The following is a 60,948-nucleotide window of genomic DNA, read 5'->3' as shown; positions in this document are numbered from 1 at the left end:
ACTACAATAAAAATGATATCATGCGCACACTACAATATCTGATCCCCATAATACAGAGGTATACATTTATAATGTACCTATACATGCAGCAGCGATGTCGGACTATACTCGAAGGCTTGTGCATATAGATAATATATATTTTTCCATAAAGAAACGTGTGTTGTAGCTTGCAGTGACTGTACATGTATCTAATATGATGTATAATAGGACGGTAATGACAATAATAGCACGGGCATGATATCGTGTATACGTCTGAGGGCGATGATGCAATCTGGGCGAGAGAGAACGAACCGTGAAGTAACAATGCCGGGGCCACGCGCTGGAAGAGACCGAAGCGCTGCGGCAGAGGTCAACCGGGGGCGACCGGTGAACGGCCCCGCGCGCGTGTTGGGAAATGTCCCTTGGACTGCTGCAGCTAAGTACACCGACATGGCGGAGGTGCACACAATATATATTGTATGCACGCCGCACAGTATATGCGTACATCACCCATCACCCCCACCCAGCCACGTCGTTTGCCGTTTTCGAGGCCTCGACGAGTCCGTATAAAATGGATATTGCTCGACCGATGTGGACCACACAAGTCCGACCGACCAGTGCGAGGTATACCAGAAGCACACGACATTGCGATAACCGTATCCCCGTATAACCACGGTGGTTTAGTATTCATATACATAGACACTCAAAGGGAAAACGGCGAGAACATGCAGCAGTTCTGGGTAAGTACGCGTCTTCAGCTTTACCGATATATTGCTAGTATTATAATATCATGTCTGTAAGCTCGGGATCTTAACAAATTATCAATTCACAAATGTGCAGCAAACAATTACCAGATAGGTACGCACAAAAAAAATATCAAACATGCATTAAACAAACATTTGAAATGTTTATTTTATACTTATACAAAATATTTATAATACCTATGATATATTTTTATGTAATTACATCCCTTTGTATAACAATATGTCAATGACGTCAGAATCTTTAATAAAAACGAATTAATAAGTCAATGGGACCCGGTGAAATGTGTTATACAAAAGAATGTGAAGATTTTCACTGGTAAAAGCACACAATATTTGAAAAATATATTTTATAATATTGTTTCAATATAAGAATTTCAGCTTTTGATTTAAATTTTAAGATTATTTGTTTTTTAATTCTTCAAAATAATTTTTAAAAAAGCACTAAAAATTAGGAAACTAAAAAATAGGTAAATATTGTGTTTTTATTTATTTTTTTTTTGGCTTAAGATATTCAAGATTTCGAAATTAAGAAATTTGGATTCAGGTTACTTGATACCCGATAAGATTTTTGTTTGACTATTATTTAACTAACTGTCAAAAAAAGATGTTCAAATGATAGAACCTAGACGTTGGTATATAGGTATTATTATTACAAACCATCAATAAAACCGTTATAGCTGCTACCTGTTACTACACTTTAATGCTAATAAGTAATAAGTAAAAACACATTAAATGCCTGTAGATTGGTTTTAGTTTTAGGTACTGAGCAGAGCTTTGAATGTAGGTATTAATTTTTTTTGATAGAAAACATCCTTCGATTTTTACATTTAGTATCTTTTCTGGTGCCGAAGTTAATCTAGTTGGTGCATTCGAGAGGTCAAAATTGAAAATTCTAAAATGTTTTTTAAAAATACACAAACATTTTGGAACACGGGAATTTTCAAGTAAAATTGGTTTTGGACAAAATTGATTTTACTTTTCGCCTTTCAGTGTAACTCAAAAACGAATAACAGTAAAAAAAAAAAATACTATAAACTTGAAATTTTATCAGAATGTCTATTTTGTTATTTTCTTCACATTTTAAAATTTTTTTAAATATTGTGATTCTTTCTAAGCCATTTATAAGCATAACAAAATTAAGAATTTTATTGGTTTTTAAAATTAATATCGATAAAATACTTTTTGCTAGGTTGAAATATTTAAAAATTGAATACAAGATTATTCATAACTTATTCTTATAGTGTAATTTAAGAAAAAGTTGATTACAATAATTTGTTATACTTGTCTAAAGTTAATGACAAAATTCGTCAAAATATATAAAAATGAAAATTATGCTGTGCTGTTGGTAGTTAGAGTTCATAAACATTTTTATTTTCATATCTAACATTTTAAAATTGAATAAACGATTTCTCATCGAACGATTTTCTTATTTTGTTTTAATTCAAAAAGAAATAACCACATATACTAAAAATGTACACCAAATATTTATATTATCCTTTTCCATACATATGGTATAATTTTAAATATACTTTCACTGTTTTTGAGCTATTTATAGACATTTTTTTCATTCGGTCGAAGAGCTTGACATTTTTATACACGGTTTTCAAAAGTTATTATAATAATTAATAGCAGTTGAAAAATATAAAATATACATAGAATCGTTTTTAGTAGCAGGTATACTTACAATAATTTTATATAAATTTAACACAATTATTTCATTTATACGAATTATAGTGACTCCCCTCTGGACTTCTGTTTATCGAATTTCGTAATAGCCTTCAGCATTAACTTTAATAATTCAATTTTATTAAATAGTTTTGAATATACACGCAGGTGCTGCAGGGGTCAACTGTTAGTATTTTATATTGTGGAGCATTAGAACAGTTGTATAACTATGAATAGTATTAATATTTTATCATATTGCATGAATTCGTGAAAAATGTTGTGATGGATTGTTTGTGTTGATTACTGTCGCAGATGTCGATGTTGTTGTTGGCGAGCGTATGCGCGGCCTTGGTCTGCGCCGACACCGTGAAGGCCGCCGCCGACGAGAAGCCCGCGGAAAAGAAGCAGGGCAAACGAGGCCTCTGGGGCTTGGGCTATGGGTATGGTGGCCACAGTGAGTGGGACGGTCTGTCCAACTACGGTCTTCTTGGTGCCGACCACAGCTATGGACACATCAGCTCTGTGCACGTCACCAAAGAGGTGCCAGTCATCGTCGACCGACCGATCATCGTTCCGGTCGAGAAACACGTGCCGTACCCAGTAGCCGTAGAGAAACCGGTGCCGTACCCCGTGCACATCGAGAAGCACGTCCCGGTGCCCGTCGACCGCCCAGTGCCATACCCGGTCAAGGTGCCGGTCAAGATCCCTGTGGCTCACCATGTGCCCTACCCAGTTTACGTGCAACAACACTTGCCGGTCTACGTCAAAGAACACCACGGGCATGGATACGGTACCTACGACTTCGGTCATGACCATGGTTTCGGTTACAGCAGCAGCTATGCGATCCACCATTGATAGCGCTTTTATACGCTGCATTATATTAATATTATAATTTATATCTTATATCATAAGCTTGCCCGCCCACGACGCCCTGTCGTCGTGTATCAGTAACCGTTTGTAATTAATTACCTTTTATACCAATTTGAATATGTACCTATAGTTTATATTTTATAATATAATACATCTTATGTTATAATTTTAATATTATGTTATTTTGTATAAACATCAAGATTGACTTCAGAGAGATTGATTTTTATTTGTAAGGGTTGAATAAAGTTCTCAGATGAAAGAAAATTATTGTAGATTTAAAAATTTTCTATAAGGCATTACTGTAATAGCTTTGGGTGCTGTCTGATGCTATCAGATTGTGTTCACTAAATAATTTGCAAATTCTCGTGACCTTGATGCATTTTGTCGACATTTTAACTTCAAATGCTTATGTACCTCTTTAATCTTGTCAAACTTACAAGGAACCTTGTATTAAATTTTCAAATCTTCAATTTAAGATCTAAATATACAATTTTTTATTTATATTTATAGAAAAAAAATTGAAAATTGAAAATGTCTATAAACAGCTCAAAATATTTTTAATTATACTGAGTATAGAGAATGATATTTACTATAGACATTTGCCGAACATTTCATGTAATTTTGGTTGTTCGTTTTTGTATTATATGGAAATCGTTCAATGACAAAGAGTGATAACTGATAATATCCAATGTCGTAAACATTTGAACTTTAAACACACGTAAACATTTAATTTGAATTTCCCGTTAACTTTTTATTTATGTAAAGGTGAGAAAACTTATGAATTTATGATCAATCATTCTAGCACCCCCGAGTTAATATGTAGCACCCCTTGTTTTTTATATCTAACTTTTTTATTTTATTGAAATATCATAAATTTTATGTTTAAATCATCGAAAATGTCCTAAAAAATGTATAATTATTTGGTCGTAAGTCATATGATATAATTCATTGTAATTCATTCCATATTCGGATATTCCTATAATTGTTGGACGATTAACGATAATGTATTCATTGCGGAGAAATATACTGTTTACGATCTATTTTTAGCCAATATGTAGTAGGTCGCATCAAAAAGCACTCCATAGTATTTTATACTATACCTACATATTATAAATTATCATTCAATTACAATGACATTTTCGAAAATACTATATAGGTTATACTATTCCGCTGGAGTAGGTACCTAATCAGTTTACACAAAAATATAAAAGGTTTTAAACTGTGCATGGAATAATTTTAGTTTATTGCATTATATAATATTAAAATATATTAACGTCTTGAAGACCTGGAATTTAACGCGCTCGCTTGCTAACTTGTTTAATTCCTTAGGACAATTTTTTAAATTTTTAAATTAATATTTAAATTAATAATCAATAATCAATAAGTTAATATTTCTATCCGACGTAAAAAAACAACAAAGGGACACGATAAAACGTGTGCCACAAAGCTATGGGACACGATAAGTGTTTGATATAAATTGTATACTTTCTAATCGTCATAACCTATCTGCTTGTCGCACTGAGCACATGTAATAATTTGGTATATTATTTACTGTCTGTATAACTTACTTTACTTTCGTAATTTACCCTTGTACCACAATTAGTCGTATCATCATGTCTGAAAATAGCTTTGAATCCCTTGAGATTAATGTGCAGTCCGAGAGTGATGCGCCAAATGTTCGCGGATCTGTTGTCGAACTCTTCGAAACTACGGGCGTATCGTCGTGGTCTCGCTGGTCCACGCAAGGCAGATGGTACTCCTGCCGGCGACGCGCCACTGGTCGAGATGCCTTCCGCGACCGACTTGATGCTGCTGACGTTCGAGGATCTCAGGAGAAATCGTCCAACTCTGACAAAGCACGGTCTGCCGGGTTCGCCGATGCAGCGAGATGTAGGATATTATTCCATGCCCAAATTGGTAGTGCTGGAGACTGGTTCCGAGGAGTCGAGTGTGTCAGCGAACCACGCACTGTCCTCCGACACTACGAATCCTGCAGTTGAACCGCTGGCGGACCGCACCCCAATCGAACTGGCGAGTCACACGAGTCCAACGTCCGGCTATTACGTAGGAGTTATGGCGCCTGCAGCCCTCGAAAAAGGTCCAGCGTCGTCTGCTTCGCCAGAGGTTCGACCGGCGCCGGAACCTCGCGATGTCGCGTATACGAGGCCCCGTCGTCGAGCGATTTCAATGCCGAATATGGCTGTGCTGCAGTTCGGTACTGTAGAGTCCCACAAGCGGATCGATGAATGCGGTCGAGTTCATAGATGGCTCACCGAAATTGGCTGTCGACGAGACGACAAATTTCAAGGATCCGGAAACCGGCGACGGTTGACAGCGATGGTGCAGCAAATGATCAGACGATAGCCAGCGCGGTAATACCTAGACGACGCCGTTCGTTTTGGTGCCGTACTAAGAGGTTCGTCAGCCTAATGTTTTTCTGTGGCTGTATGCCCTGCCACGGTTAAAGGTTGTATCATTAATCGTGATACAGCCCAATGCAGCCCATAATATTGTATAGCTATAATTGGGTGTATCAAATTTCATTTTCATTTAAAATCCATAAATACAATTTAATGTAACCCATTATGTACTTATTTATAAACCAAATCTTGACCTAACATAATTATAAAAATAAATAAATATAATACATTTTTAATGTATTCCTGACAGAGATATATGAATTATTTAAAATAAGTAAAATTAATCGTGGATTATCAATTAAAAAACAGGTTCCTCTAATGAGACTAAATTACCACCAAATGTTTTAAACAGGGCTTGCATTTGAAAAATAAATTTTGTTTTACGTTATTTACAATCAAAACGTTATTCAACTTTTGTGTTTATCGTTATTCAGAATTAAAACGTTATACAATTTTTGCGTTTATCGTTATTCATAATTAAAACGTTATACAATTTTTGCGTTTATCGTTATTTAAAATTTAAAAGTATACGACTATGAACTTTTTTTGGGGACATAATTTCCCTATTCTGAGTTTTAAGTAGGTATTGTTTAATTTTATTTATTTAATTAAATGGGTTAAACTAATATAAAGAAAACGTATGCACGTTAAAACTATAAGTATATTAGTATAAAATATAAATATTAAACATTTGACAACAATTAGACAAACACTGACGAGTGAATAAATCTGAGCAAACTGAACACCGAACACAATAGTTGAATAACTTGAGTGGTATAAATTTCGACCGTAGTACAGATAGTACAGTACAATATTATCAGAGCATCACTATTATTAGCTATTGGTAATTAAATTATTCTATTAATAACTTCTTATTAAGTTTTAAAATAATATCTAATACGGGATCTCCCGGATAGGCCGGATACGGAATAAAATTAATTCTTGGATTGAATAAATAATTGAATACTACTAAGTATTATTAAATAATTGGGAATTAATTATTTCGTTTAATGGAATACAATATAATATACTGTTTTGCGTTATGTTTTGTTTAATGATACATCATATATTTTGTTAAACGTTACGTTTTGTTTTGTGTTATTTATTTATTTACGTTTACCGTTTTCCGTTATAATTACGTTTACAAATTTCAATCGTTTTTTATCAAGTATAACGTTATTATAACGTTTGCAAGCCCTGGTTTTAAATATAAAGAACATAAATTATAATTTTAGTCAATTAACTAGCCCCATCGGAAACTCGCTGTCGTGAAACTCGGGGACATGTGCAATTCGGTGATGGTGACGACAATGTCGTTGAAATGACTTATAAAAGTTTAGGTCTAAGGTTGTATGTTTTAAATGCTGCACCTGAATATTTTCAAAACAACAATTTATAAATTTCTGATCCATAGAGTGACTAAAAGTAACTTTTGGAAGAATTTTACTACCAGAAAAGAATCTATATGCAAAAAAAAATTCATTGTAAAACTAACAGATCAAATCCTCTGCTTTACCCCTTTCTTCAATGTATCTACGTATAAAGATACAGGCACACCGATATAGGTGCTTAGATACATGCTGTTTCCCTTATGATGGTAAGTCTTTTACTTCCGTTTCATCCGCTCCGATCAATAATTATAAAGGAAATGAGTAGAATATAGAAGGAGCCGTCAACCAGAATAAAAGGACTACCTACCGTTGTATATTTTATTTTCGAGATTTGTTAATTATATATTTTTAAGTGAATATTAAATATTTTATGTATAATTATAACTTATAAGCATAAGGCGACGAAAGTAAGTATAATTATAAATGGCAATCTATGAGGTCATCCAGATTATACTTTCGGTTGACACACTTGACATTCGAGTATTTAACATACAAAATTCGTAACGATAAAAATCAATTTCACTGGTATCCAACATTGTTTGTAGAAAAAGGTCTTCATTTGACTTAATACAACTACATTATAAGCACCTACACCTATACAAATTGATTAAAATTGTACCACCTCTTTTTTTTAGGTCTATAAATTAAAATTAAAATTAATATAAATAATGATTTATTCAAAATGTAAAATCTTAAAATATAAATATGCATATATAATATAAATATACATGTATAATATAATATAATATAATATACATATTTATATTTATATAAAAATTAATGAGTAGGTAGATTAAAAAAAATTACTTATGTGCAAAAATATTGAATAATAAATACCAATCATTGACCATTCTACTTGCACCTATTAATATAATTTAATATTAAATAGCACATAATTATATGGTTTATTCAAAATGTCTATAACTGAAAAACATACATAATATAATATTATTAGATAAACGCACCAAGTAAAATCAATAAAAAAATGCCACCATCGGGTTCAATAATAAGTGTAAATATTAATTGCATAAACTAAAATGCCTAAAATAAAGCTAGGTTAGTTGGTAGTAGGTACCTATGTAAAAAATTCAAAATGAAATGTAATATATTCAATTTTTTGGTATGTAAGTCCGTAGCTTGATTTCACTTGTTATGATTTTTAAATAAAATTAATCAGTATTCAAAACGACTAACAGCAGATTAATATGAAGAAGAATATTAGCCTTCACTTTTCATATTTACCTTTAAAGTCAAGAATAATATAAGTTGTAATACACTTCAAGCCATTATAATTTATTATCTTAAAATAAAATAAATTGTGAAGGTCATAACTATTTTCTATTTTAATTCAACGAATTTTTTTATTAAATCTCGTTAACAGTTACGCTTTCACTAAACACGCACACTTCAAAACGATAATGCCTCCTGTGGCTACGTTTAAAAAGTCGTCTGCGGCGCGTTGTGGCGCGATGTTCGGCTTCAATCACAAATGTGCTCTGACTGCCAGCGTCAGCCAGCTATAGTTAGCCATAGTAAACTATATAGTTCTTAGCCAAATCCTCGCCACAAATTCACGTGTTCCAAACCAACCGTACCCTCCAAACAGTTGAAAAAATTACTAAAAAAACCAAGCAATATGTTGTCGATAGTTGATTGATGAAAAAAAAGACATCTGAATCATCAAATTTATTAATTAATGACTTTTACCTATAATATACTATACTATTACCTATACCATAATCGGTAACTTAATACGATGAGAAAATTATAAAAGGATGTACTAATGGTTTATTTTGTTTTTTATTGGTTGATATACAAAAGACATGTGTCAAAAATATCGAATAAACTAATTTATTACCCAAATCGTTTACACAATGTATGTCCGTGTATAGTTGCTTTAAATTGTTTAATATTTAAGAGGTTAATACAAATTTGTAAAAAAAATACACTACATTATTGATATACTGGGCGATTTACCAAGACGCTACTCGTATTTTAAATTCTTCCTTAGAATTTTAATAATTTATCAATTCAAATTCTGACTTTTGAAATTTGTAATTATACAAACATTTAAAATGGTTTTTTGAAACCATTTAACGTGTGTCTCAATTAAGATTTCACATTTTTACTGATTATTATTAATCACAATGACTTTTTTTGAAAATATTGATGTCTCTATCTACATTTAATTCGAACGAGTAGTTTCTAAGGATTTAATATATCAATGATAATGGAAAGAAAATATGGGTTCTATAGTGATTTGAATATTTTATAATAAATTAGTAAATATGGTTTAAGTATAATAAATACTACATCTAAGATTAAATCTTTTTTATATTTGTGTGAGCCCATTTTTTGTATAAAAATTTAAATAACTCAGAAACTACTAGTTCGAATTTTGTTTTAGACTTTTACTAATACCAACATTTTCAAAAGAAAATATTTACTTAAAATTGTATAGTTTCCAATGATGCTTCTTATAAGAAAAAATGAAGTTATCACCACCGGGCTCTCCTTATAAGTGGTATAAAAATCTAAATGATTGAAATTATGGCAATTTAACAAACTTACAAATTTCAAAAATTAGAATTGTAATAAGTTTATTACTAAAGGGAAAATGTATAACACACACACCTAGATTTAGTTTCTCGTCTCTCAAAAGATGGGCACACAGAAATATATTAAACAATTATTTAGCTTATATTATAAGTTAATATATATTTTTATAGGATTTAAATTAGATGAAATCAATTACCAAGAAAAACAGTATTGCATTTAGGTAGGTAAGTAACATGGCTGGCACAGCGGAAGCATTGCACTTATCTAATATCTAACAAGCTTTGAAAATAGTATGTTTAAAATAGTAATAAGTAATAAATTCCATCAATGTTATTGAACATTTTAATTTAATTTACTTTAACGGTTTTCATAATTTGAGACAATTTAACTACAAAAAATTATTTTTACTTGTTTTTAATTAGGTATTATTTTTTTTTTAACTAGAAACCAATACCTTCTTTGAAATCAATAACAAATACGAATAATGTCAACTTTCAAAATAAAACCGTGAATCATTTAAGACAGAAAAATGTGGAGTGTCCCAGCAGTCTCATGTTTGGAGATGAACTGGGAGATAAAGTTAAAGTGGTTTTTAAAATTTCTACAAAACGAATCAATATAATATTACATAATTTGTTATAATACAATGCTAAAAATAAGTAAAATCTAGTATCATATGTAATATATTCTTGGGAATCCTTGAGATTGCATAATGGGGAAACAACTTCGCCGATATCCTTGCCGAATAGGAGCGAATAAGACGACAACCTGCACCGCAAACTAGTATGATGGTTAATACTAAAATATAATACCCATTAGCTACCACCAAATACCGTTGATTATAATTACTAACATATAAATACTTATAAATTTTAATAAATTAATAATTATAAATCTAATACCCAATAGTTATTACGAAAACAACAGTTATATAGTTATATAGACGCTAGTATAGTGTTTAATGATGACTGATGATCACATTAGGATTAGGCAATAGGTAGGGACCTATAAAATAGAATAATATAATGTGGACTATCAGCGATATATTTTAAGTTATAATAGGTATGTGTAATGTGTAAAACATGGACCACCAAAAAAATTGCTTGCACGAATGAATACCATATTTATATTATTCATAAGACTCGCCACTCGCGATTATCAGAATATAATGTACTTACCTATTTTATATTAACTGCTTTATCACATAACGTGAAATCGAAATACTATTATATGCCATTCTTGATGCTGTCGGTGTGAATGAAACAACTTAAAAAGAGATACGACTGGTGAATGCCGCATGGGTTATAGCATGTGACGGAGTTTAAAAAAAATGTAAACTCAAAGATAAATATTTTTACTTGGAAACGGAGTTCTGATAGTTTTTGTTAGTATACCTAACAATTTGAATATTAAACAACATTAATATGAAATATGAATAAATAATGCAAAAAATATTCTATATTCTATAAATACGTTGAGTACCTATCTAGATATTTTTAAGAGATGAGATAATGCATATACGTTTTGGATATACGTTACCTAACCTAACCATATTATAGGAACTCATACACACAACTACGACCCCTACCAATTTCTCTGTATTATATCTTTCTATAAATAAAAATCATCATATTTAGAATAAGACTGCAGACACAAGAATATATATAACAAATTGCACCTTACAATGTATTTATTTAGGTAGGTATAAGATAATTTAGGTATACCTAGGCAAAAACAGTTCCAAGTTTCTGAAACACCATATACCTGTACCGTTGGGGTTTAACTAGGTACTTCTGATTAAAAAAAAAATATTGATGTACCCACGACCTTGTTACAAAATGAAAACATATTTTGTTACTAACTCTATTTAACTTGGTTTTATACTGGGTAAAAGGTAGTATACTATGGACTAAGTATGTATGTAAATAGATTTATAAGTTTTAGGTGTCCTATAAATTTAGGAATAGTAAAAATTAAGCTGCAAGAGCATGCCCGTGGGACTTTAAGCATTCAATTAAAATATACTATACTATGCACTTTATAGTTTATATACCTACAATCTATATCCATCGAACATGGCAACTGTAACATTCAAGTATTGAAAGAAAAGTAAAAACAATCGCATTATATCTAGGTACCTAGTACCTACCTACCGTTAAATTAAATTATTTTATTTAAGATACAACTTTAAATGTCTATAAATAGCTCTAAAATAGACGAAATATTATGAACATTTGATCATGTATCGAAAATGATAAAATAAGACTTTGGTAAGACTTTCAAATATTTAAAACATTAGTCTGTTAATTATTGCAATAAAACAATATCATTTTTTTTCAAAAACCGGTTTTGCGTGAAAAGTCTCATATTATTTAATTTATTTTGTTTTTCCCAATCATTAAGAAAAGTACTTACTGACAACGTTTTACTTTCGAACCCCCTTAATACCAATTAAATAAAATTTGCTATTAAAAATCACATTCAAAGTTATAAGCCTAAACATTTTAACTGCTCCAAAAGGTGATAAAAATACACACAAATAATAAAATCAATACATTCATCAGTCAATAGTTTATTTGTTACAATAAATATATTTTTTTGTTTGCATAGTCAATTGATATATATATATACACACATATTATATATATATTTAGGTATATAGTATAGTTTGTATGTATAGGCTACTATATAATATTAGAGTAGGTAGGCTTACCTCGTAATGTATCAATTTGAAAAAATATAAAACTAAGAAAATATTCGATAAAAATATAAAGTAGGTATATTATATTTACTGAATATTATTTTGTTATTGAATTTCGAGTAGGTATAAAACGAAAAGGAATAGGTGACTGAGGAAGTCAAAATGTTTAAGTAAAAATAAATTTTAAGTCTTTCCCAGTGTAGCTTGTTGAAGTTTCAGCTTTTAAAGTAAGTATACCTACCACCTAGTACCTACCTACCTACAACCTATCTACATTAAATTAATAATTAAGTAAAATATAATGCATTTCACCAATATTTAAATCACTGATTCTAGTTGAATGATACATTGTTACTGCGTCCTATAGAAATCATATATTGTGATAACTGATAACTATTAAGTAAAAGTAACATTGTTAATATTACATTTTTAAGCTGTTGAAATTGTGTTAATTTTACTTACATATTTGTAAAAAACTGTCTATGTATATCACGCGTTGACATATCACGTCGTATGAGTTTATACGAGTCCACTCTCTAGTTTTTATATAATATGTTTATGTCTAAGTCAACATACCGGAAACACAAATTACAAAATATATGATTCTTTTGCCGTATGTACCTATACTTGTATTTTTCCGACCGGAATCACTAGAACTTGATTGTTTCGACTATAGAGATAAAACGCTAGAAATCGTCGACTATTATACGATATATCTGTGTAATAAAACAACAATATATAGGAACTAATAAGTAATAACAACAATATGGATTCAAATAGTTGAATTAGGGGAACTATGACGATATCAATATTTTTATATAGGTTAAAACTTAAAATATAGGTATACAATGATTATATTTTAAAACCGTATAACAATAAATTACCAGTCAATTTATTTGGCTTAGATACCTATACTTAAAATTAAGTATGATTTTGGTATGCATTATTGACATTATTGTATTATAATCCTACTATAAAATATACATTTATATAATTTTTCTATTATAAGATTCCTATATAATAAATAATAATTAATAAAACATTAAAATGTAGGTATACATTAGATTAAATTTGGACTTGTATTTAGATTCTTACAAGTTGTATAAATACGTTTTGTGTGATAATATTTTATTTTAAGCAGGGTAGCTCATGTACAATTTGTAGGGTACATAATACGTTTTTACATAGTTACAGCTATATTCAATGAGGTATATGAGAGGATTAGGTGACTAACATCACACATTTTTATTTGATTTTCGTGTTTACAAATATATAAAATTAAAATAATATTTATGTATCTATTATTTATATTTTTAACTTTGGGGTTCAATATTTAAAAGATTCAAATTAGAAATAGACACATTAAAGTTGGAATGTTTTATTTTACAGAACTTTCAGTTTGGTTTTTTTTACTTCAACATAAATTAATTTAAAGATATACTGTAGATAAATCTTTGAGCTATATACAATTACATTACCTATATCACATATATACATATAGCATTGATTAAACATACTCCGTACGTAAAATTAATAAAAAAAGTATTATTATTGGTAATACAAATTACAGTTTTTGAATTATTTATATACTTACCTATGTATAATTTAAATATTTATTAAATATGTGTATTATAATAAATCTGTAATAATTTTATTAAATGACTTAAAATATGTTAGTCAACTTCATAAGTATTCTAAAGAACATTCTGCAATGATTTAATTTAAGTTTACATATGAACAAACCTATTTGTTATTGTAAATGTATAAAAAAAAAAAATAGGTTAATTGAAAATATGATAGATTTAAGTGCACTTTAGTTTAATAATTACTGTTTATATATAACCAATATAGGTTCCAAAATATTTTAATTTTCTTATTTACTATGTACAGAGTGATTCCTTTAAATCCAGACACTCATTTATAGAAAAGTATTAACGTTTTTGGAAATATAACTTTTAGATACCTAGGTTAGTTAGTACAAAACATCATATTTTTTACTATTGTTATTGCAGTTATAATTTTTTAAGTTTTCACTTTAACAGCATACATTATTAATTTTATATTCCAAAGCAAAAAAATTGGTCTGAGAATTTCAATATAGATACCTGGTTTATATAAAAATAAAATTTTTAATTAATAATAAATTGAAATGGAGTAAAAAAATATTTCCAAAAATGTAAATAAGTACGTCAGAAAGGAAACGAGTATTTAACTTTAAATTTCATAAGAATCACCTATATAATCGAATTTAGTATTAATAAAAATTAAACTAAAATCTTTGTATTAGGGATTCAGGCAATTCTTTCGAATTTAGCTATCTCTATAATAGTCATTAATTATTAACTAATTCGCATGGTATTGTATCAATTTTAACAAACGTATATTTTGCTCAGCGTATAACATTAAAACGTCCGAACATACTAATTTTATATACACGTAGGAGATATAACATAAGTGAATTTCCGATTTACTAGGTTTGAAAAAAAATAAATGTGAAATTGTTGCCAAACTCGTCGGACAGATATGAAGGTGGGTACTGAATACGTATGCATTATACCTACGAATATCTCTCCATTGAAACAAATCGGTTACACAATTTCGGATACAGCCGGGTGACATCTTCGAAATGCGATGGCTATAATCGCGAAAACTGGTCCTGTTCTAAACTGACCACCCCACCATGACGTAATTGTAATGTGTGTGTATACATTATTCCTGTCGCGGAGAAAGTGTCATTTGGCGATTACGGCCGATTAACTGAGTCAGAGGGGAGTGTGAAGCAAAAGAAAAAACAATACCGGTATCTCAGCAGGATTATAAAAACCCCAGAGAGCCAGTGTTTGGCATCAGTTGTATCAGTGGAAATCATACCGATACCATCATAACCATCATCATGAAATTCTTCAAGGTAAGTCGTGCACTGAGCAAAATAACTTAGTAAAACAGAAACGTTTTTATTAGATTTACAATTCCAATTATTCCGCCGTTGATAGTTTAATATATTTTTTGTTTTTGATACATCGATTCGTAATTCGTTTGGTTTTTGAGAATCATTATTCATTGCTATCAACTAATTTTTTTTTAATATTTTTTTTCTTAGGCTTGTGTTGTCGGTTTGGCTTTAATAGCTCACTGTGTCGCCGCTGAGGATGCAAAGACCGATAACAAACAGACCAACAAGAGAAGCGTAGGCCTTTCAGGATCGTCGTACGGACTCTCCGGCTTGTCCGGATACTCCGGATCGTCATCATACGGATACGGCTCCGGTCTGCCTTCATACTCACCAGGCATCGGTCTCGCCGCCCCAATCAGTCACGGATACTCTGCCCCCATCAGTCACGCATACGCCGCTCCATCTAGTTACGGATACGCCGCCCCAGCTAGCCTCGGATACTCTTCCTTCGCTGGTCACGGTTACTCTGCCCCGATTGGTCTCGGGTACGGTTCCTCCGCTGGACTAGGATACGCTTCCTCAGCTGGACTCGGATACGCTTCCTCAGCTGGACTCGGATACTCCGCCCCGATTGGTCTTGGTTACGCCGCCTCTTCCGGTTATGGAATAGCTGCCCCGTCTTACGGTTACGGTATCTCAGCTGCTTCCGCTGTGCCGACTAGAGTCAGCACTTCCAACCAAATTGTGTCCGTGTCCGTACCACAGCCATACGCCGTTCCAGTAACCCGTCACGTGCCCGTATCGGTAGCACAACCCGTGCCAGTGTCCGTACCCAGAGCAGTCCCGGTCAGCGTACCTCACCCAGTGCCCGTCACTGTCAACAGACCATACCCAGTCGATGTTCCAAGGGCTGTCCCAGTCAGCGTGCCCCACCCAGTTCCAGTCTCCGTTAGCAGACCAGTGCCATACCCAGTTCCACAGCCATACCCAGTAGAAGTCCAACAAGCTGTCCCATACTCCGTCCCGACCCCAGTCATCGCTCCAGCTCCGGTCTCATACGCCGTCTCTGCTCCAGCCCCAGCCATCAGCTACGCCTCCGCACCAGCTTACGCTTCAGAATCTTACGCCGCACCAGCAGCTAACATCGCCTTGAGCGCACCAGCTTACGCACCATCTTACAGCGCTGCCGCCCCATCTTACTCATCTGGTTCGTACAGCGCCGCCGTCCCATCTTACTCATCTGGTTCGTACAGTGCCGCCGCACCGTCTTACTCTTCAGCATCGTACAGTGCCGCCGCACCGTCTTACTCTTCAGCATCATACAGTGCCGCCGCACCGTCTTACTCTTCCGCATCTTACAGCGCCGCCGCACCATCATACTCTTCCGCATCTTACAGCGCACCCGCTCCATCATACTCTTCCGCATCTTACAGCGCACCAGCTCCATCATACTCTTCCGCATCTTACAGCGCACCTGCTCCATCATACTCATTGGCTTCTGCGGGTTCGTCCGACTACTCCAGTGTCCAGTCCGGTAGCGAATACAGCTCGTCGTCCGGCATCAGTTCCTCATATGGATCACCGTCGTCAAGCTATTCAGGCAGCAGCGAGTACAAGAAGTATTAAATGGACCACTATCTTCGATTTGTGCCATGGCGCACGGAACTGTATTAGTTAGATGTTCTTAATAATTTAATACTCTGTTTTACATATTATAATATATGTATACTACTTGTTAATGTTTTGTACTCTCACAACTTTTCATATTTGTTATGTTAGTTTGAATTCATCGTGTCGTTTTTTAAATAAAAAATAATTATTATGACTGAAATTTACTTCAATATTATGAATTTTCAATACCTATCTACCCATTATCATGCTGCGATAGTAAAATATAAATGCTGATAACATTAAATACCTATATTATCTAAATACATAGGTATAAATAATATATTACCTAATTAAATAATAAGAAGGTTTAAAGGTAGAAATATTTCATTTTCCTATTGCACCAGTGTCATAAAACAATATTTTAATTGTTAAAAATGCAAAATTGGTGTTTATTTTGATGAGAATGAAATTATTAGTAACAAAATTGAGAATTTGTTGAAAGATTTTCCTCTCATCACAATATAGCATGAATACCTATAAGTATTATGATTATAAGTATAAAAATAATAATTTTACAAGCTAAAACATAATACTATGAATTATTTTGATATATTTTATAATATATATTACAGGATTTTAAATAGGGTTCTGTGGTAAAACATTGTTGTATAAATTGAACAGTTTATTTACAAAAATATATAATTTAAATACTAAATTAACAATATTATATAAATGTATTGGTTTGTCTATAAAGAAGGTATGCCATGACATTTTTGATTGCATTTTTTATGCATTCATCAACAGTTGTAAATAAAATAGTTTAAATATTTAACAATAAATAAACAGTTTGTAAAACAAAATTAGTTTAATACAATTTCAAGTACCTAATAACAAATAAGTAAATAAAACAATTTCTAATATTATTTAACATGTTTCTTAAATATTATTCATGAATAACATTTTTAATTAGATCATTGGTTTTATAATTCACAATATTTACTACTTACATTAATAAATGGCAGCTAGTTTCATATTATCAACAGTAGTTTAATGGACTTCAACAATGATTGTGTACGTGATATGGTTACAAACCTGCAGTGATTAATTATAGATTTGTATTGTTTCAATCATGAAAAATATCATTTTTTTAAATTATAGTTGCTCTGTTATATAACCAATGACATGTGTATTGAATATTATAAGAAAAAAATGGTACATAAATATTTTGGGAAATTTTGTGGAACTTGAATAAGGATTTAAACATATTTTACTACTGAAATCGATACCACTTCTATTATTACTTGCACCCATTGCTTCTTTACCTGCACCCAATTATTGTACATCAAATGCACATCAATATTCTGAAAAATAGAAGGAGATAAATAAAAATATAATATAATACATAATGTTCATGGATAATGAATAATTTAAGGTTTTTAAGTTTAAAAATAATAAAAATACATACATTTACATTTTTACTAAAAAAAAAAAATACAAATATACTTCTAGTTAGAGTAAAAATGAATAAAAAATGAACTGTATTCATTTCAATTAGGCACATTATAGTCATAGTTAAAATGTAAATATACATATAGTTTGAGTAGAAATGAATACAAAATAATTGTATATAAATCAATTAATTAAGCACTAAAAATAATATTATAAATCAATAATATCCCATTATTTTTACTAAATGAATCTTGTTTATTTCACCGGTGGTACACTTAACAATTTTTGACGTACACTATATTACTACAGTACAAGTCAAAACATAAATACATATACAATATTTAAACATTTTAATTTACAGTTATGTACATTTTAAGATTAAGGTTAGAAAACAACTTGAGCATTTGGGTATACTCCTTTTTTCAGTTCTGTTGTTAAATAGTATTGATGCGCTAATGATGTACAACCTTTTAAACGGTTGATGTGCAAATGGTGTATAGACAAAAAATCCAGTGACGCTCAACCGTCTTACAAAACAGGTCAAAATTAATAATAGTGATGCTTAAACGACAATTGGCAAATTATAGACCACAGCAGTCTTATCAAATTTAACAGTCTCTACATTTCTATGATCGATATCAAGTTCACAGAATGGTAAAATAATCAACTGTAAATAGATTTATACAATGGATTATCAATTAATTTTAAAATAATTGAAATTTCACATAAATTATAACTTTTGTTTTTTTTCTTTAAGAAGTATTAAAAACAACAATTTATAGGAAATAATAAACAGAGGCAGTTACGAAGTATTATAATTATTGGTTTAAGACACTTCAACCCAGTGGCGTAGCCAGGGGGGAGGCTGAGAGGGCTGCAGCCCCCCCCCCCCCCCCCGAAATGTTAATATAATATAAAAATTATTTTAATGGTCTATGGTATTCGATCAAAAACTAAAAAAGTGTAAAAAATTGATCAGCCCCCCCCCGAAAAAAAATCCTGGCTACGCCACTGCTTCAACCTAATCTTTTCAGTAGTTCAGTTTAATTTTATAAAAGTAACTGCTAACTGATAATTGAATGATTTTTAATCACTATCATCAATGATTACTTTATTGAAAATTAAAATTACACTTAGCTATCAGCAAATACCCAACAAATCACCCACGCCATAATAATACGGCACCAATAGTTGTACACTTAAACGGCCTCTGATAAACTTTGTCCCACAAGAGAACATGCTAAATCTGGGCAAGTAGAATGAGCATGGAAACCAACAGTTTTTTTAAACAATTTAGTATGACATAATTATAATTTGAGATTGTATCTACTTTAAGTCTTATAACACTTTGTAAACAAATAAATATGAGTTAATAAAATTAAATAAGACTAAATTTACTAAAATATTTAGAACAACTTTTATTAATTAATAATATTAAAATTACCTAATCAAAGTTCCTTTTCAATTTAACTTTGCTGTGTATAACAATTTATGCAGCATTTGCTTTGTCAGATGTCTGCTGATTCATCAAATTCCAATAGAAACCTTTCTTTTTCAATAAGGTATTATGGTCCCCAACCTAAGAATATAAATATTATTATTAATTAGTTTAATAAAAAATATTTATTAATAACACTTTTCAATAGGAAACAACCTTAAGGTTGTTGAAAGCGGACCATTTTTAAGAGAACATTGTACCTGCATGTGTTATCTCTGTCTTACACACGTACAATATAACAAATTTTCGTTCACCAGATTCAATAGTACTTTGATAGTTTTGATATTAAAGTGAATTAACTTATTATAAAATTTAAAGGTAAGATTATTATCTAGGGCCCTAGGTAGGCTTTTATTCATATTATTATTGCCTTTAAGTAAATGATGACCTTTTTGAAACTGTACATTTTAAAATGATCATAACAAATTTTCAAAATTATAAGTGGACTTCTGGGAGAATATATTTTTTTCTGCTTATTGGTCCTAATGCATGAAAAAAACAACAAAATGAAGATCCGCTTTCAACAGCCTTAAAGCAAATTATATAATATTTATAGACATCTAAGCTTAAAGTCATTAAATGAATAATTGCACTTGTTTGAGTAAAGAATACAATTTTATTTGACATATAAACCTTGAGGATTATCATAAAACTAATTTTCCATATCTATACATTTTAAGGGGATTGTCTATCTTTGTCAAACACACGTAGAACATAGGAATTTAGATGTGTTTTCATTCCAATAAACCGATTGATCTACTGAAGCAATACAAATTCCAAAAATAGATTTGAATTTGTTGTCACGTCTACTTCAGATCAACTTTCCCACATTTTTGATTATATTTCCCTTAATCCTAAAAAGAATTGTGATAAAAAGGAAAAAGATATTAATATTTTTGGAGAAGTTTAAATAAAAAATTTAAAATCTAGAGAAGTCAATCTCAAGTCTACTTGAAGACAAATTAAAATTTGTTTTTAGAATTCTTATAGTTTCACTAGATCAATTGTTACATTAAAACACGTATAATTCCTAGGTTCAAAGTTAATTTTTAAACTATTGAAGCTAAACATGATCTGCTGAGCCTAAGTTTACTATGTTACGTACTTGTAAGACAGAAACAGCAAAATGCCTATGTAGTGTCTGTCCTCTTTACTAATATATTAAATATGTACTTATTGTACTTACTTCAACAATTTCACCTTTATTCAAAACTACAATAACATCTGCATTCTTTACAGTGCTCAATCGATGAGCTATCACTAAAACTGTTTTTCCATTCGATACAGATTCTAATGCTGATTGCACATGCATTTCAGACTCGGTATCAAGTGCACTATAAGTAAAAATTTAAAAATTTGTCATAATTATAAAGTATTTGTTTTGACGTATAGTAGTGTACTACTCTTAATCATTGATTAAATATATATATTATATGTAAAATATTAAATATATATATTATATATTTAATCAATAACTTAATAAAAGAAAATATAAAAATGGAGTTTTAAATTCATAACATTTAACAAAGAGCATAAATATAATAGTCTATAGTTTACTAGGAAACTCTTTCACTATCATTGGTAAAAATATTATAGAATTCATTTTTAGAGTTTTTATTTAGATTTATATTTCTACTAATAATACTTATAATAATTATTACTTTTATAACCTGTAGTTAGTATCTTGCTGAAATCGGTAGCTAATTGTTAGTAACTAGTTACTTACCTAATATAATTAAAAGTACTCTTTGTTAGTCTGTTCAAAATTAGGTCGATCTTTGGTAGCAATTAAAATGTAATGGCTGATGGGCATGACCATACAATGACACATAGAGTATTTGCCACTATCAATGGCATTGTCAAATTATACGTCTAATTACTCAACAATTTAAAGCCCCTGCCAAACTTGTCATATTTAAGGAGTTGTGTTTAATTCTTTCATTCCTTGCTGTCACAGTTCGTCTTTGTGTGTGTAGTAAATGATCATTAGTTTGTGAATAACACCCACCATACCTACATTATACAATAACATATGTGCATATGACAATTAGTAGTTAGATCAAAATATTTAAAATCAATTTGATGTGTAATAGCTATGTGTATGACAACAATTCAAATACTTTCGAAGGTTTGATTTAAAAAATGTAAAGAAGTTTGAATGTATAAACAAGATAACTTTGAATCTGGGCATTTTTAAAATTTTAGATTCTTGACAGGAATAAAATATTTAAGTTCAATCAATTTTTTCACTTTTCTTATAAAATATATTAAAATTTTATAAAAATATTGGATATATTATGCTTTGATGCAAAACAAACTTCATTATCAAATCAAAAATCTTTTCATTTTTTAAATCAAACCACTATTAAGTACCTTAATTTTTGTCAATCGCTAAGTCATTTGAATGAAAAATTAATAGCGTTTGCAGGGGTTTTAAATATAAAATGTTAAGTATTGCCACTAATAATGCAGAGTTCAAAACCTAACAAGGTGAAGTCGCACCACTGCAGAACGATTGGAATAGAAGACCGATCTCATTTTGAACAGACTATAAATTTGTGAATTTTAAATTTCATATTTATACTACATACAAAAAAAAACAGTGTTTTAGCAAACCTTGTTGCTTCATCCAATATAAGTATTGCTGGGTTTTTCAAAATAGCTCTTGCGATGGCAATTCTTTGTTTCTGTCCTCCCGAAACAGTTACACCTCGTTCCCCGACTATTGTATTATAACCATTGGGGAAAGAAGTGATAAAAGAATCAGCATTTGCTATTTTTGCAGCTTCAATAACCTAAAATATTTCAAATCACAATTTAGACTTTAATTGTGAACTCACAGACAATATTTTTTTTTCACCTCAATGTCTGTTGCTTCGGGCTTTCCATAACGTATGTTTTCTAAGATAGACATAGCAAACAGTATTGGTTCTTGATTAATTAATCCAATTACTCTCTTACGCAACCAAGTCTGATCAAGCTTTTTAATGTCTACCCCATCTATTATTATACTTCCTGAATCAACATCATAAAATCTATAAACATTACAGGGAAAAATAGTTCATTAAAAAGATACAATTGAAAAACAAAAAAGAAATATGTACCTCATGAGAAGGGCAGCAATAGTAGATTTACCATTGCCAGAAGATCCAACAACAGCAACCACTTTACCAGGAGGGAGAGTAAGATTGAAGTCTTTTAATATAACCTATTGAATCATATTCAAACAAGCCAGTTATCTTCTGAATTGAACAATGCCTTGAGGTAGGAATGTATTGAAGTTAAGGTAATAAAAATGTGGTGCCTCGATTGGAGAGATAGAACTACAGTGGACTTGATCCCCCAATTATAAATTCAGTTCTGAGTACTCAGTAATCAATTTTAGAAATATCTTGTAGGGACTTAGTTCTCTCAAAAAATACGCGCTATTTGTGCATATGAGTGACTCAGTAATCACATAATATCAGTGTTCGAGATTTTGGCTTTCAGAATCATGGATTCAAATCCCATAAATCATCTATTTTTATTCTCTAACATTCAATACAGTTGTTTTAACCACATAAGTGGACCTTAGTTATGTCAGAGTATTAATATTCATTATTCTGTTTACAGCAATGTCAATATTACTTGTTCAGGTCTCGTTGGATATGAAAATGTAATATCTTTAAATTCAATTTCTGGTTTAAAAGAATGATGTGGAATCTTAATACCCTCATTAATCAGTGTTTTGGGACTCTTGTTAATATACTGAAAAATATAAATACATACAATTAATCTAGAGTTGGAAAAATAAAAATATCAACAGTTTTAAAAATTCTGACTGGTAAATATTATACTCTCTTTAGTTTAGTAATGCCTAAATTCGCGCATGTATATTGAGCAAGAAAATTGATTGCTTTGCATGATTCTGATATTTGGTTGTTGATGGTTGGCTAATGGTACAGATCAGTGCTCACTATGGCAATAGACATGCGCGAACGCTATAGGTTTTTGCCAATCAAGTAAGCATTTTTATCTTGAATAGAATAAAGTTTACGAAGTTTAATAGCAAAAAACTGAAAAATGTTTATAGTTTACTTCAAATATTCTGGACCCTGCAGCAACACCTTTTACATAATGACCGAATAATAATGAAAATTGCCCTAATGAATGTTGAAGCATTTGGGTAACCATGAGAAAAGACATAAGCTGTCCAGGATCAAGAGCGCTGGTTGTCATAAGTTGTCCACCGAGGAATATTGTTCCCAAAACAATGCCATTGAGGAACACATTACTACTAGCCTAAAAATAAAAATAATATTTCAGAATAACAGTTTAAATGTATTAAGTTTATTAAATAGATGTACATACTTGAAAAAGACCAATACCATAACCCAACTTCTTATGCAATAATCCATTATTTTCAATTTCTGTTAAAAATCTTTCACATTCTGTAGATTCAGATGCAAAGGCACGAACAGTTCTCATATTTCCAATCACTTCTTCAGCTATAATTGTCGATTTAGTACCCTGTATACATAATAAATAAACATAATATATACATTATACATTATATAATGATTAATTTTATTTAAGTGTAAATACTTGTTCTTGAGCCAGTTTGCTAAGTTTTCTTAAAATAGAACCAAAAAATGTGCCAATAACAATTATAGTTGGTAAAATAATAGCTACAGCTCCAGTCATTTCTGGTGATGTATTATATAAAGCATATACTCCGCCAATTAACTAAATTATAAACAATAATTAAAATTAAATAATATATTGGCTATAAGAAATACATTTAAAAAAAAACTTTGAAAGAAACTTGTTTCTAACCTACGTACTTGGGTAGCATTTTTAAGACCTTGTATTATTACAAGTTTAAATGAACTTTTAAAATCTTGTACGTCAGTTGTTAACCTATGAAAAAATATTTATATATAACACATATAATGGTGTATATAATACATCATTGATTAAATACTTTAGTCAGGGACATCAAAAATGATCTCTGGCCCCTTGTTCATACCCACCATAGTAACAATTGGTCATCAACAAAGTACTACCCCGCTAACTGTTAAGTTTATATTCTCAGTGATTTGACAACTACTATCAAAAAACTACCACTTGGCTCATGATGATTAGAGTTAATTTTTTGTGTCCCAGACTATAGTATTTATAATCAATGATAATATAATTTTAGGATTAATAATAATTACAAAATCTGTTTTCCATAAGTATTAAGATTGGGTTCAAAATATTTTAAAAACATAAAATGCACGATAATAATAGAATACTACCATGAATTTCCTTACTAATTTAATATAGTACCCTTTATGTAAAAAACGTTTTGGTATTTTTTATTCTTAAACAAAAAATGTTTGAATTCAATATAATATGTATCAATTTTCATTTAGTAGTTAATTTACCTTTGTAAAATATCTCCTGTACGAGTTTTATCAAAAAACTCTAGCTCTTGTTGAAGTATAGATGAAAAAAGATTATATCTCATACGTATAGCAACATTTTCTCCAACTTTTGACAACATGCTTATACATATGAATGTTGATAGACCCTAAACAAAATATTGTTTAAAAATAAATATTGTTTTAAACTAAAATATTTAGCTATAATTTTACCTGCATTATGTAAAGCGCTAACAGTTTTGACAATGGATCACTAAGTTTTTTAAAATCAAATGGTACTCCATCTCTAGCAAACTGAAGTATAGTATTTATAACATGCTGTAGGTTGATTGGAATACTTAAATTGCACAGAGCAACAATGAATGCAGTCTGAAAATGAATAAAATAATAAATCATTAAAAAACCTAAGGTCTTTAATCATGTGGCTATTATAACACTTAATACAAGTAATAAAATTGAGTAGAATAATGTAGCAACAGTCTCTTTTATTGCATAGCCATAGTCATAACTCATTACTAATTAATATACTTACAGCAATAGCAGCTATTAAATTTAATAAATCTGGTGACAAATAAGACAACAACTTATTCCAATCAAAATGGTTGTTAGATGTTGATTCTAGTTCTATATGTTGACAATGAACTATATTACTTCCGTTAAGAAAATATTTACATCCAATATAGCCTACAGATCCAATAAGCATCCATCTTGGATTGAATTTACTTAAATTGATTGGTGATACTGGAATTGGTTTTTTACTTGTTGCATTTTTGATGAGGGATGAATAACTCTTAGTTGGTTGTCTATGACAAAATAAAAATTAATACTTATAGTTTAATAATTTAAGTAATTAAATACTTAGAATACCCCTAAAATATTAGAATGCCAAGTTAAATAAGCTCCAGAACTTAAAAATAAAAAAAATAATGAACTGGTTGTCGGCTGGCTTTGTTATTTGTTCTAGGATCAGTGCCAATATTTTACATATTTATGTTTAACTTAACCTGAACCAAAACATAAGAGGTACAAATAGGTACAAAATTTTTAGTAAACATAGTAAATTATTAAAATTAAAATAATTGAATTAATATTATTATTTTATTTATTAGTAATACTTATTTAATAATTAATATTCTTCTTATAAAAACCTCTTTTATGAACACATTTATACTAGTAAAACCATACTCAGTTATTTATTAATATTTTATAGATATAAACCCTACCTCTATTTGTAACGTACTTACCTAGTAATGAAGGAACGTAGTGTTGACAAATTGACCGGTTTAGTACAAAATAAACGTAACATGGCAGTATGATTGAAAGAAATTAAAAATGAACCAACCTAAACGCCACCTTGATTTTTTATAATTAATATTAATAAGGTCAACTTGTTCTGTGGTAATGTTGAAGTTTGAACTTCAGAGTTCAGATTTATGCCATCATCATAATCTTGATATTCTTCGACCATAATACATAAAAAATTCATTTTTCAAATATCTGATAATACTATCAATTTTTCGCAAGTGCGATACCATAATAACAACACGTGTTCAGTTATTATCAGTTCCGGTACTGTGTTCCATTTTTCATTATTGATTTTGCCGCCAAAATATTTGTTACCTATGTCTTATACGCCTTATACCTAAATGAATTGTTGTGATAGTTTTATAGTGCTATAATAGATTGCATTTTAATTTTTGGTTTTGTATGAATACCTCCTGAATTATTATAATATAGGAGTTATCATAATATAAAATATATTTCTGTGACTCTTAACTACACTTCAATAATTGTCATCCAACATGTCTAGAGGAGACATACAATACTCAACAAAATATGAAGACAATATGTATATTTACAGGTATGCCCATTTAATGTAATGTAGTCTTTCAGTCTTTGACTGTTCTTGTATCAATTCCTGTTTAAATGACCTTTGACTTTGACAACATTTATGTTAGACACGTAATCTTACCAGAAGACATGGCCAAACTCTTACCTAAGACTCATTTGATGACTGAAACTGAGTGGCGAAATCTTGGCATTCAGATGACATCTGGCTGGATGCATTACATGAGATATGATCCAGGTATGCATAATTAGCTATTTGATTATTGATTCTATTTGTTTTTAATAAATAAGACATGACTTAACAACAATATAGTTTTACATAATATGATAATATGATATATTTTAATTTCATCTTTTTTTTAAAAAAAAAGATTATGAAGTACGAACTCATATAAAATAAATAACATGTACTAAAATACCTATAGAACTAGGTAGATATATTATACTTTCTAATTTTTACCGTTAGAAAAAAATGGTTTAGAGTGCTACAGAATTGTTAAAAACAAATTGAATAATTATTTATGCATTTCAGGAGATTACAATTACAATTGAATAATATGGATTTTGTATAAAAAAAAATGTATAGGGATAAATTTAATTGATGATCATAGATATCAATTTGATTATTAAAGTGTCATTAAAAAAAATATACATTTATAAAGGTTAAAGTAGTTTTTCTTTTTTAAAACATAATTCAGTTAAACAACATAAATTATTGAGTTAACATAAAAAAATTAGCATTATTTATTTAACAAATTAAAATAAACATATCAAATATTGTGCGAAATTTCTTTTTGAATAAATATAATATTATAATCAACGGGTTGTTGATTTTTTTTATTAATACTTTAAAAGTAACCATAATTTTTTGACCAATTAAATAATATAATAATATTATATTATATTATATAATGCAAACATTTTAAAATTATATTTATGTTAAAATCAGTCTTTAATTTTGAAATATTAAAAATTTCTTACCAAAGAAAATAATTGTTTGTGTTGAACAAAAAGTAACATTTCTATACAATTTCCTATGAAATAGGTATGCTGAAATATGCCAAACTCTTATAATATGACTACCTAAAATAATATTATGCTCTCATATGCTAATCATACGTTCTTAGTTAAACAAATTGTTGACATTTCTTACTCCTGTCAAACTACATACTCTTAAACAATAAAATCTGGGCTCTAAAAAATTGTACCGAATATTTCATTGAAATACTTTGCATATTTGTTTATTTTATTACCTATATTTAAATATTTTATTGTCTTTTGTTCAAGATTATTGATGTTGACCATGTATTACAATTATCAAATTGTATTATTTAGTATATACATATCTTATATTACCATATTATTTTGTTTCAGAACCTCATATAGTGCCATTTAGACGACTTAAAATAGCAATAGATTCACAGATTACTCAATAAAGTGATAACTAAGTATAATGAGTTGTAATTTTAACTATTATGTATTTATATAAATAAGACAATTTCACAAATAATGTTTATAATTATACAATTTTAATATTTTGTTCAAATGTTTTATATTTTATTTTTTATTTCCTGAATATATATTTATAAAATTAATTTTTATTTTATATTTATAGATTGAAATAATATCAACTTATCTTATCTATTTATATTTTATTTAAAAATGTAAAATAACTTTATTCTATATCATATAAGATATTATTTCTTAATAACTTTAATAAAGATTTCTATTCAAAACAATAATAATGAATTGTTTTGTGTGATGTATTTGAAGTATAACAAATGTATTTGATGTCAAAATTGACATTTAAAGTGTTGAACATAATTAATTTTACATCAATATTTATGTTGTTGTGACAGAAAAGTGAAAACAAAAAATTAATACCTGTGATAAGTGATAACATTACAGCATAATAATTTTTGATGTACAACATTACTGAAATACATAAACATAACAATACCTATGTATATTATGGTTAGAGTAATAGAAAGGACATTTAGAAAATAAGTGGATTTTGTTATTTGTTAGTTTCTTGTGAAGTTGTGAAAACAGTTAAAGTATTGGTTTACTAGTTTTTTGAATGTTTGGAAATATAGGTTATTGTGTACATTTAGATAAAAAACATATCACGGGCAACCAGTAATTAGTCGCTGATTAATTGACTTAAATGCTTGCAGTGGGCAAAATGTTTGCTGATTTTGCTTGACCCCAGATTTTCATGCCATATGTATAGATGCAATTATAATTGCTGTATAGATAAGTATTTTGTTTTTGGGGCTAAGTTTAGACTTGAGGATTCGGGCGGGGAAAGTGAAAGCGTGTGTTGCTTTGTTTTCTTTTATTTTTTGTTTGATATTTCCAGGTGTGTCTTTTACCAATAGTTATTCCAAAGGACCAAGGCCCAAGGGGTTATTGTTTAAAAATAGTGGAGGACATTCTTTTTTGTTTAAGGTGAAGTTGACTTTGGAAGATTTTGCATCATTTAGTGATAAATCTATGTTTTCAGATTTTTCAATCTAAAGATTTAAAGTAATAGAGTAACTGTTATAAAGAGGCAATAGCATACAATTTTGAAAATGTCAATCTTTATAGTAAAATAAAACGATATACCTATTTATAAAAAAAAAAATAACCAAAATTGTTATTATTCATTTAAATACCTATCCAATTTCCTAGAAAATTAAACTTAAAAAATATATAAAAAAGAATTGTACTCAGGTATATGTATAAATATAATATATATATATAATTTGATTTTTCTGTTTCAGTAAAAATAATTTATCTCTGAGAAACTTTGATAACATTTCAAGCCTTAGTTTAAAAATTTTAAATCTTATACATTTTCAACTTCTATTTAATTAGCGGATATTTTATTAATAATTTAATTAATTTTGTTATAATGTGAATTTCAAACACTTATAAGTATTAATTGAGCCTATGTTTTTAATATTTTTAAATTTCTATAAGAACAAAGAATGAGGAATCTTGCATTATATTTTTAAGCATTTTGACAGAGCCTAAAAATATTTATTAATACCTACAAAAAATTTTTTTTTTAAATCGAAAATTGTAAATGTTTATGTGTAAATGGGTGGCTACAATAGCCCGGAAAGTAATTATACTGAATGTACAATCCCGGAATTTAATATCCCAGACCCTAATATTCTGGAACGTAATATTACGGAATTTAAATGCCCGTAACGATATAAGTCCGGAAACTAAATTTCCGGACAATTAAGTGCTACCGAATAAATTAATTTGAAATTTGTCTGAATAGGTATTTTAAATTTATTGAGTATAGAAAATAACAATTAAAGTAACAATGATGGAATGTTTCTAGTCTTATACTAGGTATTGAAATGTTTTGACTTTAAAGTAATAACAAAACAATACAGGTTGTAGGCAAATAACTTGGTTCTTGGTGTGGCGCGATATCTACACTTAGTTGGGTACGCGCTCTTGAGTGTGTACACCGGCCGGTGTTGCTAGCTTCTGGATGGGTAACCAAACAGATTGCGAGCATACTATTTGCGTCCCAAAATATTATAATCAGTAGGCGAGTTGCGTCCCGCGAAAAAAGATTCAAAAATGGTCATAGCCTATTTGCGTCCTGGTATACCTTTTTTATAATCTAATTGCGTCTCGATTATATCGATATAATCGATATCAAAAATCAAAATGTTATTAAAAAGAATACATTGATGTTTACTTTAATTTAATAGAAGTATAAGTAATAACCATATGTTTTACATTTTGTCATAATAATAATACTTTTAGTTCAGCTCAAATATAATTCAAAATTATAATATAATATAAAAATGTTGCCATGATAAATGATAATAATATTATGTAGTATACTTATTTATGTATACTTTAATACTTAAAATTGGTTGAAATTTAAATGAATCGCTTGTAATACAATTTAATGGTAAAATTTCGTTTTTTTTAAAACTTTCCATTTTTTTTTTAAAGTATTCTAATTTTAAATGTTTCTTTTCTGTAATTTTTTTTGTATTATTTATGCTATTAATTAAGATGTAATATGTATTAATCTGGAATGATTTTAAGACGTCAATGAATTATAAAATATGCTGATGACTAGAATAAAAATATGAATTAAATTTTCAGTGAAAAGCTACTCACATGCATATTTGTTGTTCTTTGTATGCTATTTGAACATTCAGACAAAAAATGAGTAGGGAATTTAGAATTTTCGGAAATATAGTTATACTATATACTAATCCACTAACTACTACTATCCCGCCATGAAGTGTTATTATTGAATAACTCCTTCAATCAAGCCAACCATGACCGGTGACCTACTATGTATTGTGCTTAATGTAAATATTTTTATACAGATTGTACAAATTAAATAAATATGTAAAAAAAAAAAAATACAAAGTCGGTAAATTCTTTACAACCGGTTGGAGCAATGGCTATAAGATCAAACACAAACACTTTACTCACTTTTTCAGGAGGTTAAAAAGGTAGTCCAAAAAATCTCTTTCAAAATGTACCGAATTCCGTATATTTTGTCTTAATGATTATAGAAACCAATAGCTTGAATTTTTTGCCACCAGTAATTTTTATCGCAGAACCGAACTGTCGCCATCCCACAAATAGTGAGGTTTATTATATAATACAGTTTGTCGATTTTAGTGACAAGTTAATATCAATTTTAGTGACTTTAGTAGATAATATCGATAGTAATTATATAGCCGACTTGGGTCTCCAAAATTTGACCCAAGTTACCGGTTAAATTTACTACCTGGAAAATATACCTTTTTTTGGGACGCAAGTAACATGTAGCCCCTATAATTACATCCTTGCCACACATAAACAAACACTTGTTACAACCCTACCAAGACAAAAACCTTCTACAAATAATACATGAAATTACCGAACCACCCCATACCCAATGTCCCATGTTGCCACGAGTTCACCATAATAAAAAAAATAACAACAAATCGTTAGTAGGTATGTGTTAGACATTTTGATTATCTAATGTTATTAAAATGAGAATTTAAAATTTAAATCACACATAAAAAATTACTTGCAAGTTGCAACTTGATTTTAATTTTAATTTCCAGGAAATCTTCTTATGAGAAAACCCGTATCAAATTATTAACTTTAAGTAGGATAATTAAAAATGTTTTGTAGGTAGTACAAAATCATTTTCGAAGATCTTGATGAATTTCGTAAAAAAATTGAACTTTGAATACTAACTTAGGTACCTGTATAAAAGATTTTGACTAAGATTTTTTTATTTGCTGTAAAAAAAATAACCGGGAATCCTAGTATTATATTTTAAAGACTGCATACATTCAAACAAAAATGTTTTTATGCAATATACAATAGGTATTAGGTACCTGTAATTAAATAAAAAACCAAAAAAGTCTGTTTCCTAATGTAAATATGAATGTATTTATATTTAATATACATAGTTTGAATTGGTGAGTTTTCAAAATCACTTAAATTATTTTTTGTATTGCTTATGGCCCATAGGTCTATAGGTGTTATGAAATCAATGCAATCGATCAGAAAAATATTCAAATGTTTAAAAGTCTTTGCACCAATAATAAGAATACAATTTCTATTCAAATAAGCTCAATAGCCGATGATTACAAACAAAATACAAATACATGATTTTTTTGGCCAACGTGTCGTTGTCAATGGCATAAAAGAAGATTGGTGTAATCTTCTTCTTTGGCTTTCTACAGGCGTTTCAGACCTTTGCCGCAATAACTATTTAACTCCACTTTTCTCTATCTATTGCCGTTTCTTCCCCAATAATGCTAGGTTCGTTATATAGGTCTTCTAAGTTTTTATTGCTACATACTTCATAATCTCCTTCATTGTTTCTGACTGGGCCGAATATCTTCCTCAAGATTGGTGTTGTCAACAAATAAAATAAGAATTCAAATAAATACATAGGCGTAGAGTGTATTGAAATCACTAAAAAATAAATTTACTAAGCACAAAAAAAAAAGAAAAAGAATTTAGAATGGAGTGTTTGGTCAAATAAATTCTATATTATATGAAACCCTTCAGTCTCCACTTTGTTTTTATTCTTTTCATAACAATTATCTGTATATACTATCTACTTGGGAAAAACAACCTTCGGTTGCAATGTACATATTTTGTATTCTACGTGACAATTCGTTTCGGTGTTTTTCGAGGACTAAATATATAAATACAACCCAACAATACACGGGGCACGAATTTAATATAATTTATGGTGGTACGCGCCATATGGTGTGTTGTTATACTACTTATACTGTGTAAGGGGGTTGAGGGCGTAAAAACGGCATGCCAGATTACTTCAATATAATATAATTATATTAGGTACTATTTATTATACAGACAGAGAACGAAAAGCAATACAATAAAGTATAAATTGACACAGGACTGGGATCGACCTTCGTCCAATATCTATCCTTTTATCTTGGCCTCCTGCGGCTGACTATATTCTCTGTGTAGGTGGCGTATTGTTACAGGTCGTGGCGTCGTGATGGCGGTTGTGATTGTTGCGCAGTTGTTTGATTTTCACTCCGACGGCTTATTATAGTTATTTTGTCGTGTACCCATATTATATACGCTGTAATACCCCAAAACCCTAATATCGTGGATCAAGCAGCCTATAGCCAGTATATAATTATTAAGTGCCTGCTGCCACCTGTACCTAATGCACCACGATGTTGGTGGTCGGTGGTCAGTCACGACCGTCCCTTAAGACTTGTTTACTTTCATCCGGCTTATTCAGGACAGGTAGTCTGTGCAATGTGCATTTGTCCCAGAAATTATTATCTACTGTACCGAATACTGATACGGTGGAAAACAAGCCATGGAAATGAATTTATAAAATATCATTAAACATAACAAATAACCAATCGAATAAACACTTGATAAATTCGGAATTTGTTTTAATTGATTTCGGTTGAAATATTGCGTTTACCACCTCAGACCTCTGTTATTCGCGGATTAGATAATAGAAAAATAGTTTTCTGAGTGTTTCGATAAGTACATAAAAATCGAATTTATGAGTTATACTATTTAAAGCTTAGATGACTAGATGAGCGAAGTGGAGTGGTACTCGGTTACTCTTCAAATTGTGGGTCCTCTATTACCCCGCTCATCTAAACTTTAAATATTTATAGGTAATAAACTAATCCTCGTAAATTCGATTATATATTGAAAAACTTAACAAATATTTTGCTTTAGAATATGAAATTAAAACTGTATGTTGTCATTTAAAAATGTAATAAAACTTTTTTTAAATGATAAGTATAAGAATATTAAGAAATATAATTTTTTAAAACAATTTGGTTTAATGGTTTGTAATGATTTTTAAAACCATGTAAAAAAATACTTTCATTGAGTATCATATGTTTAATATGTTACAGGAAATGTTGACAATTTTGGATATGGAGAAAATATTTAATAAAGAAAGGACATTTTAGTATGATATTTTTGCCTAGGAATTGTCATCATTAACACAGTTTAATCGTTAATGTTATCATTTATCGCTCTTACTATTCATTCAAAATTTAGAATAATAATCCAGTATTGCCTACCCATATTTATTTAATTGAAGTTATTACATTTACTCATATGACCATTGACACCTAGGATTATAACAAAGATTATGACAATTGACACCTCAGTGTTTTATTTATAACATGTATGGTTGATGGTTATAAATGGGAATTTTTCAATTGTTGAAGGCGTGGCTCAGTAGTTAATGTAATATTTTTACTTATGATGTATTGATGTAAATTGTACTCACATACCTATTTGTAAAAGGTAGGTAGATTTTCAAAAGAGTCATCATTACCTTTTTACCTGGAAAATATTAATTATAATAATTATAAATCATTTTGACAGTATAATACTAGGTATATATATGAATATAACATAACTTTTATTATATATTATATTCCCGTTTATACAGTTAACACTGTCCCGCAGATGTTTCTCTTTCAAAAGATACCCATTGTATTATTACTGTTATTAATGTATTTTCGTGTGTATTCATTGTATATAAATATAATATTATGTTCGATTCCACATTTAGATATTACTTATACATTTCTTAACATTTAAGTGTTTTTTTTTTACATACATGTGTATTTTCATGTGTTAGTGTGTGCTTCAAGGTTAGGTCCGCTACTATTCTTTAGATTACTTAACATCAGACCTATTATAATATGCTGATGACGAGAAACGTTCACCCTTCAAAATATACGTTAGTTATAAATTCTTTAAGGCTTTCAATATTATTTACTATACTTAGTTATTATTAATTACTAGATAAATAAATAACATAAATTACAGAAACTAAGCATTAAGAAGACGCCACACCTGCATGTGTTGTCTCCGTCTTACAAAAGTACAACATAGCAAAAACTGTTTTTCGTGATATAGAACCAATCAGGCTGTAGTCCAAGCTAAGCTCTCTATAAAGTAGAGGTTTCACATAGGTTTTTAATTTTTTCGATATCATAAATCAAAAAAAATTTGTTCAAGTTTGAAATAATGCATTTTTAAATAATAAGAACTTTTCTTGTATTTATGATATCAGAAAAATAAGAAGATAATCCAAATAGTAAATGATAAATGTTCTCCTCTGAATGCACATTTGGTTGCTTAGCTTTTATTACAATATCCTTGAACGGTTCTATCCCGCTCAAAACAGTTTTTGCTATGTCGTACGTTTGTAAGACGGAAGCAACACATGTGGGTATGGTGTCCTCTTAATTAGTATATTTTACTAATATAGTAATATAATAGGTAATATATGTATACTATATAAAGTAATTGTACTATGTATATTGTGGAGTAATTTAAATCTGAATAGTAGAATTCTAAAATTATAATAGTTTCAGTTTTATTTACTATAGTTAGTGATTGCCTATTTAATAAACAAACCTGGAAAAAATACCAGTACAAACAAACTATTAAATTGTCTTTTCAATAATCAATGGCGATACGTATTGATTTTATAGTAACTTTTGTTATCTCACAAAAATTGGTAAATATAAGTGTATTTATTTTTGACGCAATCGACAGAGAGGACCTACCATTGGAATACTAAGAGAGAGAAGTGTGGTAGTATGAACTTATATTACTGTGTTCAACTGCATGGGATAGGTATAGCACTGTAGCCAATTACTTAGATCATAATATAATATTATAGAAATATTTTTGGAGCCACTCCAATTATTAAAAAAGTGTCTTAAAATAATAAAGCCGGCAACGAAACCTCCTTAATGCCCATATACCGAAATACACCCCACCTGTTTTTGCGTGATCGGAACTCGAAACTACCCCCCATGTCAACATTTATTATAACTTGTAAGGTATAAAGGTGAAGTATACTGTTCATAAGCAGTACCGAATACTGACTCACTCAGTCCATTTCTATATTATTATCCAAGGCTTACGATATGAGCAATAATTTAATATTTTACCTTTAACATGATTTATAGCAATTTATAAGCATTTTAAAATGTACAAACAATTATTTACTATTTTGAAATGATCATAACTTGCTTTAAAATTGTAATATAAAAAAAAATACAATGTTATCGACTAGATAATATTCTTAATTATAATTCGGCAATTCTCTCTAAAGTTAAACATGGTAGAGTTAAATGGATGATTCAGGACGTACAATTTGCTATGTACCTGACAATACCTGTTGTACAGTTTTTTCTTCTCCTAATTAAATATTATATTTATTTGTATTTAATAATACTTCAAGTTTAATGTTTAGTTATAGGAGATTATAACTTAACATGTCTTTTCATACTGACATTGTTCAATACCGTGTCCCCTGTACAGGTTAATTAAATATGGATTAATTTAATTTTATGCCATTAACAAGTATAAACGGTCTGAAAGTTGAATAAAGAAAAATAGTACTGTTATAGATTCAAATTAACTCTTTATTTTAGAATAATTAACCAAAAGTTATTTTGAGCCAAAAATGAACACACATTTGAACAATAGTTAACAATAATTATAGATATTATAGATAATAATTTTATTTACTAGGGGATTCACCAAGCCACTCCAATTTTTTCCTTCAATAATGAATTTATTCAAATTCTGGTTTTGGAAAATTTTTAAATATATTTAAAGGTAATTTTTCAATTTTTTCAATTTTTTTGTATTACTAGAGGAGCGTACTGTGGCGATATATATTTCTGTTTTTTAAATAAGAATCCGCCTTTTTTACTCTAAATTTCTTAGTGTGATTTTTTTGAAAATGTTGATGTACCTAGTTCAAAATTCTAATACTTAGTTTTTTTATTTTTAGGTATTAAAATGTTTGTACTAAGGATAATACATAGTCCTAAAAATGATTTTACAAAAATAAAAATAAACGTGCAATTGGAATTAGTATTTATTATACTTGGGGCATTTTTATAAATTATTAATGTTGATAGATTAATATATCGATGACTTAAATTTTCAAATCCGCATAGCCCCTATATTTTTATAAGCCCATTACAATAGACCTATTATCCTTAGAGCACAAAGTTACTACTCGTACAAATTTTGATTCTGACAGTCAAATAAAACAAATAAATATAACAAATATTGTTATGAACACATAACAATTATCATGAACAATTGACAGCTAGAAAGGGTGTTCTCATTTAGAAAACCGAAGTTTGTATCTCCAAAAAACACTCCTTACTCAAAAATCACAAGAATATTAAATTACCCACGGTCTTTCAGTATGTTTAAAAATTCCAAAAATCAGATTTTAAATAACTGCGTAATTGAAGGGAAAAGGGATGAGCGTGCATGGTGAATAATATACATATACTTGTTAATTAATATTCTGTAAATAAAAAATACACAAACATAATATGGAAGTTCAAAAAGTATTCATAACAATTAAAATCTCTAATCGAATCAATATAATATTATTGTAAAGAATATTATTTTAATAATTCATAATCTTGAAATATTAATAATAAATTAAGATTGAGCATTTTTGAATTAAGTATAATATTATCATGAATTGTATAAAATGTAGGTTTATTATATATGAATCACGGACAATTATTCCCTGGACATTTTCTCAGTGACAATTTTTAGTGTAGTAGGACATTTTCCCCGTGTATACATTTTTTAAAGCAGACATTTTCATATATTACCCATATTTTTAAATATTTATTTGAATATGAAATTATAATTTTTTGTGTCTCATGTATATTGTATAATTTTGTCTTCAAACAGAATAAATTAAAAACACGTAGGAGAAATGTCCTATTACAATGAACATTGTAGTAGGGAATGACTTATGAGAATGAATATTCGTATTTTTTTTTGTTATAATTGAACATGATATATTGGTCAGTATTATTTGAAGGAATATACTTTACTGAAAATAACCAGCTTACAAACTTAATGATAATAAAAACTATCTTTTTAAAATATAAAACTTATTTTTTGTACTTGGTATTATATGAGCCTAAGCTCTTAAATCAATAAATACAAATAATTATTCATTCATAAAATATAATTAATTAAAATTTCTTATATAGTATGAAATATAAATAAGTTAACGAATATTCGAAAATATCAATGCATACGGAATTATGAAAATGTATGGATAAGTGCAACATATATCCGGGTTGTTATAAATATTATCTAATTTTGGATAATTGTATGCGTTATAAAAAATATAACCGTATTGGACAAGAATGAATGTGGACTTTGTGATCACATAATTAATATTGAGCTGGTAATATAATGTAGAAGGTATTATGCATAGACAATTTAACATTTGTAATATAAGTTTATCACTGTCTCTTAATAATATTATACAATGGTTAGTGTATAATACAAAATACATTGATGATGGATAACAATCATAACTGGTAAGTAAAGAATGGAATAATGATTTTTTTAGCCAGAATATTTTCCGACTAATGTTGTGCCCGATTTCTACTACCATGTGGCTCAGCAGGCCGTGTCCGACTAGGGACCGTGTCCCCCAGTAGTGGGCGGTTGGCATTTTGCGGACTCACCGGGGCTACCATTCCCATAGCATTTCTTATCATCGGACCATTTGGACGCTGTTGTCGGTGTAGATTTTGGTTTTGAATCCGGCGCACCAAATCAGCATTGTTAAATCCTGAGGGTGACCACACAGTCATCCTTACAGTCTGCAGAGCAATGATAAACGCTGTTAACATTTATACGTTGTATTATTATAATACACTATAATATTGTAAAGTCCTTATTATAATACACATATATTATTGTCCCGGCCATGGCACAAACAAGAAAAACGCTCAAGAAGGAATATTAAGCCTCCTGATTTTTATTTATATGAAGTGCTTCTCATAATTGTTCGAAACATCTACATATTTTTTTCACACACCTTTATTAAACCATAAAAAGATGTGTTTATTAAATAATAAATTAAGTTAGAGCAATTCGGCTACTGTCTATAATTTTATTAACTAACTTAACAATATGTAAATGAGTATTGATATTATATTTGTGTAAATCTACGTAAAAGATAGTACAAATTCTATGACATATAACACATTTTATAGATAATTTAACTCTATAAGAAAATATTTTTTATTAGTTAATTATTTTTTTTTAGAGTGATTGTAATAATTTTGAAGTGATTAGACCACCAAGCTATTTGATTTACACTGTTACAAAATGTAACTAGTGATATTATAATAATATTTGTTGGGGGATGAGGTGACCGAGTGGTCTGACGCGTCCGCTGCGACGCAGCCGGTCGCGGTTCGATCCTCGGCTACCGGGCGGCATTTTTCTCCGGACAAGTCGCGGTGACCGGAGAACAAGTGCTGCCATCCCCCACCCCCGGGGCATGGCAGAAACCTACGGGTGCCCCATTCGAAATTCTGTCAAAAACAAACACACACGTGTTCCCCCCTACCGTCCCAAAAAATATACAATACAAACCTACAATACAAATTCTACTACAGCTAATGGCCTCAGTTGCCGAAGCTTAAGATCAATAAAAAAAAAAAAAAAAATATTTGTTAACACATGCATAATGTGTAGATTATTTAAACGGATTTTTCGTCTAATTATATATTGACGGGTAGATTTATTTACTTGTTGATAAATTATCGGTTATCCGATAATATAAAATAGTGCTTAAGAATTTAAGAATTTATTTTTATGTTAGACATAATTTGCATACAACTCAGTTAGTTTCACTTACCATTTTCATTGAATTACTACAAAATACACTATACAATGCCTTTTTTGAAAGTTTTTAGTACCTAACTGAAAAATCAAGTTTTTTTAATGTTAAAGACTTTAAATGGATTTTTAAAATTACGATTTCGATTAAATATTCATGACTTACATTTTAATTCTAGTCAAAGAATCTTATGTTTGTGTTTCAGTATAGAAATTAGATAGTTATGCATGGAAAAATATTAATTAATATTTTGACAACAACGTGAACACTGATTTTCCTTTAAGCAGTTTCAGATTAACTAAAATAGTAAACTGTTTTATATCATCAAAGGAGTAAAAGGCAAATTTGGTTAAAATATTGTGCTCTCGAAAAGTAAATTTAACTTTAAATAAAAAGTTTATCGTATAAAATCTAGTGCTAAAAGGGAAATCATGATCATATACATTTTAATTTTTTATATAATGAGGTTTATAGTGACTCATAATATACCTAAACAATGTATGTCTTATGAATGAAGCACCCTACCGGAAAACTTAGCATACAGACAATACCATAATTGGTGAATAAGGGTATAACATACGAGAGCATAATATTACTTAAATTATTTTTAAGGACATAGCAAATGAGCAATTATTTTGACCAAAATGTACTGATATTTTGTCAATCATATATAATACCGATACAAAACTCCTACACATTTTCTTTGAATATTTAATATATACGAAATTTTAACTGTTAATTATTCGAAAATTTAATTAATTGTTTCCTGATCGATCTCAAGTAATAGATAAACGAAATAAAATCAGTTTTTAGAAGTCTTATCACGTTATTAGGGTCAACGGTAGGATTGAAAAAATGACATACCATACGTCCATACAAATAAGCATACCTACTGTCTTAATCAATCAAGCGCTCACTCCGTTTCGGTGATATGTGCATTCGCCTGAGTGAGCGCTTCACTATTTCTCTTACACTAAGTCACACACAGAAAATATGATAATTTACTACGAGCCCATTTATAAGACCCTCTAGCGTTCAATTTGAAAATGGCCTATTTTGAACTTCTTAAAAACTGCCTATTTGCAATCTCCTTAATATAGTCGTGCTCTTGTTTTAGAGTCTAGCTGACTTTTTAGGTGGTATATGAATATGATAGTATGTTTGGTCAATGCGCCATGGCCACATAATAACTTTCAGATTCAAAACCGTATTATAATTATTATTTATTTGTTGAACCAACTGAATAAATATTCTACTTAGATAGGTACTCTCTAACCAATGATACATCATAATTTACAAACATCGGTACAATCTGAAATAGGTAGTTAATTTTTTCTTGCATCGAAGAAACCATAATATTTAAATGTTTGCTGACGAAATAGGTTCAATATTATATTTTTGTTCAGTTCATCATACTTGAACGCGAGAGTCGCAGTTCTTTAGTAGTTAAAACTTCTTAATGTGAACTGAGAGATGTTTTCACAATAACGGAGGTGCGAAATATAAATACGCGACGTGAAAACACGATTATTTTTCAATTGTTTATTACGTCATTCGCGTAAGTAATAACCATATTATAATATCATAACATAATTCGATTAAACCCCTCTCAATTATTAATAGGACGTGGTGTCATGTTCGATTGATTATCAATCGATATGAAGGTATAAAGTGAATAGGTTCTTAATATAATATTATAATTTATAACGGTGTGTCTAATTGTTCAACTAGTCACTTGAAGGGAGTATAACATATTTGAATCGAAAAACATACGTTAACACTTTAATAGGACGTCTGAAGATTACTTTTTGGTACAATACGAAGACCTGAAATATAATGTGCGGTTTACCGGTGAACTTATAAGTATAGTATGCGGTCTACCACAATGTGTAAATAAAAATAGATCAAAAATGATATAATTTAGTATATTATCATTCAACAAACAAAAAAAATAATTTAAACTACTAATTGGTTATCAATTATTATGTTTATCAATTGTGTCGAAATTATTGTCAATAATATGGAATATTGTGTTGTTTTATATTCATTCGTCTAGAAACTGCTCAAAGTACACAAACTTCGGCTATATCTTTCAAAAATGCATTAAATAAATCTGATTAATTTATTCCACGCCGCCACACATATTTGTAACTACTCTTAAACGTAATGGTCCTATGAGCTTTCAATCTATTGAGTGTGCGCTTGTGAAAAAATTGACAGGCCACAGGTAGACCGTTTCCTATGGCGGCCGGTAGAACGTGTTTACCGGTAGACCGCATACTATATTATGACAACCAATATTCATACCAACAATTTGGCATCCCAAGAGTACCTAGATCTATTTAACGTGTAGCATTCACTAACTTAGTACTAATTTCTGTGGTTTTGAAAAAAAAAATTACAAAGTATGAAGTACTTAACACATAATAGCTAATTAATTGTACTTAAATACACAAATTTGATACATTTTTAATAATGTATTTTATGTTTTTTTAAAGGCCAAACCATATAATTTTTTTTTATTTTTCTTGTTTACAACTAATTTTATTTACAACAGATTTCAGTTTAATACATCTATATGTAAAAAATGTCCCTGTAAAATAATAACATTCCTCCATTTATTCAGAATAAACAATTTCTGTGAGGAATCTTAAGATTGCATATTTTACTGGTATGAATATAAATGTATTGTATTTTGAACATTTTAAATTGAGGAATAAAATAACAAATTAAGATTAAAATATATGAATATTTGTATGTCCTTAAGTTATATTAACACCTATTATCAACATAATTAATATTAACTCTATATTTTTTTTAATATCATCAAAATCCATTCTTTTGTCTCTTAAATAATTTAAAAAACCGCATATAAAATGACATAACATGGACTATTATAAAAAATATACAATATGAATAATATAGAAGACAGCCTCACATTTATTTTAACGAAATAAATCTAGTCTGTTATGATCTAATGAGTGAATCACGTAACACCTCCATGTCTATGGCAATGAATGTATAATATTTTTATTTAAAAAAACTAGGAATGTTTTTGTTCCGTTTTTTGAACCGATAATAAGCACACATGAGTCTCGACCATATAGCTAAAAAGTATTTTATAAACATTTTGATTATCCGGTTTTATTGAATGTATTGATTCATATTATAAGATTACATTAGATGTATATGAGATCGTACTAAATTTAATATTAAAATAATACGTATAGTATTATAATAATTTATTCCCAACTGCATATTGTACATTAGAAAGTGTAGTTAATACATAATTATATAGAATCTAATACCTAAAAGAAGAACAATATAGTTTTAGAAAATTAAACAGTATTCAATTAAAAGTTTGTATCAAGACAATTTTGTATCAGAATGGTCACACAATCTAGCAATATTTAATAAGAGACAATATATTAGAACCTAAGAAGGACGTTATATTCGAAGGAAACGAAGGATGCTGGTTTAACATCACATTATAACCCCCCTTGTAAAAGAACAACATTGTTAGGTAGGGGGTAGATTACCTTTTTTTGTTTTGTGATTAAAAATTATTAAAATATTCTTGGAATTTTTTTTTAATGAATATTGTATTTGGGGTGGAAGCAAATATAACAAACCGCTATGTATAAAATATAATATTTCCCTTTTCTATTAAGTTTGTATACCATTTAAAAAATGTTTTATGATGTAAAATAACTTAGTTTTTATCGTTTAGTTATCAGGATTACAAATGAAATAACTGTTACACAAAGTTTAGTCCCTAAGTAAACATTTATAGCTTGTTTACTTTCATATGATACTAGAGTGGTTTTAATTTAATATCACATTTCCAACATATCAAGTTGTTTAGGCGCATCAGACTTTTGAGGAAAATACATTTCATACGTCATGATGTTTGTTTTCTCTATCTGATCCTCGCGCAAGTGCGCAACACAGACGTTCTGTATTCACTCTACAACATATTTATTATTATTTTTTTTTTTTTTTTTTGGGGGGGGGGGGATTGATGATAGGAATCTTACAGTAAAATCACTCATAACAAAAATTATAAAAATTGATGGATTTTAAGGCATGACTTATTGATTTGTTTAAACTCTAAATATTGTTTCAAAACAATTTAATATCCAATTGAATTTAGGATTACAAAAACATTATTTCATTTTAAAGTTGAATATAAAGTCAACCACTGAACCACTATTACAATATAAAACCGATATGTCAAACCTTCAAAATCATTATCCTTAATAATTTTTGTAATATTTGATTTTTCTTAGAGAATAGAGAGTATTCAAAAGTCTATAAAATATATTTGACATGAATTCGTTTATCTAATTTATCGTGGGTCTAAGAGAAAAAACAAAATATATTACGTTAACATAATCTTAAATAATAATAGATACACGGTATATCATATACATTATACCCTTGGACGATAAATATTAGATGGTTAAATATATTTTGTAAATTATATAAGAGTTGTTCTGTTCATCTAACTTACCATTTGGTGAAGGATATTTATTAAATAAACAGTTTCAATTGTTTAAATGCATAATGAACTTACACAATCGATGATCGAATGGTCATTCAAAGTAAATTATAACGATTGAAGAGAGATATGTAATGTGAAGGGAGGAATCATATAAAATACACAATACATGTCGCACGATGTGATTTTCGATATATTCACAGTTTACGCCTAAAAAATGTTTTACATATCACTTAATATTTAATACATCATTACGTTGTGTAGTTTAATTTGTGTACACCGTACAAAAATATTATGTACTATAGTAATAGCTTTATTTTTTCGAGTAGATAGTTGCAAAATAAAATATTAGGAAATTCCAAGTCCAGAAATGTTATTGATTTGGATCATTACTTTCAATAATATTATGTAAATTGTGGGGTTTATTAAACGAAATAATAAAATATCAAATTATAAAATGATTTTCATTTTGAAATATTGGCAAGAAAATAAAATATAATATTAAGTTTAAACAGCAGATATCTTTTATATAGCTATTATATTAACTAAACCATCATAAACGTTCATAATAATATATACAAATGTTCCTGACATATATACTGACTGATCTTGCGTTCTAATCAATGGCACACTATATTATAAACGAAAAGTAGTATTAAAAAAAAAATGACAAACAAATTAATTACTGAGGTACTCACTTCAGTATTAATTTATTCTTGTGAATATTCGATCTTTCATTTTCAAGCACTTCTTTTCATTTGAATAATATATTATAGGAGTTCTTATTTTTATATAATTGCAGTGAAATAAAATACTATTGACAATCACAGAACGCTCTATGGTTAATAACTTTTAGTTTTTTTAGTTACAATAAAAATTCTAAATAAAACGAAAGTAAAATTTAAACAAGTATCTTGTCTATCAAGTTATTCTTTTTAAAAGTCCCTCAAAAATTACTCATCAAACCTCATAAGTCACAACTTAAATATATTTACAAACTCTATTTAAAAATAAAACAAATTAATTATATGTTATCATATGAGTGCACCAATTTCCTTGTGCTTATTATGAATACAAGCTATTGTAATATATATTTAATATATTGATCAATAATCAAATCTAACATATATTATAATACACAGTTTATATAGCCAAGCATTTTCACCTCATTTAATCCTTTAATTATTGTTAGGAACCCCTGCCAATCGTGTAATAATGTAGGAATGTAATTCAATGTAATGTAGTATAAACGTTTTCATTATGTATCTTTCAATGTGCGCAATAACTCCATGGACCGATCGCCCAGCAAGGACGGGAATGTGCTGATATTAACCCTCTTATTTCATACAGGCAGAGCCCGGTTTCCCACAGGATGAGCAGTATTGCTGCAGTGTTACTATCGTCAATTAGGTAGAACTTCGTAAGAATATCATTTGTACATTTTCTAACATCTTTCTTAAATAAAAGTATCTTTTTTCATGAGTACCTGTAATTCTTTCACGTAACAGAGCTATCCTATAACGTTATCAGAGTGCTGAAATTAAGTACGTGCTCAATAGAATGGTTTAATGACAATGCTATTGAAGGGTGTTGACTGTTGAGGGTGTTTGAACTATAGTTCAGACCCCCCCCCCCCCGATTTTTTTATATTAGGAAATATATATTATATTAATATACTCAATCCATTACTTCATTCTAATTTATTTAATATAAGTTAGATTTTATTCATTTAAATAATAAGTCCTATAAAAATTAAGTTAGGGCTTCAGTCCTTCCAAATAGGGGAGTTAATCAAGACCACTTATATACATGTAGTATATACCCATCACTTATAAGTAGTACATTTGATGAATAACTTAAAGAAGAATATAGACTATATATATATGTATATTTCATTCAACTATAAACCTATATTCAGCTGTTTTATATCGATAAACTATGTGTTAGTATATATATATGTATTATATAATGTACAGATACTTACAATTTTTTTTATAAATGGTGTATCAATAAAACCAACACTGTTGATAAATTTAAGAGGTGAATCCCAGTTGGGTCTTAAACACTAATGGTTGATCACAGATATTATGCCATAATTAAGTGCCGGATTATTTTATGTTAGGTCCTGGACATAACTAGTGTAGTAGGTACCTTATATAATTCCGAACACAACTTGTCTAATACCCAAAAGATTCTAGGACCCAACAAGTATAGGCATTTTAATTTTAGAACTCGACTCAGATGCAGCCAATTTAAGAATAATAAAAACTAATTTATTACCAACGACAAGCTGATTGTTTTTATGGAAAAGAAAAGTCAAATAATATTTTACGTCTCGTATGTAATTTAAATATTAAATACATATTAGATACATACACATATAGTATTAATCGTGTTTACGAGTACCTACCTAATGTTTGTTATGTTTATATGATAAATAAATAAATTACTATTGGTTAAATTAATTGGAAACGAGTTAGCCATGTAGTAGAATTGAACTGTTGAACTATTTGGAGAAGATTATAAAATGTATATTTAAAAAAGAAAAGACCTTTAATCATTCAAACTAACCTTCACATATTAGAAACAACAGATAAAAAACAAACCATAGCTTATCTCAAAATTTTTTTGGAGGATTGGATTTTCAGACAGTTGTAATATTAAACGTTCATTGAAAATATTTTAGAATTATTCAGAGGATTGTATTCAATTCTATAGTCTATACTCTATACCAGTGGTTCCCAACCTTTTTGGTACTACGGACCACTATGAGAACTTTCGATACGTCACGGACCACCTCAATTGTATACTTTATTTTTCTTACAAATAAGAATCAATTTTTTTTCACATATTTTAGAATTTTGATTATTATTATATGAACAAGAGGCTTTTAATCACATGGGTTTCACTATGTAATAAAATTTAATAAATAAACGACGTACTATACACGATTGTCAATAATCAGTGTTATGCCTCAAAGGAAAATAAAATTATTAAAATATTTTAACATTTTATAAGGATGGCTCGCGGAACACCTGACAATGTCTCGCGGACCACTAGTGGTCCGCGGACCATAGGTTGCGAACCTGTGCTCTATACCCTACATTCAACCTGTATGTTAGGTATTATTATTATCTGGACCGTGTCGACCTTCTTTATTTGTGATTTACAATATGTCACTATGGGTGGTAGAGACTTAACCTTTAAGGTTAATCCTTTAAGATGTAACTTTTAAGTATATACCAATATAAATATATCATATAAAAATTATATTTGTAGCCCTAAAAAAACCATATTATTATGATTGAAAATAACTTTTTACTTATATTTTAACACTATTATAATTCGAACTGTATAATATTATGTACCCATCTATATTAAATCTAATACTTCACTATTAAGTTGTATCACGAGTTACATAAAATAATCAATGTGATATTAACAATTAATTTGGGACACGGGGGTCCTTGAATTCTAATACTTAATATAAATATTGGGAAGAGTTAATATTCAAAATGGAAATAATAAAAAAAATATAACATTTTCTTAAGAGCCAAAGTCAAATATATATTAGATGTGTAGGTACTATAATACTGCTTTAACAAACAAAAATAAACATAGGCCATAACACGGGTAGTTATAAACTATATGATAATTGTTTTTTACGCAGTAATAAATAAAATATATTATCCAAAAACTAATAGTCTGTAGTTGTGCCACTCGGCCGTCATCGACGTACGTTGTACATAATAATGTAATTTATTAAATTATGTAATGTACAACATCAAAATTAATAATAATACGTACATGATGGAAAACCGTTCGTATATAGTGGCCAGGGAAGGGGCAATACAATTTTAAATATAATTTTACCTTTAGATGGATACAGTGTAGACGACGTAATACGATCAACAAGTATGGACTGAACGAGAGCCTGCTTGGTGTTCAATATAATAATGACGACCAAACAGCGATAAAGGGACGTCGGTGGTTTTGTTATTGTGCGTATGTATGTGTGTCTGTAAATATACAAAGAGAAAGAGAGACACAAATAAATAAAGAGGAATAGAACGAGAGAATATTAAAATCATCCAAATATTAGTAAATACTTACATACTTAATTTTGGTGTTCGTATGTGTCACGAAGAGGTCGTTAACGCACAGTGTCGGAAATCCGTCTAAACGCGTGAAAAGTTGTCAGCGCGCTGGTCGTTGCTGGGTAGTGCGGAGTTCCCGCGTCATTCGTCATTGGAGGTGATGGCGCTGGACCCGTAAACGGACAATATTGTTGTCACAGGGGTCGCACCGTCGGTGGCCGTCCACAGCGGCGCACTCGCGACGCCTAAAATACCTTTAACCTTTAACCGCTGTAGTGGTTACTACGGCCAGGTAAGATGACTGAAATTTAGGCAAACCGTCTAAATAGACTGGTATACAATTAGTTTTAGACTCAAATACTCAATTATTCAGCCAGAAATTCTTACGAAATACAGAAGTCTCCGAGTATACTTAGAGTTAAATAACTTTTGGAGGACCATCAAAACCCATCTTCGTAATAATTTTACAAACTCGTTGTGGATACATCACCAAACGAGTAGTAGCGAATCAAAAGTAATAATATTATTAAAGTCGTCCCAATTGTGGTGCCCGCCATCGAATAGTCATCAGTCCCAGAAAGCCGGAAAAATGATATCATTTTAACGGCTAAGATAATTAGACCCTAAGCTATATTTTAATATAATATTGTCATTTGTTGTTGTTATAAAATATATTACGAGTGGATTTCCCAAATAATATATTTTGTTACTATCAAAATCATTAATTTATTATCAAAAAATTATATATTTGAAAATGTATTCCCACTTCATCTGCTATTCGAAACATTATTTATTCATTAACGAATTAACCTATTATTAGTAATGACTTAATAACACATTTATAGAAAAAAATATAAAATTATTTTTCCATTTTTATTAAATTGCTTACCAATTTCAAATTACAAACTCGCTTTTATTTCTTTACTATTATTATACTTCATGTGACATCATTCATGTAAACATTAGTGTTTTTAACTGAATTGTCCCAGGACTTCTGTTAAGTTAAATCGTTATTAGTACGTATTTGTAATTGTATCATAGTTAAGGAATAATAGATATGGCATAGAGTGGCTTGGGAATTTTGACTGATTTCGGAATAGTTGCGATGTGTATGTATATGTATTATGACTCACTCGTGCAAAATCACTGACTGAAAAATTGGAATTACACAAAAATTGGCAAATTTACTATTGGATTTGGTTTACTATATTTTTGGTAAATAATTAGGATAAAGCCACTCTTAGACGGCTAGACACCCAACTTGCATAACTATGCTCATGCCGTCATAATATTACGGAGTGGATAAAATTTTAAAATCAACATACGAGTAGATTATTTATTTTGAATGTAAAAACTAAAGGTGAGACTTCATGTTATCAATTTCTTGGTTAACAAAATAATTTTTATCTATTTTATTATTACAAACATAGAAAATCCATTACAATATTAAATTATTTATTTTTTTTATATCTTTGTGATTTTCAACATTGTCCCACCCAAAACGCATTATATCACTATGGACTATTTATACACATGTAATATTCATTGTTCTATATAGTGTTCTGTATGTAGTATGTATAGGCTAAGGATTTAGAAATCGATGCTTGTATAGTGGTATCAGTATCAATGTATAGCATAACAAAGAGTAGGTGTAAAATATAAATATAATAGAGTATTAAGCAGAGCACTCAGCTTTACAGAACTAAATAATTTCATAATATCGAGTATTCGAGTTCAATGATAAAAGTGTAGGTATTGTGAATGTTAGTATACGAATTACAAGTTATCTACAGGATGATTATTTTAACAAAAAAACTCATGAGGTGTCTCGAAAAGTAAAATCATTTTTGAAAATACTTTTTAACATAGTTTGAAATCGTCACGAAACTATTTGTTTTATGGTTATCATGCTTATATTTTTACTTTTTTTAACAGCATATACATTTTAGATTTTATATTCCGAGGCAGAATAATTTTTTGAGTATTTTGTTTAAGTAAATAATTCGTTATAAATATTTTAACTTTTAAATTTAGTTAAGTGGAGTAATACATCAACATTTTTAGGTTGCATGTTTTTTCCAAAAATGTTTTGTCATGTTTTGTAACTGCATTATTGAAGAAAAAAGGAATATGCAGGTTTAGTGAATCACTCTGTATAATATCTTACCGTATCCTATTGTGTGATGGATCATGGATGTTAGATGTAAAGGTTTTGGTGTGTTTTATCTTATCACTAATTATATTACATATTTTTATTTAACAATCATTGATCATCGTTTTGAGTAATTGATACAATTTTTGTTCATTACATTAAATGGATACGCCTTTTATAAATATGATATTTTAATTTCATTATAAAGATAATAATGCAGTATTTTGTTCTATCATATATTTTATGTTGACTTTGTTATAACAAACATACATACTTTTATATCTATATTATAAATTATAATACTAAATATATAGACTTTATTTTATAATCAACTTAACTTGATATTTCTTTTGATATTTAATTTGAAAGTTTTATTATTGAGATAACCTTTTATAAATTCAAATGATTTTAGTTAGTTATGGACTCATTTTTAATAATTCTTTTAAGTTATTGATGCGTCTTCATCTTGTATATTATAAAATTAAAAATTCATTATGCTTTGAATCTCACACTATTTAAATATAAATAAAACATAACTTATAAGTAGTAACGATGTTGAAATTGTATTTAACTCATGTGATACCTACATTTTAAAATTGTTCTTATTTTCATCAACAGTCTTATCCTTATGGCTAAATATTATCCATCATATTTTATGTTATCTAAAACTTGAATTAAAAAAGTAATTATCTTAACACTGAAGTTTTCAAATCTATAAAAAAATGTCTAATGTATATTATAGAACGAACGTATGTTGCGTATAATATAAAAGTGTACAAAATAAAACGATATTATAAAAAAACAGAGAATTCGCTTTGCTATAATTGTAGGTTTTTACTGAACCTCGTAAATTCGTCATTGAGTAGATCATTGAAACGGATCTGTCATTGTATAAGATAAAAACATGTAGGATAAAGTTATTAAAATTAAAATTGTTAATACATTTGTTTTCAGTCTTAGACACAACAAATCAACCAATATTTTAACTTCAAACATTTATAGAATAACAATGCCTAAAGATATTTTTATATATTTTAAATTTCTATACAAACAACATTTGGATTGAATTGTTGAAACGTTTTGACAAAAATTAAAATTGTATGAACATAAATCGAAAAAGAACTAAACAAATTCGAATATTTAAAAAAAGCCAAAATATTTTTAAAATTATGTTATGTCTGGAAAATTGGCAAAATATTTTTTTTATTGAATATTTTAATATCACGGTTATTGCTTATTATCATGAGATTACAACAATAAAAAAACCAAATTGGATTTGTTGAAAAATGGTGTTGGGCAAATATCCCTCTTTTCCAGATGTTTTTATTAGTTTTCCCCAATTGTTGGGGGAAGTACTATTTTTTTCCTATTTTTTTTATCATTAATATTAGATATAGATAAGATTATATACTGAACCACCGAAATAATCTGATAAATAAATGACAAAATATAAAGACCATAATCCAGGTTATGTTTGGCTAAAATCAATAATATAACTGTATATTTTAAGGTTGCCCGGATCCTACGTCTGCCTAAGGATATTGTGAACTTTGTACATCACATTATTGTAACGCATTAATTGATTTTAATAAACGGTGGCGGCGGCGCTGTCGGCATAATACGCAGGCAGTCCCAATAGCGTCGTCATAGAAAGAAAAAAAAAGGTTTGGTTTGGCTGTTGTATGGTGTTACACCAAAATGTGGTATTGTTGATTTCATAACTACCGAAAAGGCTTCTTGTCCATTATTTTGAAATAAACAACCAAATTAATGATATGCATTTTATTTTATTTGGAACGCGATTTCACTCTGTTTATTCTGACGTCCAGCTGGCCGAACACGATGTGATGGTGGCCACTGGCCAGTGGCCACAAGTCAGTATCACCTACTATAATATTACTCTATTGTAGCGTGTCTGGGGAATTTTTCTTTAGTGGTACACATATTTATTTGATTTGTAGTTTGATATAATAGTTATATTGATATTTGATTTAAACATTTCAGTAACGGTGAAGTGTTAGGTATTTTTTTAATGAAATCAAAATGATCATGTTATTTATTTATTCTATTTTTTTTTTTAAATAAATAAACTCTAAAAGTATTTAAATCATAAGAAACCTACAAAAAATATTACTAAATCAATCTAATAAAAAATTTAAATAATTTTTAAACGTAAAGATTTTTTTAAAGTTAATCTTTAATGCATTGAAGATTTTATCTAAAATTAATTTATTGTAATTAATAAACATACACATTATACTATACTAGTATTAAGGTTTAGGATTTGTTCTGACGTTGGCCAAAGCACCAACTACAACAAATGCTCAACCAAAAACCACTCTGAAGTTATATTTTGAAGCAAATTGTCTAATCAGAAATGTGTCAACAGGCAACAGGCACTGTCATTGTTTAATGATAAACATATAAATAAACAGTTGAAAGTTATACAATCATAAAAGTGTAATTATTTAAATAAATTATAAATATAATTATTTAAATTCTACATAAACGTTTCGCCTGGACTTTGATTATGCATACTAGAATTGTATTATTATTTTGAAGTGTAATTTAAAATTCTAGTGATATGTCATATACATTGTATTTTATTTTACTTACATAAATCCTATCTATTTTGAATTGTTAATATATTTAAATTTTAAACTAAGAATTAAGAAGTCGAAAAAAAATAGGAACACACAATAGCAATCTACATATATTATGTATTAGTTGATATTATACCTATGTAGATTTTTGAATGGTTACAAAATGTGCTTTCAATTCTATTCTCCATAGTGTTTTTTTTAATCTGGTTATAATATTTCAATAAAACTTGCTACAAAATAGCTAATAATTAAGGTATAGTAGTATAATGGCAGTCGAAACCCTAAAACCGATCAATCTGTGAAATCTTCAAAAATCAAACCTTCTGCTGTTCTACTCATATTTTGAGCAACATTAATATTTGTAGACAGCAGTAGACGGTAATTATATTAAGTTATCCGAAAAATATTAATTGTACCGTGTTTTTCATTTTTTTTTTTTTTAAACAACTCTCCATTTCCAACAAAACTTATTATGTTTTAATTTTTGACTTTAATACAATTTGTTGGACATTTAAAACTATTTAAGTTTGTGTAGGTATCTATGAAGTGAAATTTAAAACCTTTATTTTATCAGTCTAGACGTAGGTAATTATAGTATTCCAACTAAAGTTTAGACCGCCAAAAACTAATTTGAAAAAACAACACATTTAGCTTTTCCATAATTATAATGAGTCATCAATGACTCATTGACTTTGGTCATTATTGATAAATTATTTTTTTTTAAATTCTTTGAAGTTCGAAGTTAAATTCTAGGTAGGTAAACTTAGTAAAGTCCGTATACGTTAAAGTAATAATTTACTATTTCCTTGAGAATAACGATCACAAAATGGTATCTTTACAATGATAACCCAAGATTGACAATCATTATTAATCCATACATTTATCATTAACCCTCAATTTTATAGTCCTTCTAGTTAATGACACAATTTTTCCACAGTGTAATATATATAATCAGAATTCAGAATTACTATTTACTAGGTAACGAAATATAATAAGTTATAGGTATACTTGACACAAGTCACTTCTGGTTATAGCGTTGATGATATTCATGGTTCATCAGTGGCGCCGAAGTCCATGCTAACGTCGAGCCATAGCCCGACCTCTTTTTTTAAAAATGTGGCCCGACGGCCACCTTTTATTTACATCATAACTTTATTATGAGCATGAGTATATTAAATCCACGTCACTCTAATTACGAGTCAATATATTTAGGGCAGGTATTTCTATATTAAATAATTAATATATTGAGATTAATATATTTGAAGTTTCAAAATTGCCCCACCACATTTTCAAAACTTCGGCGGCACTGGTTCATCTACAGCAAATCACTTAGGATAAATAGCCTAACCTATTTCATATGACAAATCATGATTTAAGTATTTTTGAAGTTCATAAATATAAATTAATAATAATATTATACATTAATAAACTTAACATAATGACTTTTGTTGCAAATTAATTATTTCGATAAACAACTCGGTAAAATGTTAATCCAGTATACAACTGATGAGTCATAACTGGTTTCTATGCATTACAAATTTAAATATTTATAGAATCGATATGTACATAAATATATAATATGAATATTATGAATAGTGATACATTTTTTTTAAGAAATAAACAATTATTACAAATAGTATGACGTGCCTTATAACTTAAAGTTAATATGGTATTGGCGCTGTTAAGTATATTTCACTGAGGTTATTCTGAGTTATAAGCATAATAATTTTATGTATTCTTATATTATTTTTAAAGATAATTCAACGGTAAATATTATAGTAATAATAAGAGTCTAGAAAAATATGTTTCGCAATTTAGCCAATACTAAATAGAATCGTAACTTCCTCGTGATACTTTCATCACTCACATTTTTGTTATGGAAATAAACTTGTGTATCAAAAAAATGAATTTAATTTGTACTATGTATAGTTATGTAGGAAGTAGTTGACGATAAAAATAAATATAATATACATTTTACAAGTATTAAACAACGTTATTAACGGTTTGACTGAAATTGAATTTATATGCATGTATATGTAGTAGTATAGTACCTACAGTAGGTATAAAACGATTTAAATTTAGGTGTAATAGAGAACAAAATATAAATATGATCTAAGTGATCTGAAGCTTTCAATTTAACTTTAATTGATCGTTTTCCAAAGAATTCTGTGTATTTATTGAATAAATTGTGTTATGTTATACTGGCCTATACTATGGTTATTGTAATATTAGTGGTCTTCAACCAGCTCGGCCTATGTTGGGTCAATCAAGCTTCAGAATATTGTTTTGCGATATACTTTGAATGAAAGAATTAAAATATAATAATATTCATATCCGTAAACTCTACGAGAAAACTACAACTAATATATCTAATGATAATACTGAATTAGTTAAAAATTGGTCTGTTTTCATAACAGACTTCACCAATCAGCTCTTTTCTCTAAACACATGGGTCGAATAAATAATAACAGAAAAGGGGTGTGACTGTTGTGAGTTCAATAATGTTGAAGAGTGAAGATCAATATTTCAATAAATATATAATCAAATACCTACCAAATGTAGAATTGTTGGTATGTATATGTCATATTATATTGTTATGTGTGTGTTCAAAACTGACGTATTATTAATTTATTTTAGAAAAAGAAATATTCAAGCAGTAAATTACAATAAGGTACGCATACTCATTTTCATTTTATTATTCGTTCAATATGTGTCATCCATGTGTGTAGTTTCGAGTCAAAAGGGCAGTAATGTACATCTCAACAGCTGCATGACACGTTTTTTTTCAACCCAAGAACAAGTATTATATCCGACACTCCATCAATCGATAGACTTGTTACATTGTATAGGTATTTGTGTGTAGCATATTGTATATATTATTATACTGCACATAATATAAAACCTAAAGTCATCTCATCATAAACTTACATCAACGAACGTAATAAATAGAAAAACCGAGAATTTGGACCACATAATGAAATAGTAATTTTTTTTTATGGCTAGGTGAAATGATACCGGCTTAGTATTTTAGTGCTCTTACAACATATAAAAGAAGTGTACAAACTATTTAATAAACATTTTATTAACTCTACCTTATCACAAATTATTGGCATTTACAAATATAACTTTTGTTTAATTCGATTGTTCGGAACTCAATCACGCAGTATGGTTTGAGGTTTCGCTTTATATAAAGCGATTATCTAAATCATAATGAATACGTGAATATGTAATATTGAAAGGAGTTTGATTTTTTTAAATTTAATTGTAAAAACGCATTGTAAAAATATGATAATGGGTCAAATTAATCCAAACATTATAATTACAAACAAAATAATACAATTGAACAATTATTTGTATTTCAATATTTTAAAAATTAGTACAAATCATGGCCATGTCTATAATCTGTATCAAGGCCCAAGGGTCAAATCTGTGATACTCGTTCGTACATTTGATCGATGGAGAGGTAATACAATTGAAGATATATATATATTATCTAAGAATTATTTTTAGTAATTAATTAATTAAAAACAATAAATCTAATATATTTTCAAAACATCAATTAGATCGGTGGGCGAGTTCGAAAAGCTTGACAGTAGATAGATTAGAGAATCCGGGTCTATACAAATATCTTAGGTACAATATACTATAAAAATATTTAAATAATTAACAACTATTTAAGAATATATTATTACTTTTATTATAGTCAAGGTAAGGCTAGGTTAAAACCGAATCATTATTTCGGATTCTTATTGTGTATACAAAAGTGTATTTTTATAGACAAAAAACACATAGACACACAACATTGTAAAATCAATACATTCATCGCTCCACGCAGAATCTAAAACTTTAGAAATCAAATAAGAGAATACATATTATGAAGGTATATAGTATAAATATAAATAAAATATTGTTTAAAAAAATCAATTTTGTTTTTGTAAAACGTATACGATATCAATTATTAGTTTTGTACTAGTATTTGTATTAGCTAGGCGCAACCCATTTGCGCCCGAACCCATTTATCATAGCCCATTTGCTTCCCAAATCGTAGCCCATATATACCCGATTCAGATCAGGCGAAAATCGTGCAACGTTGCCATTTATGGAGTATATTGGCGTGTAACTATAAAATCTAAAATAATATTTGATTGTTTCCCATTCTAATTTAAAACTTTGTTTAGTTTTTCGTTATTTTAAATATCACCTGAGTATAAACCTTGTTTCTGGAGATATAAGTTGGCATTGTGTAAAAAAACCCCTAATGGATGTGTCAAAACCAATAATTCAAAAACGAAGTTAACTGAAATTAAAGACAGTCAAGCCCATGATTCAAAAACTGAAGAAAGTTTAAACTTACTAAATTTTTGTATTATTGACATTCTTATTATTGACTAATGTGTATTAAAAATTTAGATATATATGTGTAGTATAGTAATTGTATTTATTAATTATTTTGATTTTATGTAAAAATTTAATTATTTGAAATTTATAATTTAATGCAATATAAATAATACTTAGGTATGTAATATGTACTCTGTGTAGTATTTACCATTATTTTTAAAATGATTACTTTTAATGATTATTAATTTTGATTTCACGTACAGTTTTACTTTTTTAAACGATCTTCAAGAAACCGATCGCAACGTTGCATGCAAAATGGGCGCATCTGTGCTATACAACAGGGTGTTAAAGTTTTTTATTTCGGGCGCAAATGTCCATAATCCTCGGGGTGCAAATTGGCTACTATACTATAATTTGTAAAATTATAATAAATTTATACATATTTCTAAACATATATTTGGCCTTATTAAGTCACTCACAGTCCTAATTCTGTTAAAATTTGGAAGGAAAATGTTATAATAGTGAAGTAGGTACTCACCAAAAAATATTAGCTTATAAAGTAACTATTATTAGTCCTTAGTACTTGGGACCCAACTAGGACGTGTCGATAAATAAAATAAGATACAACATTTGACTATTTTCAAATATCAATGAACTTTTAAGTATAGAAAATCATAGAAAATATGCTATCCATAAACATTAAAATATGTCATGTCCCTAAGTCTTTTAAAAACAAAACATAACTATTTCAAATAATAAACTTTAAACCGTTGTACTCCGAAAATAAGTATTTAAATGTATAACTAATGTTTTAAATTTATTTTTGTAAGTTCAGGGCCTCTTTTTATTATGATTTATATAATTTAATTTAGAGCGAATCTGTAAATCACCATTATATGTCAGTGAAACGAAAATGGCCACGGCGGTACGGCAAAGCAGTCGTTCAACAAGTGCAACGCTGTGCTGAGTGCTGACGGCTCTCAAAGCAGTGCGGTTGCAGTACAAAACGGGAGGCCAATTTATTCTAGTGGACTTACTGTGCGCCGCATGAAGTGAGTCACAGCTGATTCTGAGAAGAGCAATAAATGTATTCATTGTACAGTTATATGATTTTTTCATTTGTGCCTATCAAAATTGAATACAAGGCTCCTCACACATTGTTACAATATCAGTTTAAGATAATATTAAAAAAACATAATCAAGATTCTTTTAAATACTTGTAACCAAAAAATCTAAAAAATATTTTTCATTGAAATTTTAAGTTCAAATTTGGACGAAAATACATATTAAAAACAATAATAACGATTTTAATTATTTTGTTGTAATTAAAAAATATTGTTCATGAATACTTACAACTTTAAGTTTATTATTATATTTTATTAACACAATGACATTTGAAATGTTTTTAGAAAAATTGAATTAAAAGTACCTACTGTAGAACTAATGCCTAATGGTAAAATAAATTACTTTAATCACAATAATACCATAAAATACACTAAGTAACATCTAATAACTAAAATTATAGGTTGACGATCATCGCGGGCGCACACTAGTTGCCTCCCGAAGTCAAAAGGCCCATAATTTGTATACAAATTGCCTCCCGACTATATACGAGTTGCCTCCCGACGTACCCTAAATTTTATCATAAACGAAAAGGGTCTAGTACTAGTTGCCTCCCATTAGTCAAGTAATAAATATATAAGGGGAATCCTTTCATAGCAAATTTAATAGTTATTTTGAGTCTCCGCATCCTAATATAATCAAATTTATTGACATTTTAAAACTAATTCAGACTGAGACTGTAATTTTAATACAAAGTTCTCATAAGCCTAAACTACATGGACGATTACAAATTAGAAACATAATAATTTTCATTGATACCCAAATAAAAAAGCTAAATGAAAAAAAAATATCAAATTTTGAGTACTTACAAATATTGGCTAAAAAATACAAGCCTAAACAATGTTATAAATAATTTTTTACCATTATATTATATTATATTAGTATTACCATACATTTATTTTATTGACTAATAATAGGTACTACTTACTATTTTGTTTAACTTATTGATTTATTATTTGACTGATGTTTTTTAACTGCACTATATATTTTTAATAAGTAGTACCCATGATATGTTTTATTTTTATTGATTATTTTTATATTATTATTATTTTTAACCAAGTCTGATATTTTTAATAACGAATAAACATTACCAAAAACTATTATAATATTATTCTATATATATTATACTTAAGACTGATGTTTTTTAACTGCACTATATATTTTTAATAAGTAGTAAAATATGTTTTATTTGTATTGATTATTTTTATATTATTATTGTTTTAACCAAGTCTGATATTTTTAATAATGAATAAAGTATAAACATTATCTATTTATGTGGAACTGTTTGGTGAAGCTTATGAACCACTACTTAATTCTATATGGGAGGCAATTAGTGTGAAACTTTTTGGGAGGCAACTCGTATATAATTATGAACAATCTGGTCAACTACTCTGGCAACTAGTGTAAAGTAACCTTTTTATTTACGATAAGGACGGGAGGCAATTCGTATATTTTGGGAAGCAACTAGTATGCGCCGATCATCGCTTAGGTATACTATGATTTTATGTAATTGAATTAAAATGTGGGGTTCCGGGACATTTGCGGTCGTCTTTTTTTTAGTGCCATTTGCGGTCAATTTATTTCTATTTACCTGACTATACAATTTAAGGGGGCTGAATATAATATTATATTCTAAGTACATATTATATTATGAAAATGCGTTTAAAATGTTTATTATTATTTATACAACTAAAAGTAATCCTCTAGAGTTGGAATTGTAAAATTAATAAAATATTAAATACACCACGACCAACGTTTAAGAATTTGTATAGCTGCTTTAAAAAAGAGGCTAAAAATTTGTAACTTTTATATGCAAGAAGCTACTTATGGAAGGTAAAAGGAGAAAAAAGATGTACATACAATTAGACG

General features: G+C 28.8%; 3 protein-coding genes across 3 annotated transcripts; 2 read left to right on the top strand and 1 right to left on the bottom strand.

Annotated features, from left to right (window-relative positions):
• The first annotated feature begins 569 nt into the window (after positions 1–569).
• On the top strand, positions 570–17,073 carry LOC111029737 (proline and serine-rich protein 1-like). Its single transcript, XM_022308874.1, has 5 exons — positions 570–719; positions 2,721–3,261; positions 4,882–5,434; positions 15,116–15,257; positions 15,450–17,073. Exons 1-5 carry the CDS (start codon positions 705–707, stop codon positions 16,866–16,868), a joined length of 2,670 nt encoding a protein of 889 aa, XP_022164566.1. The 5' UTR covers positions 570–704; the 3' UTR covers positions 16,869–17,073.
• An 880-nt stretch (positions 17,074–17,953) lies between these two features.
• Positions 17,954–26,685, bottom strand: LOC111029743 (ATP-binding cassette sub-family B member 8, mitochondrial). The gene is made up of 15 exons (XM_022308885.1): positions 26,450–26,685; positions 25,738–26,008; positions 25,419–25,574; positions 25,209–25,354; positions 24,624–24,699; positions 24,385–24,525; positions 24,151–24,309; positions 23,878–24,081; positions 23,428–23,547; positions 22,905–23,008; positions 22,661–22,835; positions 22,417–22,595; positions 20,987–21,134; positions 19,747–19,881; positions 17,954–18,214 (listed from the first exon to the last, which is right to left on the bottom strand). Exons 1-14 carry the CDS (start codon positions 26,509–26,511, stop codon positions 19,792–19,794), a joined length of 2,031 nt encoding a protein of 676 aa, XP_022164577.1. The 5' UTR covers positions 26,512–26,685; the 3' UTR covers positions 17,954–18,214; positions 19,747–19,791.
• A 99-nt stretch (positions 26,686–26,784) lies between these two features.
• Positions 26,785–28,593, top strand: LOC111029746 (cyclin-dependent kinases regulatory subunit-like). The gene is made up of 3 exons (XM_022308890.1): positions 26,785–27,066; positions 27,164–27,291; positions 28,428–28,593. The coding sequence occupies exons 1-3, from the start codon at positions 27,008–27,010 to the stop codon at positions 28,487–28,489; spliced, it is 249 nt and encodes an 82-aa protein (XP_022164582.1). The 5' UTR covers positions 26,785–27,007; the 3' UTR covers positions 28,490–28,593.
• Positions 28,594–60,948: the final 32,355 nt, after the last annotated feature.

The sequence above is a fragment of the Myzus persicae genome, unplaced genomic scaffold, assembly GCF_001856785.1.
Source record: "Myzus persicae strain clone G006 unplaced genomic scaffold, MPER_G0061.0, whole genome shotgun sequence".
Taxonomy (NCBI): Eukaryota; Metazoa; Arthropoda; class Insecta; order Hemiptera; family Aphididae; genus Myzus; species Myzus persicae.
The sequence above is the reverse complement of the archived record's forward strand: the minus strand, read 5'-3'. Positions and strand labels throughout refer to the sequence as shown.

Coding starts and splice junctions, on each gene's coding strand:
- LOC111029737 (XM_022308874.1), top strand. Junction 3,262..4,881: donor CAGCTATGCGATCCACCATT/GATAGCGCTTTT, acceptor TACCACAATTAG/TCGTATCATCATGTCTGAAA. Junction 5,435..15,115: donor CCGGAACCTCGCGATGTCGC/GTATACGAGGCC, acceptor TAACTGAGTCAG/AGGGGAGTGTGAAGCAAAAG.
- LOC111029743 (XM_022308885.1), bottom strand. CDS start 26,511: ATGTTACGTTTATTTTGTACTAAACCGGTCAATTTGTCAACACTACGT. Junction 24,700..25,208: donor ACAGGAGATATTTTACAAAG/GTAAATTAACTA, acceptor ATTTTTTCATAG/GTTAACAACTGACGTACAAG. Junction 21,135..22,416: donor ATATTGGATGAAGCAACAAG/GTTTGCTAAAAC, acceptor TTTTACTTATAG/TGCACTTGATACCGAGTCTG.
- LOC111029746 (XM_022308890.1), top strand. CDS start 27,008: ATGTCTAGAGGAGACATACAATACTCAACAAAATATGAAGACAATATG. Junction 27,067..27,163: donor GACAATATGTATATTTACAG/GTATGCCCATTT, acceptor CATTTATGTTAG/ACACGTAATCTTACCAGAAG. Junction 27,292..28,427: donor TTACATGAGATATGATCCAG/GTATGCATAATT, acceptor ATTTTGTTTCAG/AACCTCATATAGTGCCATTT.